Source organism: Elaeis guineensis, chromosome 10 (genome assembly GCF_000442705.2).
Source record: "Elaeis guineensis isolate ETL-2024a chromosome 10, EG11, whole genome shotgun sequence".
Classification (NCBI taxonomy): Eukaryota; Viridiplantae; Streptophyta; class Magnoliopsida; order Arecales; family Arecaceae; genus Elaeis; species Elaeis guineensis.
In genome coordinates this window covers 17,954,850-18,026,938 of record NC_026002.2, presented here as the reverse complement: position 1 = coordinate 18,026,938, position 72,089 = coordinate 17,954,850, and the positions used below count along the sequence as shown (strand labels likewise).

The window sequence follows — 72,089 nt, the reverse complement described above, 5'->3', positions numbered from 1 at the left end:
GCGATGAAAGGGAGGTGATGGAGCCCGGTAGCATGAATAACTAACAGTATCTTCGTTAACCACAAGTGATAATGTGAGGGGCTGTGGGGGTTGTGACTGGATAGGGGGTTCAATTCTCTCTTGTGATTGCCTAGCTCTCCTCATGTACAAATGGGAGTTGTGTGGTATTATGAAAGGTCGTTTGGTTCGGTTCGGTTCTGTTGGTGTTCTGATATTTAATATAATACAAAATTTATTATATGTGAGAGCTAGGGAGAGTCTGTTGAGATTGAGAACAGTTTTAAGGTACATAAGCAAACAGGGGGAAAGGCCATTTTTTGGGTGACCAATTTACCTGGTGAAAAATAAAGGAGAGAGTCATTTTTCATAAAACACGCCCGTGTTCTGTTCTATGTGAACTCTGAAAGTGCTTGCGCTTTAGCTAACATCAAGAAAAACATCTTGGAGCTTAACAGAAGAAGTGACCTATGTCTAGCTTCTCAGGTGGAAGTGTCACGTCTCGAACCCAACATCCGGATCGGATACGTGATGGCCGCACACTCCTTAGAGCAAGCCCTAAAGAATATGCAAGGCCAATTTAAATCGTTACAACCTTAACATCCATAATAATTAATTTCAATAATAATTCGTAAAATCTTGCATAATTACAATTTAAATTTCTTCAATTTTTTGATCAGATACTATGACACTCTATTTATCCTTCTGCTCATCCGTAAATCCAGATCATAGCCAATCATAAGCATCCTGTAACTCTGAGAAGAAAAAGAAAGATGAAGGGGTGTGAGCTTTACAGCCCATTAAGAATTCCCATATCACACTGATATAGTAATATAATCTGAAAATAAGAATAAGCAATAAAATATAAAATCTCATGTTCAATGTTCAGAATAATGCAAACATTCATAAATTTTCTGTCTTGTTAAAATAGATGGATCATCGTATATTAACAGGTGAAACACTTTTGTTCAACAATTGTTTCATGTCTTATCTTTCATTTCTCCTTTCATAATCACATGATTTTTAACAGTTTCCTTCTGGCTCTGGACTATCCAAGTCTATACCTCAGTCATCATCCGGATCGAATCCACTTAAAAAGTCTTTCAAGACTGTCCCAGGATGAGCTCCTGGCCGGCTGTCCCACGTATCAAAGCCCGTGAGAGGCTGTCCCAGGCATAAGCTCCTGGCGGGCTGTCCCAGGCATGAGCTCCTGGCCGGCTGATCCACCTGTAAGCCAATGGGGGCTGTCCCAGGCATAAGCTCCTGGCGGGCTGTCCCAGGCATAAGCTCATGACCGGCTGTTCCACATGACAAGGCTAGTACATACCATATATCTCTTTCTTTTCATTTAATCATTATGTGTTGATTTCATCAATCAATTTTGTCTTGCATTATGATCAATTCAGATATGTCATATCCATATAATCATGCCATCAATCTCTGATACATATATATTGACATAACATACTCATGCTCAAAATCAAATAACAGAATCTCAGGTATAATAAATTCATCGATCTCAAATCCGACGATGCAAAAACCAACGATGCAAGACCAACGGTAAAATAGCATATATATAATAGTGATCATGTACAGGGATTCTTACCTTTACCGGTGACTGATCCAAGCACAGAAATCAATGTTCTTCTTTGATTTATGAATTTCACAAACAAGATGCTCCACTCGACATCTTATGCAAACAATCATATCTCTTCATGATCCTGATCAAATATAAAAATTACATATATAGAGAAAATTATTCGATAATCAATCCTAATAAAATAAATCTAGGACCTCTCTTAGGATTAATCAAAATTAGGATTTATCTATGTATCAGGATCTTCTACTAATCCATAAGACTTCTAGAAAGAGAAAATCCATGAAGAGAGAAAATTCTAGAGAGAGAAAGTAGAGAGAGAAAGTGGAGAGAGAAATCTTCGTATTCTTTCGATGAGGCAATCATGGTCAAGATCATCAGAGGTCCTATCAGGATGACTTAACATAAATCAAGTGTTACAAATTTCAAATAGAATCGGACTGGGATCAGATCTACCGCACGAATTTCGGAGCAATCTCAAATCATCATATTTTTATTTTAAATTTATCCTAGGGTCTGTGATGTAATCAGAGAGAGAGTAGAAAGATTCTAGAGAGATAAAATCCATAAAAAGAGAGAAAAATCTAGAGAGAGAATCTAGAGAGAGAAAATGTAGAGAGAGAAGGTAGAGAGAGGAGAGAGAAAAAATTTTTCTCTCTTCTTCTTCTTATTTTATTTTATTTTATTTTTATTTTTATTTTTCTCTTTCTCTTTTTCCTTTTTTTTTCCTTTTCCTTTTTCTTTTCTTTTTCTTTTTCCTTTTTTTTCTTTTCTTTTCTTCTTCTTCCTATCTTCTTTTCTTCCCGCGGCCTCCCTTGGCTGAAACAGGGGAGGACCGTGAGGTCCCCCCCTCGGTGGCTCAGGCTCCGGTGGCTTGACCGGAGATTCGACAACGGCCGGCGATGGGGTTCGGCCGACGGTGGCCAGCAGCGAACGGCCGGCGGCAGGGTTCGGCCGGGGAGAATCAAGAAGAGATCGGAAAACAGGGAGATTCTTTCGCGACTAATTTTCGGCAAAGACGGTGGCCGACGGCGAGGCTTTGGGTCAGAGGAGAAAGGGAAGAAGGAGAGGAAGAAGGGGAGGGGCTTACCTTGCTCCGGTGGTTGAGAAGAGCTCCGGCGAACCCCTTTTTCCCATCTAAGAACCCACGGATCTTCTTGGAAAAATCTCTCAATTTTCTTAAAAATCTCTCCAAAACCAATTGCAGAGACATAAGGGAGGGAAGGAGGGTTTTATAGGGGAGATTTTCTACCTCTGATCGGACTCTATCGGTCTGATTTCATCGTAAACGGAGAGGAAGAAGACTCCGGTTAGGAGTCTTCCTCCTCCTCTATTTTTTTTTTAATTCTGGGTTATTACATTCTCCCCTCCTTAAAATAATTTCGTCCTCGAAATTAAGTTATATTGTTTAAAATATATTTCGAAGTATACATTCTTCATGTCATTCTCAAGCTTACGATAATGTCATATATATTATTTATTTCTCATGATCTTGTTATAACAAAAATTATTTGAAATCTCAAACTCATCCCTTCTTATTGATTTCTCAACTTTTTGAAGAATTGTAATATTTTAGACTTGTATTAATATACCACCATTATTTGTCTAATACATTTCACTCGAAATTCATAATTATCTCAGACTACCCTTGATAGAAAATAACTAAAGGTCAAACATCAGTCACTCTTCACAATCATCGATTTCTTTCTTCTCTTGACCTTCCAACAAATTTTATATGTAGACTCTCATCTTAAGAAAAATCTTAATCTTCTATATCAGTTCAAGTAACAATATTAAATTTTAAAAAAAATATGAGATCTATGTCAGGACATTCTAAGTTTGAACTGATAACAGAACTATCAAGCTGTTAATAAACTTGAGATATCTAGGATTTCTTGGCATTATCTACAATGAAGCAACCTACTAACAAAAATTATCCGACTATGATCATATTAAAAATCATTCTTTATTAACAACTAATGTATTCTATAATATCTTCAGAATTAAAGAATTAATATTTCTAATCAATTTAACCCATCATCCTTTTGCTGCGCACTCTGACCTTAATTTATCAAATTATATAAGTCTATCATAGATAAAATATCCTTGTATCAATCCAGGATAGATTCAACCTTCAAATTTCATATAAGACTTAGGGCAAAATTTTAAGTTTCTTTATCTTTACTACCTTCGGGTATAGCATATAAAAATTAAATCTTGATCCACTTTCTATGTTTGAAATCATTGCATAAGTTTCATCACTCTTCAAGAATCCAACATATCTAGAATCAATTGGAGTTAACTTTAGATTTACCTTACAATCATTTAGATAATTTCTAAATCAAACTTTCTTTTTAAAAGAATTAATTCTAACTTGACAAATTAAAAGAACTCAAGCCAACACCTTTATAAATAGAATTAACTTGATTATTTCTTATAGAGCTCCCATTATCATAATCCTTAATATTAATCAATAAATCTATACAAAATCTTGCCCCTTGTATAAGTCATTCAAAATTTAACACTAACAAGATGTCTTAGTTCAAAATAATCCAAACTTTGATTTGAATAATTAATACACTTCACCATCTTCAACAATCACAAGAAAAATTAAAATATAATCCAAAGATACGAATTATTAAAGATTTTATCATAACCTATATATCATACTCTGACAAAATCAATTTTCTTCTTTAATTTAACAACAATATCAAAAGACTTTTGATCCACTTAAAAAATAAACTATTGACTTAAAATTCAATGCAACTTGAAAGATCAAAGAATCATATTCAAAATATGATATTTTGAGTAACCAAAGATTTCACCAAAATATGTATCTCATATTTCCATAATAAAATTCAAGTATATTTTTCATCTAAGATTGAATTTCATATATGATCCTCTTATAGGTTCAATGCTCAAAAATATTTTTCTCTCATATGATGAAATTTCTTCTTAGACCATACCCTAATTAACATTCTTTGATAAGTCCAAAATTCATAATGTTCAGACAATTATCATTGAAATTAAAAAATCATGATCTTTTAATCATATAAGTTTTATATTCCAAAATCATCTAGTATACTTAACATAACTTATCAATACCTCCCACTTCAATCCAAGGTCAACTCTTTTCATACTTAGGTCAACCTTACTAATTGAAATCTAAGATATAACTCGTCAATTCTATTATAGATCTCATATGTCACTTATACATAAATTTCATCTTAATATCTATTGATTTGAAATCTAAATATTGAATCTTCTCTTTTATATCTATCATGTTCCTCATGATCATGACCTAAGTTCATATATCACTAGAATTATAATTCTGAATAATTATAACCTTAAACTCAAATACCGCTTAAATCATATTTTCTGATGATCATAACCTAAACTGTAATATCATTATATTACATCCTTAATGATCATAATCTTAAACTCTAATATTATCTATCATACTCTATCAATTATAATCTCAAGTTTTGATATCATTTATATGACAATCCTTAGTGACCTTAAACTTGGGTTCTAGTACTATTCTGTCATATCCTAATCACTTGTATCATTGTCTCCAAATAAACGTAACCTAACCTCTAAGCTCAGATGCTACTCTGTCACATCCTACTGATCTTACATAAAATTTTAATATCTCTTCATAATCTCTAGTGATCTTAAACCTAAGCATTGATATTATTCTATCACATCCAAATCATTTATATCGTAATCTCCAATGATCATAATCTAAACTCTGATATCACTCTGTAATATTCTAATCACTTATATCATAATCCCTAATGATCATATCCTAAGCTCTGATACCATTCTGTCACGCCCCGAACCCAACACCCGGGCCGGATACGTGATGGCCGCACACTCCTTAGAGCAAGCCCTAAAGAATATGCAAGGCCAATTTAAATCGTTACAACCTTAACATCCATAACAATTAATTTCAATAATAATTCGTAAAATCTTGCATAATTATAATTTAAATTTCTTCAATTTTCTGATCAGATACTATGACACTCTATTTATCCTTCTGCTCACCCGTAAATCCAGATCATAGCCAATCATAAGCATCCTGTAACTCTGAGAAGAAAAAGAAAGATGAAGAGGTGTGAGCTTTACAGCCCAGTAAGAATTCCCATATCACACTGATATAGTAATATAATCTGAAAATAAGAATAAGCAATAAAATATAAAATCTCATGTTCAATGTTCAGAATAATGCAAATATTCATAAATTTTCTATCTTGTTAAAATAGATGCATCATCATATATTAACAGGTGAAACACTTTTGTTCAACAATTGTTTCATGTCTTATCTTTCATTTCTCCTTTCATAATCACATGATTTTTAACAGTTTCCTTCTGGCTCTGGACTATCCAAGTCTATACCTCAGTCATCATCCGGATCGAATCCACTTAAAAAGTCTTTCAAGACTGTCCCAGGATGAGCTCCTGGCCGGCTGTCCCACGTACCAAAGCCCGTGAGAGGCTGTCCCAGGCATAAGCTCCTGGCGGGCTGTCCCAGGCATGAGCTCTTGACCGGCTGATCCACCTGTAAGCCAATGGGGGCTGTCCCAGGCATAAGCTCCTGGCGGGCTGTCCCAGGCATAAACTCCTGGCCGGCTATTCCACATGACAAGGCTAATCCATACCATATATCTCTTTCTTTTCATTTAATCATTATGTGTTGATTTCATCAATCAATTTTGTCTTGCATTATGATCAATTCAGATATGTCATATCCATATAATCATGCCATCAATCTCTGATACATATATATTGACATAACATACTCATGCTCAAAATCAAATAACAGAATCTCAGGTATAATAAATTCATCGATCTCAAATCCGACGATGCAAAAACCAACGATGCAAGACCAACGGTAAAATAGCATATATATAATAGTGATCATGTACAGGGATTCTTACCTTTACCGGTGACTGATCCAAGCACAGAAATCAATGTTCTTCTTTGATTTATGAATTTCACAAACAAGATGCTCCACTCGACATCTTATGCAGACAATCATATCTCTTCATGATCCTGATCAAATATAAAAATTACATATATGGAGAAAATTATCCGATAATCAATCCTAATAACATAAATCTAGGACCTCTCTTAGGATTAATCAAAATTAGGATTTATCTATGTATCAGGATCTTCTACTAATCCATAAGACTTCTAGAAAGAGAAAATCCATGAAGAGAGAGAAAATTCTAGAGAGAGAAAGTAGAGAGAGAAAGTGGAGAGAGAAATCTTCGTATTATTTCGATGAGGCAATCATGGTCAAGATCATCAGAGGTCCTATCAGGATGACTTAACATAAATCAAGTGTTACAAATTTCAAATAGAATCGGACTGGGATCAGATCTACCGCACGAATTTCGGAGCAATCTCAAATCATCATATTTTTATTTCAAATTTATCCTAGGGTCTGTGATGTAATCAGAGAGAGAGTAGAAAGATTCTAGAGAGATAAAATCCACAAAAAGAGAGAAAAATCTAGAGAGAGAATCTAGAGAGAGAAAATGTAGAGAGAGAAGGTAGAGAGAGGAGAGAGAGAAAATTTTTCTCTCTTCTTCTTCTTATTTTATTTTATTTTATTTTTATTTTTCTCTTTCTCTTTTTCTTTTTTTTTTTCCTTTTTCTTTTCTTTTCTTTTTCTTTTTCCTTTTTTTTCTTTTCTTTTCTTCTTCTTCCTATCTTCTTTTCTTCCCGCGGCCTCCCTTGACTGAAACAGGGGAGGACCGTGAGGTCCCCCCCTCGGTGGCTCGGGCTCCGGTGGCTTGGCCGGAGATTCGACAACGGCAGGCGATGGGGTTCGGCCGGCGGTGGCCAGCAGCGGACGGCCGGCGGCAGGGTTCGACCGGGGAGAACCAAGAAGAGATCGAAAAACAGGGAGATTCTTTCGCGACTGATTTTCGGCAAAGACGGTGGCCGGCGGCGAGGCTTTGGGCCAGAGGAGAAAGGGAAGAAGGAAAGGAAGAAGGGGAGGGGCTTACCTTTCTCCGGTGGTTGAGAAGAGCTCCGGCGAACCCCTTTTTCCCATCTAAGAACCCGCGGATCTTCTTGGAAAAATCTCTCAAATTTCTTAAAAATCTCTCCAAAATCAATTGCAGAGACATAAGGGAGGGAAGGAGGGTTTTATAGGGGAGATTTTCTACCTCTGATCGGACTCTATCAGTCCGATTTCATCGTAAACGGAGAGGAAGAAGACTCCGGTTAGGAGTCTTCCTCCTCCTCTGTTTTTTTTTTTTTTTTTTTAATTCTGGGTTATTACAAGAAGGGCTTGAGCTATTGCCATTCAGATGTTGATAAGATTGAACATTGATTAGTTGGATATCGGATTGACATGTAGAGCCCACCAAAACAGCAGATTAATTTTGTTGATTGTTTGAACGTGGGACCTTCTGCGTAGATGTGCTTGAGGTGGGGTGTATATATGTATGTGTGTGTGCATATATATTCAGGTAAACAAAAATATAAAGATCAACAGTAAATACATCTCACAGAGTCAGCCTGCAGTTTTCAACAAATTCAAGTAATGCTGTCGATATGGAGCCAATGAATGGTATGGGTTTGTTTCATGATTCATATAGAAAATATTCTGGGGATATGTCATGGAGATTGATCACTGTTGACAACAAATTCAAGTAATGCTGTCGATATGGAGCCAATGAATGGTATGGGTTTGTTTCATGATTCATCTAGAAAATATTCTGGGGATATGTCATGGAGATTGATCACTGTTGACTACTTTCAGGGCTCCAATGCTTCTTCCTTTCCCCTTCTTTTCTGGTAGCATAGGAATCCAATGAAGGCAAAATGGATCAGGAGCCCGATGCAACACAAAATCAAACATAAGAAGGGCTTCTCGGAAAAATATTCCTCGCATTTCAGTAGAAAGAGTCCATAAAAAGGGTATATAAATATTCCCCACATTTCAGTAGTATAGATTTGGATTGAAGAGTTCTTTGAACGAAATAAAGGATAACATGTGGATTAATAAGTAAGAGCATGGGGGTTTTGGTATGCAAGAATAATTGGCAGACTCTGATATCATGTTAATCTAGGATTTTAGATGGATGGACCTAAGAGTATATAAGCACCAAAACAGCTCTCAATCTGTCCAATGGGAAACTATTATTCCTTAACAAAGTGAGAGGGAAGTTGACTTAAAAACAAAGGTACTTGTGCTCTAGAACTTGTTTTATCCATATCCAAATCCAAAGTTGAACAAGTGATTCATAGCTGGCTTGATAATCAAGTGTTCCTTCTTTTTTCTTAGCATGCAGGTTAATTGCCAAACTTTGTATCCATTATAGGAGCCAAAGCAAAATATCTCGGTTTTTTTGTGTTCCATAATCACTTTCTAGTGAATTAACAACATAGTTTTGAACACATTAAATGCTAGGTATGGACCTCAGATGTAGACGAAATTATTGGTTAGAATAGTTGTACCACGTGTACCTTGCACCATCCAGCAACAAACCAACACACCATCTAAAAAAGTAAAATGATCTGACGTTATCCATGCTTGTTTGAAAATTTTAAATGAAAAAAAGTTTCTATTTACAGTTTTTAACGTAAAAAAGTTTATTTTTTTGAATGATGTGCTGGTTTCTTATTGGATGGTGTAAGGTACATGTTAGGATTTGATGCCTCGAGATTCAGCCCACATTGAGCCCACAGCGAGGTTCGCGGCGAAAAACGGAGTCCAACGAGACCAAGATCACCTGAAACGGAGCTCGAATGGAGGAGATACGAGCTTTTGAAGTCAGCACGAGAATCGAGACGACGGAGGACCGCCGGCGACCGGCGGCGGGCGGCAGCGACGTGCGGGACGTGTGACCCAGGCCTGCGTGGGACGCACGACCCAGGCCCGCGGCCCCTTTGCCCCGGTCCATGACGGGGCTTGTGGACCGCGTGGGCGTTTCCCATGCGTTTCTCATGGTCCACGGCACTATTCCGTGGACCGGAGCGCGATCCGACGGCATGGGTGGCTCCCGATCTTGATCGGACGGTCTGGGATGTGATTTGGGTTGATTAAGGAGTCCTAATCATGATCTAAGTCGTGATTAAGGTCTATAAAAGCCCTGTGCATGAAACAGAGAGGCAGTGGATCGATTTTTGCGCCGTACGAAGTCCGTACGAACCCAAGAAGAGAGAGGGAGGCGAGAGTGCTGAGAGAGAAGGAGCAAGAGGCTCCTGGACAGTGGTCGCCAGGCTCTTCAGAGGTTCAGGGGGTCTCTAAGAGAGAGAGAGAGCTTTTGTAAGGGGAACTTCAGGTGAGAGAGAATTGGGTGTACAAGGGTTGAGGGTGAGATCTCCTCTTGTAAAATTTTTTTTTCATAGTGAAATTTGCATGCCTCGTGGAGGCGAGCCCTTTTGTGGCTGATCCACGTATTTTGATTGTTTTTCTTTTGTTTTGTTTCTTCTTCCTTCCTACTGCATCGCGTGGTACTGAAAGGATCTTGGGAGGTGGTGTCCTGGCCAGACATCCACCCAATAAGTGGTATCAGAGCAAGGCGGTACAAGGACGCAGATTGTAGCGGTGGTGAGAAAGACTGAAGATGGAGAAAACAGGAACAATCAAGATGGAGATCAACAAGTTCGATGGTAAGAGCAATTTCTCTTTGTGGCAGGCAAGGGTGAAGGACGTGCTCATCCAACAGGGGTTGATCGATGCTCTCTTATGCGATGAGAAGCCGACCACCATGGAGGTGCAGGATTGAAAACGGCTACAGATGCAGGCGGTGAGTACCATCCGCATGTACCTGACGGATGAGATGGTGATCCATGTGCTGAGCGAGACTTCTCCGACGGTGCTGTGGTCGAAGCTCAAGGAGTTGTACATGGCGAAGTCTCTCACCAACACTTTTTTCCTCTGGAGACAGTTTTACCAACTGCGGATGACTGAGGGACAGAGCGTGCAGGAGTATCTCAGCCACTTCCAAAAGATCCTCACCGACCTTCTCAGCGTTGGCGAGAACGTTGAGGAGAAGACCAGGGCGCTGGTTTTGCTGGCGTCGCTTCCCCCTTCGTACGAGTCCTTGGTGACTGCTCTTCTAATGGGGAAGAGCACTATCAAGATGGACGAGGTCACCGCGGCGATACTCCAGAATAAGGTTCTCAGGAGGGAGAACCCAGCTTCGAGCTCAGGTGGCGGTAACTCAGCTTTGATGGCTTCTGGAGGAGCAGGAGGCGATAGACAGAGCGACAGGAGATCGCAACGAGGGCGATCCAAATCCAAGAGAGACTTGAGCAAAACCAGATGTTACCGGTGTGAAGAGTTGGGGCATCTAGCTAGAGATTGCCCTCAACTGAAAAATCGGATGGTGGCTGCTGTAGCGACGGCCGGCAACGATTCAGATGGAGATGTCCTGGAGATATCTGACGAGGTATCTACTTCTTCCCAGTAGTGGATATTAGATTCTGCATGCCCCTATCATGTGTGTTGCAGAGAGGAGCAGTTTGACTCCCTGGAGAACAGTGAGGGCACTGTATATCTGTCAGATGGATCGAGCTGTGCGATCAGAGGCATTGGGACGGTCAGCTGGAGGACACATGATGGTGCAGTGAGGAGATTGGGGGAGGTCCGATACATATCCGATTTCAGGCGGAATCTTATCTCACTTAGCAGACTGCATTCGAGAGGCTACAGGACGGTAGCTGGTGGAGGAATCCTGAGGGTGCTACGCGGTGATAGGATTATGCTGGAGGGAAAGAAGGGGAGCAGAGGACATTATTACCTGGCAGGGAGCCCAGTGCGAGGTGGAGCTTCGGGAGCCAGGTGGAGCCCAGAACGAGGTGGAGCTTCAGGAGGTGGATCGGGCATGAGACAGGAGACTCGGGAGGACGAGAGGCGACGTCGCAAGGTGAGATTCCTATTGCCGCAGGACGATGCCCCGAGCAGGTCTCAAGTCAGGAGGAGCACAGCATACGACGGAGATGGGATCGAGCAGCCTGGCTCGACTTCCATGTTTGCCCATCCATGATCAGCAGGCGATTGTCCTAGGGCATGGGGCGAGGAGATCCAGAAGCTCTCGGAGTTTGGAGGAGGCCGAATATCGAGTTGAGGTGGAGATTGTTAGGATTTGATGCCTCAAGATTCAGCCCACATTGAGCCCACAGCGAGGTTCGCGGCGAAAAATAGAGTCCAACAAGATCAAGATCACCTGAAACGGAACTCGGATGGAGGAGATACGAGCTTTTGAAGTCGGCACGAGAATCGAGGTGGCGGAGGACCGCTGGTGACCGACGGCGGGCGGCAGCGTGCGGGACGCGCGACCCAGGCCCGCGGCCCCTTTGCCCCGGTCCATCGTGGACCGGGCCGTCCACGGCGGGGCTTGTGGACCGCGTGGGCGTTTTCCATACGTTTCTCGCGGTCCACGGCACTATTTCGTAGACCGGAATGCGATCCGACGGCATCGGTGGTTTTCGGTCTTGATCGGACGGTCTGGGACATGATTTGGGTTGATTAAGAAGTCCTAATCATGATCTAAGTCATGATTAAGGTCTATAAAAGCCCTGTGCATGAAACAGAGAGGCAGTGGATCGGTTTTTGCACCGTACGAAGTCCGTACGAACCCAAGAAGAGAGAGGGAGGCGAGAGTGCTGAGAGAGAAGGAGCAGGAGGCTCCTGGACAGTGGTCGCCAGGCTCTTTAGGGGTTCAGGGGGTCTCCAAGAGAGAGAGCTTTTGTAAGGGAAACTTTAGGTGAGAGAGAATTGGGTGTATAAGGATTGAGGGTGAGGTCTCCTCTTGTAAAATTTCTTTTTCATAGTGAAGTTTGCATGTCCCGTGGAGGCGAGCCCTTTTGTGGCTGATCCACGTATTTTGATTGTTTTTTTTTTGTTTTGTTTCTTCTTTCTTCCTGCTGCATCGCGTGGTACTAAAAGGATCTTGGGAGGTGGTGTCCTGACCAGACATCCATCCAACAGTATACATAATAGAATTGTTCTAACCAATAATTTCTCTAGATACAGACTCGTAACCGACAAAAACATGCCAACAAACACAATTGCTCCCTTTGATGCTCTAGACAAGATCATGCACAAAAACATGTTTGGACAAGATCATGCTCAAAGCAATCTAGGTATTTGTATGTGAGAAAGTAAATGAACCTAACATGTGCCAAGTGAACCAAGGGCTGGTTCTTGCAACTTTAATCATTGCTGATGGCAAAACTATACCTTGCCGCTATCATAAAAGATGCTGGACTTGGATTCATCAATTTAGAAGCAGATCTGACAAGGCTCATATCTAATTATGGATGTAATCAACCTCAAATTCACATACCTATATTTGAAAGATTTAGTTGGTCCAAATCGGGTTAACGGGTTATTAGGTTCCGTCGCCACCCGCATCCGAGTAGCGCGCCAAAAGTACCACACCACCAACCCCACCAAAACTCACAGCATCCGCTAAAAATGGACCGCTCCGCGTTCTTTCCCTCCCAAACCGCCCCCTCCCCAAAACGAAAAATCCCAGACCCTTTTTTTTTGCTCGTTTTCCCTCCCAAACCCCAAAAGCACACCTCCCCCCCCCCCCCCCCCCCCCCCCCCTCTCCTCAGGGAAGCCGCCATGGAGACGGAGGAGAGAGATCGAGGCATGGATACGAGAGTTGGGTCGCCGGCGCCGTCGTCGAGGAAGCCGCGGCTCTTCATCAAGGAAATGGTGCTGCGGAACTTCAAATCCTACGCCGGCGAGCAACGGATCGGTCCCTTCCACAAGGTCTTTCCCATTCTCCTGTTATTAACTTATCTATGAATTCCTTTATTTTGTTTGCTGCAATGTTTGAATCCTGACAGTCCTCCAGATTATTGGAACAAATTTCCCTTTACCAGTGTTTGCTAAGCCATTTGTTTTTTTTTTTTTTTGTTGTTTTTCCGAATTAGTTTTATATTTTCGAGGTATTCTGTTCCAATTTAGAGGAGATTGGAGCGGGTATCATCTGCAAACCCTAGAATAATTTTTTGGGGAAAATCTTGATTTCTGATTGTCGCATCTAAGGTAACATTCTACCTGGCAGAGCTTTTCGGCTGTTGTTGGGCCGAACGGGAGCGGAAAAAGCAATGTCATTGACGCGATGCTCTTTGTGTTTGGGAAGCGGGCAAAGCAGGTAAATGTCAAATCCGCCATGAACCGACCCATCAAATGTGAAGAGATCCTGTTGAGCTTCGCCTGTACTTTTGTTTCTGGAATCTTGAGGGTTACTGGGTTTATCACCACTCACCAACCAAAGAGAAAAATGATTGACTATAAAAGCCGAATGGTGATCAATATTATTCTTTCTCCAATTGCTCATGAATTGTTAACGACTCTAATGCCTGCTGTTTTGATTGAAGATGCGCTTGAATAAAGTGTCCGAGCTGATACATAATTCCAGCAACCACCAAAACCTGGAAAGTGCGGGGGTTTCTGTCCACTTTCAAGAAATTATTGATATGGTATGCCTTTTGCTGTTTAGATATCAGTTGCCATACCAGAATCTCATTTTTGGGTTCTGTGATTATTCAGGATGATGGAACCTACAGGGCTGTTGAGGGCAGTGACTTTGTCATCACTAGAGTTGCATTCCGCGACAACTCTTCCAAATACTACATAAATGACCGTGGAAGTAGTTTCACTGAGGTCACCAAGAAGCTGAAAGCTAAAGGAGTGGATCTGGACAACAATCGCTTTTTGATCCTGCAGGTTCATGGCAACATATCTACTGAACTTTTCTTTTTGCCTCTTTTATCGAGAACTTGGGCCCATAATTTTCAAGAATTGTTCTCAAAGATACTTTATCAAGGGGCTTAGGCTTTAAAAGAAATGATAGGAAAATAATGGCTCATACTTAAAATCCCAGGTAATTGGGGTGAAGGATGCTGGTTATATTGCACAAAATCTAGCCCAAAGCAAAATTGATTTATGACCTCATTGCCTTGTTGGTGCAACTGGTTGCTACTAAATGAAAATAACTTTTTTCTTCTTCCCATGACTGGATGACATCTGCATGATTGCTACTCAGGGTGAAGTTGAGCAGATTTCACTAATGAAGCCAAAAGCTCAAGGGCCCCATGATGAAGGCTTCTTAGAGTATCTCGAGGATATCATCGGAACAAACCAATATGTAGAAAAGATTGAAGAAGCCTACAAACAGTAAGTTGATTTTGATTTTCTTCCTTGCAGAATTAGCACAGCTCATAACCTCACTCGTTTGCTTTTCAATACATTCTTGGTCTATATATGCATGCAAGCTAGAACTATAACATTAAGGTACAACTAGTATTGTGGATTCTTAAGTTGCTTCATTTGTGAAAGTCGCAGTCTATTTGAATGCTTCCATTACCTTGCATATAGCTTATTCTAAAACAAACAGTGATCGTAGGTATGCTAGTCATGTGCCAAAATATATGTTTTTCAGAAAAAGTTGAAGAGCAAAGTTGATGTGTGATAGCATCTCATTTGTGCAAGGTATTTTATATTCCATTTTATATCACTTAGTAATTTCCACTGTCTCAATAAATTCATTAAGTGTCTAATTGGCTAAATCCGGTGGGATAGTCCATGGTTGTTGTGTGGGGTGAAGGCAAAGGAGTGGAAGAGGAAATGAAAGTGTAAGGGATCATGGGCCCAATCTCCATGAGTTTAAAGAAAGACCTCTTGGCCCACTCTTGTGGAATAAAAAAAAAACAAAGATTTCAAAAAGTCTTTTTTAATCTTGTATTTTTGCCCTGGGGCACTCTCCCTTTCTCCCTTGCTTGTTGCCTCTCTCCCTTGCCCTCCGTTCTCCATTCCTAGTTTAGTTTGGTGAATCTCTTAGAAAGTTCCCTAGCAGGCCCTTAGAATATTATTTACATCTAACGAACAATGTCAAGGATTGAACATAACATATGATGCTGGACAATATAAAGAATGAAATTGATATATTAAAGAGAATGAATAACCATCATTATTGTTTGTGAGGAAGCTCGTGACAAGTCTAGCAACCAAGGGTAGATGCACCAGTGTGCCATCAATGTTGGATTAATTGGAAAGAGGGTAATCGAAAGGAAAATCATTGGAGTAGTGTGGGTCCAGATGTCTTGACCTTTAAAGATTTTCGCCACCATTACACCATTCGTTCGAATATAGTTGGATAGAGTGTAACCGGCACTATGATTGAAGAGATCTACCGTTACTGTTGCTCCTAAGTATAAAATAGAGTCCTATTGGTAAACTAAGAAAGAGATAAAGTAAAGATAAAGCAAAGATAATTAAAGATAAATTGGATTCATTGATGTGTCGAAGTTCTTTTCACTTGGAGTGCTGTTTACTTATTTATACTAGAAGACAAACACTATTGTAACTGCCCACTCTAATGATGGTGGCTCATGCATAGTCTCTACTTCGATAGTTCCAGCAACTAATATCAGCTATCCTCTCATTAAGTATGTTAATTAGAATAGCTAGACCTTGTACCACCTATCAAACTGATAATTGTGCCTGATTAACCTCAACTTGTTACTAGCCTCCGTTCGGCTTGCCTTATTATAGTTTACTTTGGTCGTCTCCTAATTTGTCTATAGCAAGGTCGTTTGTGCTTTGAGGTGTTTTTGAACTTGTTCGGTTAGCTCCCTCCTTATCGTTCATATTTATTTTGGTCTATCAAACATTCCTTTTATGAGCCATTTTGTGACTACCTCAACTTTAGGTCTTGGCCGAAGGCTTGGGATCTTTATCTAGTTCTACTTTAGTGTCGCCATGTATGCAGTGATCCCCGGGCATCAGGATTTCACGTAAACAATTACTAATAGGAATTATAGTATTGTCGGTATGTACCGGTTGAGTTGACATGGATCAATATGGTTGGTACATATTGGTATAGATGATTTTGTCATCCTGGCACCTGTATTGCTACCACTTTTGCATTAAAATGGTATGGTACTGATGGTACTATCCTGTTTCAGTGGTTTATGGATCCATGGGGGCAAGGCCTGCTATATGGTGTTTCAGCAATTGTATGGAGGATTATGTTATTGTTTTCACATCTAATTGATCAAATTACTAGTGAGATTTTAAAACAAGAAAGATGCTTGATAATTGGAGGAAGAAGTATTATAGTTCTTTCAACAAGAACATGAATGATGCGTAGAAATACCCTTTTTTTTCTCTTGAGGAATCAATATTACAAGCCTCAGAGAAACCATGAGACTGGCTGAGCTAACACTAAGATCTGCAACAAGCACATTTGAGATTGAGAACCAACCTGTTTCATTTCACGCAATGTTAGTTTTGTTGGAAAGATATGATAAATTGTACGCCATATGGCATATTCTCTAGTTGTTTGGTGGGCATTAAAGAGAGATGCTTATTACATTATCGAGCTTATAATGAGACATTTCAGGGTGCAAAAGTGTCTGTGAATGTGAACCACGTGTGATTAGTGTGATGAAGCACCTATTTTTATGCCAGTGTTTCATTTAGAATTTGTATAAGTGACACCCTTGCCTTTAACCTTTCTTGTAGGGACATCCTGCTTGAGAGTTGGCAGAGGTGTACAAAGCAATTCTCTTTTGTGTTGTCCTTTTGCATCGACTTTATGGAGGCATGACCTTTGTAGTTTGAGTGCCCCTTGGAACTTGCAAATTTTTCTCTGAGAATTCTTCTTGAACCACTCTCCCTTCTCCTTGTGCAAGAAGTGGAAGATGTTTTGGAAGATAATCCCAAATGAAATTAGGGAAGGAAAGAAATCCCATAGGCTTGAGGGATGTGCCAGGTCAAAGGTAAGGAATTTTGAGAACATTTGTCAGTACTTCTTGGGTGGGCGTGAAAACATGACAATCTCCAGTCAAGTTGTCCACATAGCTGAACCGTTAAATTGGGTAGTTTCCATTTTCTGTCCTTGATACAGGCTTCGGATCGTGGCATCTCTTTGTCTTAAACCTCTTACTTCTATCCAGATATTGTTTCCATTTTGTCCTGTAGAAGTGCTTGCTTATTGCACATTTTTTTATTTTATTTATGAAATCTTACCACAGTTATATGAAAATATAAAATCAATTCATGTCGTCTGCAGAGCTGATTGGTTTTATCATTACGAAGATTCTTCCCATTATTGCTATACACAATTTTGGTCTTTGCAGGCTTGAGATCCTCAATGAAAAACGTACCACAGCAGTGCAGATGGTGAAGCTATCTGAGAAAGAAAGGGACAGCTTGGAGGTACATGATTTAGTTAATAAGTGCTTTGTCTCCTTGCATTGTTAGTAATAAAGGAACTAATTTTCTTTACAAACTGTTATGTAGAATGTCAAGAATGAAGCAGAAGCCTATATGTTGAAGGAACTAACACTTCTGAAATGGCAAGAGAAGGCAACTAAATTGGCCCATGACGATGCTACTTCTCATGTTGCTCAGTTGCAAGAGAATGCATCTAGATTGCAAGAAAATCTCACAAATGAAAGGTTGTTATTTACTGCTAAGTACTTTGTAAATATGGGAAGTATGCTAGCTAAAAATGTTGCTTCATATCTCAGGGAGAAGATTCAACAGAGTTCTACAGCCTTGAAGGAACTAGAGGTTGTGTACAACAGATATATGAAAAGGCAAGAGGTATAATTTTTTGTGAAGACATTTGATGTTCTTCATTTGCCTCGCTAAACATATGAGCTCAAGGCTAATCATGACAAGCAAGTTTTCTTATCGTCAGGCTAACTTGAAGTCGGTCTGTATTTTTTTCTTTAAAAAAAATTGTACCTATTAAGTATAAAACATCATGTCTTATCGTGGGCAGGATGTCAAGCTGATAATTTCAGAAAGTGGTAATTTAGTTAGCATTTTTAAATTTAGGAATTATTCTATTTTGAATATTCTTATTGGCAAGATTTCATGTGATTATTACAATGGATACTTTCTAGTTTAAGATAAGGTTATGGAAAACAATGAGCTCTGTTTAAAGTACTAGTATTTCTTTTTATTCTTCCCCAGAAACCTGTATGAGAGTAAGCAAGAATAAACAAGGCCCTTGGAAATGTCAATTACCATGATATGTAAGTAGCACATGGTAGCAATATATCAAATAATGGATGATGCACCGTGCCAAGATTGACAATAGAGCAAGTTGGAGGATCTTAATTAGGATTGACAAATGTGCAACAGATTTCTCTGTGTAACACATGCTGTTACACTGGGATGCTATCTATTTATTATCAGATGCATAATAATATTATGCAATAGCCAGCTTGGTGAATCACAAACTTGTCCACTTTAAATCTCATTTTCCCATTGGATTTTCATGTACACTGGTGTAATTATTTTTCCTGGTGATCTGCCATGCTTCACCATGCACGTAGATTTTCAAAACTATGCTATTTTTTTATTTAGTCAAACTCTTGGTGTACAATAGGATAACCTTTGCATTTTTCCTTCCTTTAATGCAAATCCTCATGCAAATTTTCGCTGGCTTCATACTTTTCCAATGCGAAGTTTGATATGCTGTTATTATGCCTAAATCCCAGAAAGCATTTATTTTGCTACTTTTAGATCTTTCCACTTTCAATATTGTCTGTGCTATCCATTAGTATGCGTTTTTGTGTTCTTAATATTGCCACATGCATGCTTTTCTTCTGGATACCTGTGCTAATGAAATGTTCAGAAGCTTGATGCTGAGATGAGGACTTGCAAAGAACAATTCAAGGAGTTTGAGAGGCAAGATGTGAAATATCGAGAAGATTTAAAGCATCTAAAGCAAAAGATCAAGAAAATGGAGGACAAACTTCAAAAGGTATGTTAAGTATTTCTTATATAGTACAATGAAGAAATGGCATGCACCTGAGCCAATTGTAATCACAGGATGCATCTAAAATTAATGAGCTTCTAAAGGAGAATGAAGAATCATCAAATCTCATTCCAGAATTTGAGCAACAGATTCCAAAGCTGCAACAAATCCTGCTGGATGAAGAAAAAATCTTGGAAGAAATGAACGAGAGCTCTAAAGGTGATCCTTTTGGCTAAACAATCTATGGGTCTCCTTATTTCTCTTAGCCATCTTTTGTTCAATCTTTTGGTGTGATTACTATTCTATTGACTATTTCTTGGTTTATTTTTTTTTTCGAGATACAGATGAAACAGAGAGGTATCGCTCCGAGCTCATAGAGGTCCGTGCAGAGTTAGAACCTTGGGAGAACCAACTGATCGATCATAAAGGAAAACTTGATGTTGCATGTGCTGAAAGTAAGCTTTTGAAAGAAAAGGTGGGCTTAGCTTTATTTTGACTTATGGAACATATATATATATATTTTATGTAGAAAACAAGAGCTGAAGCATACTGTTATTATAGTTGTATTGATTTATCTCATCACTTTTTTTCAACAGTTTGTCACTCTCTATCTCCTTATAAATATTAAATGAAATATTGGGAAGCTTGTTTTATTAAATATTTATCTTTTGTTTTATATGGCAAGACTTTTTTTTTCTCAATCTCTCTTTTTCCCTCTACTTATCGCCATGGTTTAGTCAATATTATGTAGTGTGTGAAATTTCTATCTAGTTAGAACTTGTACCCTCGTGATACTGTCTTTGAGCTGCCTTAGTCACTTTCATCTGTCTTCAGCATGATGCTGCTCGAACAGCATTTGAGAGTGCTCAGCAGCAAATGGATGAAATAGGGGCCAAAATAAAAACAAAGAACACACATATTGCTGAGATCCGAACTAGGATAGAGAAAAACAGGCTTGAAGCACTGGAGGCTCGTAATTTGGAACAGGTATATGTTTGTATCATAACTCTTTCTAATCTTTCACCTGCCCTGTAGTTATTGCATAGTATAATTTGTCAACTGGAATACTCCACAGGAATGCATAAACAAGCAAGAATCACTTATTCCTCTTGAACAAGCAGCTAGGCAGAAAGTTATGGAGTTTATGTCTATTCTGGAATCAGAAAAGAGTCAGGGGTCTGTTCTAAAAGCAATATTGCATGCTAAAGAGTCAAAGGAAATTGAAGGAATTTTTGGTCGATTAGGGGATCTTGGTGCAATTGATGGTGAGATTTATTCGCATATGCTTGATTTACTTGAGATGGTTGTCAAATTTATATACAAAAAAAAAAAATCCTATCTTGATGGTTCAAATCTTGCTAAGTACTGCTATTTGGTTCCTAGTGCACATTTATTCAGATGCTATTTTTGTTACGGCTGAGTGGTAAATATCTTGTTTTTTGGGTGTTTATGATGTTGCATATTAACGCATACCATAATTAATAGCCTTAATTGCAAGTGCTCAGTGCATGTGCATGCTGAAATTGCATATCTATTTTTTTTTAAAAAGAAAATGTTTAAGAATTTCAAGTTTCAGACATTCTGCACACTATTTGTTTAATTAAGTGTTATGACATGCTGGTAGGTGAGTCACTGCTTCATAATTTTGTCGGCAAGATGATGTTTCTGGTTCCTGGAATTAGTTGTGCGCCTAAAGCAATAGCAAATTGTAAGTTGTAGATTCTCATGGTCAAAAGCAGTCACATGTCTCAGACTGAATTATGCTGTGCATAGATTTTTTTCTTTGCAAAGATTGTTCTTGGGCCAACACTTGATAATGTAACTGGTACTGATGCTTCAAAGTCACGGTTGGTTCTAAACCTAGAAGAGGAAGGTGTTTGCCTTGCTTTTTGCCATCAATTTGAAGCCTCAAGCTGATTTGTTGAATAGTGTTGAAGATGCACTGGTTGTTTGATTCGTCATTTTGTTACTGGTTATATTATTTTGGAGAGCAAGTTCCAAGATCTCTTAGTGAGGAAGACAATCAAGGCAATTTTAAGGAGGTCTGTATTTGATGATCTGAGCTTCTGCCATGATGAATCGGAGGGCTACAGGACTTCAGGATTTGTCTTAGATTTAATTTTAGCAGTCAATTTGTTGTGTTTTCTTTTTATTTTTGATTATTTTGAGTTTTATTGGGTTATTTGGAATCAATGGCTGAGATTAGAATATCTCATATTCTGTTAGATAGTTTGATGGGTCAAGTTATTGTAGCATAGAGCTCATGGCACTTTTAACCTTGAATAATAAATGGGTAGTTTTTTTATTTAATAATAAAATTAAATTTGGGTTTCTTTATGTTACAAAAATGGGGTCATAGGGATATGTGCCAAAGAGTTGGAAGATTGATTAATGAAGAAAGGAATGGAGTCTTTTTTTTTTTTTTAAAAAAAAAAATCTTGTGGTGCGATTGCATAGTGAAGGTGCTAGACCTTCAAATCCTAGGTCTGATTGCTGGGCCCTAGAGTGAATTCAGCTTGCAGCTTCCCAGAGAACAACATTATTAGGAAGTCAATGCTGCTTTTGTTGGAACTATTGAGTCAAATGAATTAACTTTATTTTCCTTGTTAGGAAGTTGATACCTCATAATATTTTTCTTGTTAGAACTATTGAATCAAATGAAATAATTTTATTTATTGGCGCTTTTGTCTCCATGATATAGCTTGCTTTGTTTCTTGGTGTGCTATTTTACTATGATTTTTTTTTCAGACTTAGGAAGATGCTTATTTTCCTTGTCTACGTAACATGGGCTCCTTTACTGTAGTAGGTCATCACATTGGATGATTTCCATCAACAATCAAGCTTCTGATACCTCATGAGGTCCTTTTTTTTTTGTCATGCACATCTAACCCTCCCAAATCCTATAATGGTAGTAGTCTCATGTGCTAGGCCTCCCTTTTTTTTTGCAAATAACAAGCACCAAAATTGTGGTTACCATGATTTTATTGTGATATTAAACTTTTAAACCTGCTTTTGACCTTCTTTGAAGACATTTTATGCCAGCATTCACAATCCTGTTGCCATATATTTGAACTTGGCCATATTAGCAAGTAAACAAGGGTCATTGGAGTGTTGGACCCTGCATTAAGTACTTTTGTGCATATATTGATGCAGCAGTGATGAACCATTTTGCATCAGTAAATTTTGGAGTGAGTTGGGATCATATTGTCTTTGGGGTTGAACTGCAGAGGTCTAGTGTCTTAATTTTGGCCTTTGTTTATTGTACAATGGTCATGATTGGGTGGATCCAACATGGTGTGCTGCTCTCTACTTTGCAAGACCCACTAAATCATGGCCATTTGCGATACACGGACAATTGTAATTGGGCAATTGGTTCTCTTAAGCTCAATCCCAAATTGGAGAGGATTCAAATCGACGTTTGCTGAATTGGTATCGGGGATGTACCAGCCGATGATCAGTTCGGCACGGTATGGGTTTGTATCGTGCCATTCAAGGCATATTGAGAGGGAGAAGGAGAAAGAGGAAGAGAGAGAGAAAGGGAAAACCCTAATCCTAGGGGGTCGGAGAGAAGAATGGGAGAAAGAGGGATGAGGAGAGGGAGGAGAGGAAGAGGAAGAGAGAGATTGATCTTACTTGTGCGGCTGTCGCATGGAAGAGGAAGGCCATTGCTGATGGAAGCGGAAGAGATGAAGACTAGGGTTCTTGGATGAGGACCCCCATCAAGTGGGAGGAGGAGACATCAACAAGGACGTCGATTGAATGGAAAAGAAAGGCCGTCACCAATGCCGGCTAGTAATGGACCCTGAGGGAGGAGAGAGAGAGAGAAGAGTAAAGGAGACACCAAGAGAAACTCGAAGGCTCTTGATCAATCCGTTGAACTGTATGGGGGGTGGATATAATCGAACCAAAATAAGCATGCAAATGGTTCCAACTTGGCATCAGTTCGGTTTGGTTTGGCAGGCAATGATTCAAAATCATATGAAGTAGCTCATATCATGTTCTAGGACAAAGTTCTGTCTAATTTATGCTTAGTGGTTAAGTATTAAATTTGTATTAATGAATACGGGTTTTCAGAGTTTCTAGGCAAGTATGTGTCTTAGGGTTCAAAGGCAATTGTTTTTTGCCTTTTAGGAAGTTTCTTGTCCTCTATCCCGATATTTTCTTCATCTTGTGCTGTAATGCTTAAAGTTCTGGCGTTATATGTTTTAGATGGCATCTTATCTAATTACGTTGTCACTTCGACAAATATTAGATTGGGGTTTGGCCTTGCTTGATGATAATGCATACCAGTATGTGCCATAAATTTTAATTCGTTGGCAGACTGAATAGAATGAAACAGCAAACTTATCCATTACCTGGGACTGTAACTGGGGATTAGATACATTTGTGCTTGGTATTCACTTATGAGACTTGCCCAAGCAAAAACCTGGAATCATTCTTTCATCTTGACATATGGGTTTTTTTTCTTCCTGCTGGACATCTATATCCATATCTTTGTGTTATCTATATCTATATACCTATCTTGATCAATCAATATCTCTGTTCTTTAACAACTCATCTCCATTACATTAAACTGTTCTTGGAGGGTATGCTCTGGTTTGTGGATACTTATATTGGTAAATTTGCCTTGCTGCAGGAAAATATGATGTTGCCATATCAACAGCATGTCCTGGGCTTGATTTCATTGTGGTTGAGACGACAGCTGGGGCACAAGCATGTGTTGAGTTACTTCGGAGGAAAAATCTGGGCATTGCAACTTTCATGATCCTGGTATTTCCATTTGGTTTGCGTTGTACTTCCTAAAATTTTTCTATATGTTCTTTCTGTAACTTCCCTCCTCATTTTGCATAGTTTAGATAGCTACATAAATAGCTTGCCTATGATAGAAATAGTTTAACTGCCCTCGTGCTGATGATCACAATGTGTCTGCACATACTGTGTAGATCAATATACATGCTGGAACTTAAAAAGTACTTTTCTTGTATTGTATCACGAATTTTCTTTTTCATTTGCTCTTTTCTGTTCTTTCTTTGCTTTTGCAAAGCAGCTATTTAGAATCTCTCGACATCAAACCTAGATTCTAATATTATTGACCTCTTTATCAAATCTAAATCTTATTGGTACCTTTGTTTGCCATGGATCCAGCTTTTCACCTTTACCCTTGCTGTCAAGCAACTAAAGGAATCTTAGTTTATCTACCTTTAATGCTGATTCTAAATGTTAAATCCAGCCTTGTTTGGAGGTTTGCTTAAAGCCAATGCTGTCTGCAGATGATTCCTACATTGGCCACAAAAGTGGCAGGAACTTCTGTTTATGATTTTAGGTTACAATTATTAAATATTTGAATATCCAAGACTCTAACTTGTAAATGATTTAGTCTTCTTTTGTGTTTAATAATGAATGGAATTCTCTAGAACCAATTAGTCAAGTAAATATTGTGCATGTCAGTATGGTGGGGAAGTTTATCAGGATGAGGTGATCATCTGTAATACACATACCAGCAAGTCTTTTTGAGGACATTCTGTTTAGCAGGAAAGGCGCGAAGGAGATGACTCTATGTAACATCATCAAGGTCACCATAATTGATGTTTCCATTTACATATGCAATTCAGATTTTATTTTTGATGTTCAGATTATGATCTTATAATACTATCTTGACTCTTGAGTCACATTATATGGTATATTAGAGAAGAGGTCTTTGGCCAAATAAATTTATTGGTGCAAGCCTGTATGGTATATGAAGTGGGGTGCATAGATTGGAGCAATTACACAGCCATTCACTGGGAAGGGATGGAGTTGGAAATAAATGAGAAAACATGGCCATTTTATTACTTGGATGCTTCATTATTCTCTATGGACAACATGACAAATTGATGGTTATTGAGCTTTTAGGGAGCTTTAACATTTAATGTCCATTTGCAAAGTGATAAAAATGGTATTCAAGCTCCTCTGATGTTTTAAAACATGTAATATGTCTGAATGTAGTGAGAACTAACCTCTTTGAGGTCGAATTGCTGGAATAGGTGGCACCTATGGATGATGCTTCAGATTAAGCTACAGTTGAAGCAAACTCAATTTATAACATTTGGCTATGGAGGCAGAGAATTTTCTTATCAGGAGGTGCGAATTAAATGCTAAAGGGTTGTTCTATTAATATGAAGCCAGTGAGAGGACTTTATGTCAGTAGCTGAAATAAGTATTAAGTTATTCCAAAGAAGACCCTATAACATGGATTATGGAATAGGTAAGGGGCAAACACTGCAACTTCACTGGATAAAATGTCTGTTAGTATGATGTTTATGGCTTGCTAGAGGATGATGCAGACAATTTCACAATATGAAGGTGCAAGAGCATGAAGAATAGTATGAACTACAACATGGTCACAGTTCTCACTTGTACTGTTTTGAAGGATTCTAGAGGCTCAACAGCCTTTTGGGTTTGGTGGAACTGTCCCAAGGAATGCGTCAAAACTAACAACACCGTCAGCAAGAGGATCTGCTTTTCTGCTTGATAATTTTGTCCCTTTAGAGAAAATGTTACAAAACTTTATGCTATGTAGCAATTTGCTACATTCTGGATGATAAAGTAAATAAATTTGAAGGAAGCTTTTTGCCGCATAACCTCATTAAAAAGCAAAGTCATGAAAAGTACTCGCTTGACCACAAACTATGGCATCTTATCAAAGTTTATGCTAAGCTGTCATGCATGAAGTGTAAATTGTTACTTTATGTTCTGATGCAGGAAAAACAAGTGGATCATCTACGCAAGTTGAAGGAGAGAGTCAAAACCCCTGAGGGAGTTCCTCGCCTTTTTGATCTGGTTACTGTAAAGGATGAGAGACTGAAGCTAGCCTTTTTTGCTGCATTGGGAAACACTGTGGTAGCAAAAGACCTTGATCAAGTAAACTTCTCCACTCTTTTCATGACTAACACAATTCTAGTTTACTTCAAAATTAGTATACATGATGAGACAATTTTCTTGCGTTGTATTTTTGAGTTGATATGCTGTCACCACCTGGCTAACTAAGTGCTGTGCTTTTAGTTTGGCTGCCAAGAGTGATTCATATACATATATTTTTCAGCAGTCTGCTTTTTATTCTAAAGCCATCACCATGATAGCTCTAGTGTTTGTCCACTGAAGGCCCTGCTTGAGTAATTATTGCCTCGCTGTTGAGCTGACATTTGTTAAAGGAGAGTAGATTTTTCCATGGCTTTATTTTTGGAATGATTATGCACTCATTGATTGCTACTTGTTTGTGCAAGTTTCATGGTTGGTCCTCTGAGACTTCATTTTGCTTTACATTTTCATTCTTGGAGACTCGGCCTATGATGTAAAAATCTTCAATCTTGATTGTATAGAATGACAAAAAAGTAGCTCATCTTTGAACAAAGTCCTTTTCCTTGAGTTGTCAGGCTACTAGAATTGCATATGGTGGAGATAGAGAATTTCGACGTGTGGTGACACTGGAAGGTGCACTTTTTGAGAAGTCTGGTACAATGAGTGGTGGTGGAGGCAAGCCTCGAGGTGGTAAGATGGGTACATCAATCAGGGAAAGTGTTTCAGGAGAAGCTGTTGCAAATGCTGAGAAGGAGCTTGCGCAACTTGTTGACCAACTCAATGTCTTGCGTAAAAGTACTATTGAAGCTACAAGGGGTTATCAGGCCTTGGAAAAAGCTGAAGCTCATTTAGAAATGGAATTAGCAAAGAGTCAGAAGGAGGTAAGTATTTGATGTGCTTGTGTTCACAGCATATAATCTTGATACAGTTTCATGTGCCTCATAACATGTGATCTATGTCATCATCTGTTAATTTTCTCTTTCATGCAGATAGACAGTTTGAATGCTCAGCACAGCTACATTGAAAAGCAGCTTGATTCACTGAAGGCTGCATCAGAGCCGAAAAAAGATGAGGTGAACAGATTGAAGGAGCTGGATAGAATTATATCTGCGGAGCAAACAGAGCTAGAGAAGCTTGTCCGATGCTCTAGTAATCTTAAAGAGAGAGTAAGTGGGCAAAAGATGATTTGGTTTTGGAGAAATCGTACTAGTTTCAATTTGTTGATAGGTGGAGAATGACTACTGTCTTAATAGAGCGCACTTGTCCTAAAATTTTATTTCTTTGCTTGGGCTATCATTGTAGTTATCTATTTTCCGGATAATGTCTAACATATAATAGTTTGTACACAAATATTACTTCTAGTGAGATGATCTTCTTACTTTTGTTAACTTGTTTGCTTCTTTATGTAATTCTAGGCCTCTGAACTTCAAAAGAAAATTGAAAATGCTGGCGGTGAAATGCTGAAAAATCAAAAGCTGAAAGTCACAAAAATCCAGTCTGTGAGTATATGTTTTATTAGATTATTTTGGTCTCAGAAAACATCTTGTTGATATCTGCATTCCTTCTTTCAGGATATTGATAAAACCAGTACCGAAATCAACCGCCACAAAGTTAAGATTGCTACTGGTGAGAAAATGGTGAAAAAATTGACTAAAGGAATTGAGGAGTCAAAGAAAGAGAAGGAAAAACTTGTTGAGGAGAAGGAGAGGATGATGTCTGCTTTTAAAGAGATAGAGCAGAAGGCATTCTCAGTTCAAGAAAACTATAAAAAAACTCAAGAGGTATCAAAGTAGCTTTTGTTAACTTGGTGCTGGTAGCTAAAGTAGTCATGAAATGCATGGCTTCATCTCAAATGCACGGTGCTAATCTTATGTTTTTTGCAGCTCATTGACCAGCATAAGGATGTACTGGATGAAACAAAGGCAGAGTACAACAAACTGAAGAAAACTATGGATGAGCTACGGGCTGCTGAGGTGTTGTTGGATGAATCCATCCATTCCTTTTCTGCCTGCTGTTGTTATAATAAATATCTGACCTTTCCGCCACCATTTACCCACAGTAACATTTACCAATAACAGGTTGATGTTGATTATAAATTGCAAGACATGAAGAAGCTTATGAAGGACTGGGAAATGAAGTTGAAGGGCTTCAATAAAAGGCTTGATGATATTCAAAGGGACCTTGTGAAACATACAGACCAGTAAGTTGGGATAGTATTGTATTCATGAAACTCTCAAGCTGATATTTGTTATTTAGGGTCTTTGTATGAGTATTTGTGGTGGCAGAATTCAAAAAGATGCAGTTGACTCTGAAAAGCTTCAAGCAACACTAGCTGATGAGTCACTAAATGATGCCTGTGATTTGAAAAGAGCAATTGAGACAGTGGCATTACTCGAAGCTCAGCTGAAGGACATGAATCCAAACCTAGATTCCATTGCAGAGTATGAATATTTTTAGTCGGACTCCTTTATTAATATTGTTGCCCTAAATGCTTAAAAAGTATTCTGGATAAACCAGATACCGGAAGAAGGCTCTCTTGTATAATGAACGTGTCGAAGAGCTGAACACTGCAACACAGGAGCGTGATGATCTGAAAAAGCAATATGATGGATTGAGAAAGAAAAGGCAAGTGCTTTCCCCCCTTCTATTGCCAGTGTAAATCCATTTATGCAGTGACCAGTTAACATACTCCTGGAAATCTTAACTTCATTGTTTCCTTATTGAATGACATTTCAGGTTAGATGAATTCATGGCAGGTTTCTATATAATATCCCTAAAGCTGAAGGAAATGTATCAGGTAGGGCGAATAAGTCCTTAAAATTATATTTTTGGAGTGCATGTGGCTAAAAATTATGTCCTTCTATTGTCGTTTTCATGGTCAATTGTGTGAAGGAACTATTTGTAATGCTGGATTTTAGAGAGATGATCTTAAGATGCATATCCATTTCCTTTTTCTCATTATTTGTGAGTAATATTTATAAACCATATATATGGAAAATTTTAATTTGGATCGCAGATGATCACTGTTGGAGGTGATGCAGAGCTTGAACTTGTTGATTCCTTGGATCCTTTCTCAGAAGGGGTGGTTTTCAGCGTCAGGCCCCCCAAGAAGAGCTGGAAGAATATTGCTAATTTATCTGGTGGTGAGAAGGTATGTTCTTGCACCAGATGCATTTTACTCTGGTACTCTTATTGTTTACCGTGGCTTGCACTTGGGTATATTCAACCTTTTTACCTGCCATTTCACAGGTCTGATAACTTGCCTCTTTTTTACCAGCACAAGTTTTGAAAAGTAGAATATAACCTTTTTCTGTGTCATGTGTATGCATTTTCTTGAAGCACAATGTCAAAGTCTGCAACAGACATTCACCCTATTTAAATATACCATAGACAAGTTCTAAGCTTGAGGAGGCAACTAAATGTGTTATTTGCATTTGTTGAAGTGTTGGTAGATGAGATTACTAGATTAGGGAAGAAAACAATTTGATAAAGGCATTTCCGATGAAAGTTTTGAGTATAACTGTTGGAACAAAACTGAATGTATAGGTGGTTGCAACTAAATGGTTATCATGGGAGAGTTCAGAAATTTATAGCAAGAGTTTCACCATAAAACTTGCATTGACTACCTTGAATTCTATAAAAGATAAAACAGGATGTCTCCAATTGGATCAAAACACAGTGTGCAAGTAAAAGTTCTCCTCACTCGAGACTCAAAAAAGAACCTTACATGAAGCTATAAGACCTGTTCTGTCATATGGAGTTGATTGTTGGGGACCAAGCAGGGCCTGAAAAGATGCTTATAAAGAGGAGGGATGATGTAGATGATAACATTAAAAGAATACCAGAAGCATCATCAATTGATGATAAAATAGTGAAAATTCACTTGGGATGGCATGAGATTTGGTTTGAAATAAATTGGTTAGCTTGAAGCATCTTGTGTTTACCTATTAAATTCAGACATGATGTCAAAACTGTAATTTGTCAGTTTCACTCTTTTAGATTGGAAGTGTTGGATGTATATTGATGAGTAATTTCTTCTCTTTTCTATTTAATGACATATTGCAAGAACATACTTATCACATGAATTGGTGTGCCAACAGAGACAACATTAGAAGATTGAAGTAATATAGAACATTTTCTTACATTAATGTTCATCATGAATATTCCACTTCTATTCTTATAATTTTGAATTCTTTCTTCTAAACTGTTTCAGCTGAAAACCATGAGAAACAAAATGAAATGTGGTAACATACCTTGATGCTGTTGTATGAGACCTTGTTGAAAAGGGATTGATCATTCTAAGGTTATGAAAAGCGAGAGATCATTCTAAGGTTATGATAGGAGGAAAAATTGAAGGGAGAAAAAAAGCATGAAACTATTTCAATACACTTTCTTTTTCAGAAGACAGTTTTTGTAAGAAAGCTTGGGTCAAGCAGGATGCCAGTCAGCGAGGTAGACATTGTTTACATTTTTGTTTATAATGTTAAGTGCCTGATGAGGGTGCCTCTCTTGATTTGTTGGTAGAAGGCTGAGTGAGGACTACCCCAAGAATGTGATTGCAATCCAAAGGAAGTGGCATACTAGTCTAGAATTTAAGATCACTTAAATGTTTTATCTAGCTTTCAACTTGACTGTAGCGAGTGTATAAAGTAGCACATGGGGAAATTCCTTTTATATTGGTAGCCCTTCGGTAAACTTGGGCAAATTGATCTCTCTATCAACCCCCCCCCCCCCCCCCCCCCCCCCCCCCTCCTCTTCTCATATTGAAAATGATTTAAAGGTTCAGCATAAACTTGGAATTGACAGAAAAGGATGCTGAAGAAACCAATTTCAAAAACAAAGTAGGGCTTTGCAGTTTTAAAACAACTATTGAGTCTGGAAGTTGACTATTTGAAAGAAGGCATAACCTTCAAAAATGCAAAACAAATCTTAAACTCGAGATATGGAAAGGTTATTTAGTAGGGAAATCATAGATTTTTAAAAAAGATGATATAGGTTAGAAATTCAAAGGAATGCATCGGGTTGAAAGTGGCTGGATGACTGGAAAGCACTAATCAAACATTGAATTCAAAGGCATGGAGAAAGTTATTTACAGTTTAATGCCGAAATAAAATCGCAAAATCCCAGTCTTGGTCTTCTCTCCACTCACTTGAAAGCCTATCCCAGGGTTAGGTCTAAACTTTATGTTATTCTTTTTGTTTCCATTGACTTAAGATATTAAACATAAATTAGAAACACTTTCCGTTCCGAGTTGAACAAAGATACACAAAAATTTCAAATTACTTGAGAATAACAAGTTTATTTATCAGCTTCAATTAGAATTCCTGATTTTTGAGGTTGGGAAAAAAAATTGATTTTTAATGCTATGGTACTCAAAATTTAAAATTCTATTTTGACCAAAAATTGATAGCCCACAAAGTGTGTGAGAAAAGTCATTTTTCATTGTCCAATGCATGTAAACCCGGTATTTTATGAACCATATGCTCTGTTTGCTGGGTTTACACATTCCGGAGTTTCCTTGATGAAATAAGATTTTCCTTTATAGACTGCTACCTTTCCTTAATGTTGACTTAGAAAAGAAATATCCAATGGATACTTGCAGGCATATCTACACATCGCTTAAATAGCATTTGAGGCTTCAAAATGAATTTTCATATTTAGATGTTACACATGAACACGCATATTGCTCTATGTACATAGTGGGTACTTACAGCTGGAGTAGCACGGTGCTTTATTACTAGTTGATGAAACTACTTTATTTGTCACATGTCAACAGTAAAATCCATGAAGCCAGAATTTATTAATTATCAATATGGTCAGGTGAGTCTGATGTATCTAATAGGCTTTTTCTATTTTTCGTCTCAAGAAAAATATGACTAAGGAATTTACGGTTAATCCATAGGATCATATTTGATAATGCGTATAACTTGGTTAAGTTGCATCATAGAATATAGCATATTATAGTGCCTGTATTGTTTGTTAGTGATTGTAGTGGCTGTATTGTTCGTTGGTGATTCTCTCAGATATTGAACAAGGCACCATGCCATCTTTCATGCTATTTTGGTCTAGGGGCATGGGTTACATGCTAACCAGGTAACATGGCTTGAAGATGCTACCCTCATGCAAATGTTGCCAACTGGACATGGCATTGCTTTGATTGTTGACACGTGTCTATCAAAATTTAAAAAACCAATTAACAGTTACTGGCCTATATTATAGGGGACGTGTCACTCACCAGTCATTTCAGTTCAAAATGAGAGCATGCACAGTTGGTAGCGTCATGATGGTGCTACCTGAGTAGTACCTAAACTTCACCCTTTGGTCTTGTAATTGTTTGCACTGCCTGTATTGTTTATCAATAATTTTCAGACTCAAACTCATACTTGCAGACGCTTAGCTCGCTAGCTCTTGTATTCGCACTGCACCATTACAAACCCACTCCGCTGTATGTTATGGATGAGATAGATGCTGCGCTGGGTATGTTCTCTTAATTCATTCTTCTACTTGCTTCTCATCATCATTCGTCTGAGCTGGCTTTTAGCATTGCCTTGCAGACTTCAAAAATGTTTCAATCGTGGGCCATTACGTCAAGGAACGAACGAGAGACGCACAATTTATTATAATTAGGTACGCCTATGCCTCTTTTTTACCTAGTGATATATGTTCATGTATTGATACCAGCGTTAATGTTTTCGTGAATAGTTGATTTATGTTCTTGAAGCATATTTTATCTTTCCCTCGTTAGCATGTAACATTGTATGCTGATGCTTTTGTTTTCCACGCAGTCTGAGAAATAACATGTTTGAACTAGCTGACCGACTCGTTGGCATTTACAAGACTGACAATTGCACTAAGAGTATAACTATCAACCCTGGGAGTTTTGTGGGTTGTGGAAAGGCTGCTTAAATCCACCTCAGACGGGATACAAGGCATGTATTACAATTGTACAGTGATCTATTGAATCTCTTGTTAAATCATGTTCATGGGGCTTTACGATGCAGCCCGTATATTTATTAAGCGTACTCTATTGTGGGCACAAAGACGTATCTGCTCAAAATATTTAAATCACAAGATCGATATGGAAATCAGTTAAAAAAAGGGTGGACGAGTTAAAAAAAAAAAGAGCATTCTTTTAATCCCCATTGTCTTTGATTGGGGTACACGTAAAGGAGAGTTTTCTACTATTCTTTGCTCTAGAATTTAGTGGTGGTGGTTGGGAGAAAAGGACCTTGCCCGAAAATCATTTGGATGGTTCCTTAGGCCGACTGGTCCATCGTGAACAGTCTGCAATCCTCTGATGCAACCATATCCTACGTGGAACCACTGTATCTCGTTCAAAGAACCTGCGTGTTAGAGATGGCATTGATGATAATGCATGCAAAATGCTTTGAGGATGCTACTAGCGTACACAAGATGCTTCTCCCTTCTCTCCCTTTTTTTTTTTTTTTTTTTTAATTGAGGGAGACATGAGAAGCTTCTTGGGCATTCAATACTGTCTTGTCAACTCTGTTAAGCCATCCTGCTAATCTCCTTGTGCCAGGTGGCAAGAAAAGAAAAATACTAGAGCTTGGCGAGCTGAATTAAGATAAATGTCGCTTTCAGCAGGTTCTGGGGAGTTTGGGATACCTGAAAGAGGACCCTTCCTGATAAAATAAAAGGCCATCATTTGGTCTCATTATGAATCTTGTCGCACTTGTCGCAATTCATTGGGCTTAAATTTTTTTCATTTTTCCCCTCCCTTTCAAACGGTTGGATAACAGTGCAAACTGTTGGATAGGCCACTCAGTGAGCCTGCTCGAAATATCGAAAAGGCATCGGTGCCACGTCTCTTCTTTTCATCTTCTGCTGGACCTGCCACCAATGCAGCAATACAATTTGGGATCTTTAGAAGCTATTCTGAAGTCTCCCGTTACTGCCAGTGGATCATGCTCCAGCGGAGCCATTCTTCATTCTATCTGCAATGCATTCTTCCAGCTAGCAGCAGATTGACCGACCTTTGTATGCGCATGGTCATGTGGAGCTGACCGTGGAAGGAAATTACCAACGAAGATTGGGCCCTTGCGGTTATCATGTTTACTGATCAGGCTTCAAGTGGCTAACTTCAGCGACTTGCCTTCTGCCAACAGCAAGGCTGTGGCAACAACTTGAGCTGGATGGAAGCAGTTTGCCTTCCAGACTACTTACATGAGTCACGAAGTAATGAGTTTAGCTTCATGCAAAATGTAACAATTCTTCGTTCATACCATTTTGTGGAAAACTTTTCTATGATAAAAGTATTTTAATACCAAATATATAAATCAATAAAATTAAATTTCTGTTTTCAATCAAAGAAAAACCATTTTAAAACACTCGTAGACTTGTAAGCCTACATGAAACCCGGCGCAAATACCGGGTATCCATGCCCTAGACAGCAATAGTGTGCAGAGTTCCACAGCCGACAGCTCGGTGATGGTTAGACCAACTTACGCTGGTTATAGAAATTCCTCACTGGCGATCCTCCACTCTGGTAAATTCCAGCCCCTCAATGTTTGTCGAGGTAAATCCAGATGAGAGTATCAATGTATGCAGTGGAAGAAGATGCATTTTGTGGCTGGAAAGCATGATTATGGAGAGCACCTTAATTCAGTTCAAACAACTGAAAATATCCTAAGTATGTTTGTATATTTTAGTTGTCATACCAAAACTGCAAGAACTTACAACCGCAATGTGCGCCCACATTCAAGTAGTCATGCCAAAATGAACCACATTGTGACAAAGAACTAAAAATCAACATCATTAAGAATCAGTGAGGTACCATTGGGCTAAAAATACAATGATCATTCAAGATTGTATTTATCCTGAATGTGGAACTGCTTAACATGCTCTCTCTCTAATCAAACGGGAGATGTAATGCAAAAGAATTATCAAAGTGAAAAAGCCTTAAAATTTAGAGACGTGAATGTATATGATGACCTGATAATATGTTTCATCTCAATCCACATACTCGTAATTGAAAATTCATTTTGTTTAAACGTAACCTAACTGAGAATGAAAGATGCATTTTTTTTTTTAAACCTTGTAAACCTGCAACAAAAAAAAAAAAACGAAAAAAATGTTATTTTGAATGATATTTCATACAGCAGAGCATATATTTTTCCTCCCTCGAATTCAAGTGCAAAGACTAGGCAAAGCCCAGTCAGATCCATGCAGATGATAAATAAAAAGCATTTCAATAAAATGAAATGGCTTGGGCCACTCCGCTCGGAATTAAACTGTAAAGCAAATTGCATAACAACCTTAAACCTACATTTGATCAAAAAAGAGCAAACGATCTTCTCTGCATGCACATAAAATCCATTTAAGCACAAGCGGGCGAAGAATGAAATAATATCAATAAGGATAAGAAATTAAGTTAGGAGCCTCTTAGATCACACAAGTTACTAATAGGGACAGAAGACACATGAGGGAATAGTGAGATCACAATGGATTCCAAAGAAAATCACTGCTAAAGCAACAGTGTACCCCTCTTTCAAAACAGCACGAGCCTGCAAAAAGGTTTTGCCTAAAGAAATGACGTCAAACCCCAGGATGATTACGTAAGGCACGATGTTGTTTCTTAAGAATTTTCTGCAAGGCCCGTTTGTTGTCTGACTTTTAGCATCACTCAAAAGATTCTCTTCGATTAAAGTTGAGAAATAGATAATTAGTCAAAGCTAACCAACGAACAACATGAAATTTCTAATATGTATAGGAATATGCCCTAGTATAAACTTCAAAAATATAATCTCGCCCCAAAAACAATAATGCCAGTATCAGTAAAAAGGGCCCCCTGTGCTCATTTTGATACAGCTAAGATAGATTTCTGCGGCACACGACTTAGTTATTAATTAATGAAGAATATTGCCCGCATGACAAGCAAAAGCAAGTGCATGAAACACATGCCCCGACCTGCCGGATTCGAACCAGCGACCAAGGATTTCTGATGTCGGGTACAACCCCTCAGTAATCCAACACTCTTCCAGTTGAGCTAAGGCCGGCCGATGCTTGTCAAAGAATGCTGGACCTACGCACAGGAAACCTAGAGAAAACGAATTCGTTATAAAAACCCAATTGGGCCTGATGGTTTGCCCTACATTATAAAATCGGTGCATATTTATAGCATGCTCAACATTCATGCTACCATGTGCATGGCCAATGAGCCCTTCAATGCCATTTTATCCAAGCAAACATGCAGACAAAGCATTACAACAGGTAGGTTCCAGCTTCGTGGTTTGGGGATCCAAGTTTATACGCATTGATGGGATGGGAGTGAGAGGCACCATCTGGATATCAATTAAAGATGAATAGCATGTACGCAAGCAAATGGTTGACCGAGCAAAATGGTCAGTAAGATCAACATTCCGTACTACCAAAATAAGATACCTGACAATTCTTGTAGATGCAATACATGCATGTGATTGTGGGTGCACCACGCCCAAGATATCCTGCATGTTACTGTTTACAGAGTTGAAGAGTTGAATAGGACTAGAAGGGTTTCAACCAAGAACTCTTCGGTATTACATTAACATTTTGTGCAGATATATTGTTTATCATGTCTTATGTTGGTAATTTTTGCTATCCAGAAGGAAGCTATAACTTCAGGGGCATGCAGGTCCTACCATAAAGATACACACGTTTAGACCCACCTCTTAAAACTCTATGAGGTGGCTGCAGACTTCAGCAGGAATGTTGGGCTGTTTGGAAGATTCACAGACAGGTCAGGTAGCAGCCCGGAGAACAACAATAACAGACCCCGTTGGTAAAATATACAAATAGGTTGCCCGTTCTGCCGGGCAACGGATGGTGGGCGATGGAACAATATTTCTCTTCCTGCCAGCACCTCGCCTTTCCCACTCAGTCCATTCCCCAAATAACAATCCCGCATCAGTTTATTAGCTTTCTTCTGATTCAATTCACAAGATGTTTGATTTTACTAGGCAATACGATCAGTACTAAAGTGGATGACTGCTGCTTTCATGTTCCTTTCTACCTTGGTTAAAAGTGATATATTTCATTAGGGTGTAATGCGGCAAGTTAAGAAGACATACCACACGTTTGAAGCTCCAGCTAAAAATTTCCCACGTTACCATACCTGCATGCAGAGGAATCTCCATAAATATGACTAGGAAGCATAGAAATTAAAGAACAAAGTTACATACAATCAACAGGCAATATACTGAAAAATAGCGGCTATTCAGCCTTTAAAATTTTTGGATAATATAGTAAGCTAACAACTGAAATTACTACTTTAAACAACAAGATGATGGAATTTAGGGTAGAGATGTGGCAGCTGATGTTGTAGCGTGAAAGGGCCTTGGTATATATACATAATGCTTGCAATCATATGACCTAAAAAGAAAGCCTTAGAGAAGCTTATCCATCACTTGCTCGAGATCCATCAAAATCTTGCGTGTTTAATTATCATTCCTACGTATTAGGCAGACAAACCCATGCATCAATACCGATACAATAGAGGATGGAATACAGCAACGGATCTACCGCAGAAATGCAACAACCTTAGCCACAGATCCCAAATAAGCACTTCTTTACGTACTCCAAGAAATGAAAATGGCATTTAAGGACTGGCCAACCAAAGGCTCAACCAGAATTAACCACCACCTCTAAAACCAAAACAAAATAAATCAACAAAAGATCTAGCTAAAAAGATCATATCCCACAACCGTGATGCCTGCTCGTAGTGCACCATTTGTACAGTACCTTATTTATATAATTCCAAACTTAAGAGGGACAATTTTGGACTATTATTCCAAATCATCTCCCCATCAACATTGCTACAAAAAGTTGTCATGTTAGTAGCGCCAATGCAAGCGGACAGATATTACATGACCTCAATAGTAAAAAAATTATAAAAAGTAGATAAATCCAACAGTCAACGACACATAAAACACAGGTTTATTACTAGAGCCTAGTGAGCTTCATAATAATGAAAAGATAGCCTCAACCTATATAGAAACCCTCAAACACATCAACAACAATTTCATCATTCTGCGGATACTTCTCCCAGCAACCACCAAAGAAAAAAAAAGGAAAAAAGAAGAAGAAGAATTGGCGGCCTGATAAATACTATAATGAATGATACACGGGTCATACTCATGTAACTCAACAAACTCCTCCATTGCATAACAGTTGACTACATATTTATTCTAAATTACCAAATATAATCATTCACAAGATTCCCTTCATTTCGATGGCTTAAAATTTCAAAGTCATAAAGCACCAAAAACTTGGTGGCTTCCCTTTATATTGAATGAATGAATTCGGCACAAGCCTGTACAGAGTTATGAAATTTCAAAACCCAGCGTATTGCTAAAAGACAAGACGATTATTAACCTTGGCAGCAGAGAACTCAACTGCAAAAATAGATAATAACAGTAGAACATGGTTGTATAAATGTCCATCAACAGTTCCAACATGGTGATCACCTGAAACAACAAAAACTTAGGCCAATCAGGTCTTTTAACCTACACTCAAAAATAGTCAAACGAAATTCTATGTCAAATTCCAAATGGGCCGCAATGATACATGGCTAATACGCAAACTAATGCTAGCAATGAAAGAAGAAAGCAGGGTAACTCAATTGCTCATCAATGTTCATGGCCATGGAGGAAAAAGAAGCCAGTGAATGCACATAACAGGCATGCAACGATATTCAGAGTGAAGAGAAGAGGGAGAGGGAGAGAGAGTTCTTTAAATATTTTATGACACTGTCATTGGTTTTTTATCTCAATATTCATTCATGGAAAACTACTCTAATGCAAGCTCAAAAAAAGAATCACGTCCCATTTGCTTAACACTTTTCATACTAGTCTTTAACCAACCTTTCCAAGCTCAAGTCCACCACCGTCATCTGGATTGTTAAAAAGTCCCTGAATCTTTTTATGTCTAAATGTGCATTTGCACGTGCACAAATATAGGATGACACAACAGTCCAAAATTTTCTTTAGTTTTCCTTTCGTCTCAATATGTATCTTTTATAACTTTTATTATTTGTCAACTTTGTAATATTGCCATATTATTTCACTTTTAAAAATGACGAATATAGATTGGAGAAAAGAATATCCACAATGAGGTAGCTTAACAGCATCAAACAAGATAAGACTGCAGAGCAGAATCACAGGGGGTTTAATATTATCCAATTATTCTTATGGTTATACATCTAGAGAACTGCTTACTGCCACCGTTACAAAAAAATTGTGCCAGGAAAAATAGAGTGCTGAAATAATCAAAGTCATAGCAATGATAGCAATAATGAGAACCTGGAAACAGCTTTAGATGTACAACTGCAAATATATCGTAAAAGAGAAAGGCAAGATGATCAGATACATACAAGAAAAAAGCATAAAGCACAGATGAAGATATTCGCTGCAGCTCTCCATGTTACATGTCATATTAACAATTACAACATGGATGAAATTCCAGAGACCTTCGAGTGCACAGCTTTTTGAACTCTAAAAGAACAGCAAGTCCACGATGCATTGTAAAACATTAAAGAATGTCCAGAATCCTTTTTAGCTTCGACTGCAACCAGCAACCTAGGTCAAGTGGAACAAACTTTAATGCTTATAAAAAATGATGAATATTTAAAATCAATCACAGAAGTCTGATAATATGCTTTTTTGTAAAGGATAATTTACACAAACTACTTTTGATTTAAAACAAGCTATGAATCTTCCCTTATTGCTGCAATTTGACATGAAACGGCAAGTTTCAAGCCACCGTGTTGGGACGTAAAATTGCAATTCAATGTTAAACCTCCACTAAGATTGTTGTGAGGTGGCAGGGACGTTGGGAGGTGGGGTGTTTGATCTTCAACACACACAAACATGCTCCTCTTCAGAGGAGCATGTATCTACTTCTCTCAGATCTAAAATCCGCAAATTGGCACCCAAATCAAATATCCATACCACAAAAATGCAAAACAATCAAATCACTGCTTGGTGGTTTCTAACCTATCGATCAAGTAGACACAAAAAGGAAATTTAAAAGGATATGAGACCATGGTTTGCTATGATCTAAGCATTAAGATCTACCAATTTTCAATCTATACATATTTTAACATGTGTAGATCAAGATCAACAAGGTCGATTCTTAATTTAAAAGCTTTATTATGAATTTTGGCACACTAGCATAATGGAAACTATCCTTTTCTTCTACTTGCTGCATACTCATCAAAACACATAAATTTTGGTTTCTACACATTTTTAGTAATATAGATCATGATCAACAATGTGGATCCTCAATTTGAGTACCCGATTATTGATTTAGGACTTGAGAGAAGTAGATGCCCTCTACTCTGGAGAGGAGCAGAGTCTATTCCATACGTGTGTGTCCCTGCCATTGTATTCTAGCCATATCATTTCCAAACGTTTTCAAGATTTGTCATTTGGAATTAATCGTATTTTGTTGTATCTGCATCTTGTATCCATGTTCATGCTCCATGCTTCATCGCTTCCCTCTGAGACTCCCATAAAGGTATAACTTTTATTAGCAGCATCAATAATCTCTTCTATGCCTCTCCGAACATCTTTCTTTTTGTTCAGACTCCCCTAACATCACTTGGAAGCATAACTCTTATCTCAAACAATTTACAACTAATTGAGGGAGAACATAATGATAATGGTTAATTCCCTTTGAAAAAGTCCACCATTTGAGGAATATTGGAATACCACAATTTATACAGGGTCTCATCAAACAAGGCAGATGCTAACTAAGATTGAATGCATGTAAAGTAGGATGAAAGCATTTTAGATGATTGATGGGCTTTTCCTGGGATTTTAGGATATGAATGATGAATTGCTAATTTTGACTAATTCAAATAACAATCCTAACACCTATACAAAAGCAACGATGTTCTTTCCATGTGAACTTCCTCAGATTTTAGGATACGAATGATGAATTGCTAATTTTGACTAATAAAAATAATAATCCTAACAGCTATACAAAAGCGACAATGTTCTTTCCATGCGAACTTTCACTTTATGCCCAACAGACACACAGTTCCAGCTAATTCATGCCAAAAATATACATAGTTTCAGCTGATATATGCCCAAAATACACATTTAAGTCCAGGCTTATTTATGACCAAATACTTTTTGCCAGGCTTCAGTTTCTTATGCCCAACATATACCCCAAGAGTCCCAAAGTCCTAAGAAACCTACAAATTCCCAAATCTTAGATGATCTAATCTGAACACTTACAACATCTCAAAGCTCAATTTGTTTCCAAGATATACCTATAAAGTTTCAAAATAGTGCGGGCTGAGAAGTGCTTCCGAAATCTATGCATGTGTGTTTCTGCATCTTCTTTTCAATTTTTTTGTGCATCATATCTCCACATGCAATAAAACTTGGCAATCAAGCCAGCAACTCCCATGAAGCAAAGATTTAGACATAGATTACATAAGAGAAAGCCAATTATTTTACATTATAAGAGTTTTCAACGATAGAAAATAGGTGAGCAACATAGTCAAAGTGATCTGCTGTAACATTGTGATATATCATGACCTCATCTACTATCTCACCCATTAAGACATCCATTCAAGCTTATCATTTCCACAGCATTATAATTGTTGTTCATGATATTATAACATTATTTTAGTACATCTCATATTACATGAGGCACTTGTACTTAGAAAATAAAACTATAAAAAATAACCAACCAATTGGCATTATATCCACCTATGTTCTACTATTTCTTATTATTGGTTCATTTATTTAAATTTTTATTAGCAACAATATTCTAGAGCATAAAATATTAAAATTATTTTTGGGGTTTGATGTGCACATGCATGTGCAAGTTAACTACTATTTACAACCCTTGATACAGGATCCGTGACCATCTCAGAGGCACCCGTATCCAAAGAGCCAAATACAATAATCCCAACACACAATTCTGTTAGGTTGCAATATTAAAATCCATGGTCATATAACCAGTCACCCAAACTGCTCTGAACACAATCCTATAGCCCAAGAGTTCTCTCAGCTCAGGAATTAATAGCCTCCATGCACCTCAATAGTTGATTCTAACCAACCAATTCCATTCCACACAAAAAAAAAAAAAAAAGAAAGGAAAAGAAAAAGAAAAAGAAAAAGAAACTATTTAGGAATGAAACAGTCTCTCAAAAAAGTGATGATCTGAGAGGTACGTTACAGTCTTTTCAAGGCAAGGTGTAAGGTGAAAGCCTTCCTAGCTTTCCTAAAAGGCTTAGATATGCAAAAATAAGATTAAGATTATTGGTATTATGTGTGCACTTGAGTGTCAAATTTGGCACAGGTAACAAATTTCACAAGCCAAATGTGCGCATACTTCCAGTATAAATGAACAACGACAGATCTTAACATATGTCATCCACAAAAATGAAAGGAGATCCATTTCTTCCCACATATTTGGTTGTGGAAAAAATTGAAGCCAACTTATATGCCATTCGGACTTGAAGTTCCATGTGTACATTTCACCTGAACCTCTTAGAACTATATACCTCTTGTTATAATGCCTTCTTAATCAACCTCAAAAGTATTTTTGGAAAGTGACATACTTCACCCTGAGATGCATGTCAAGATGAGAATCAAATGAGTCTTCTTAGAAGATGATGCAAACAACATACAGCTCAAACACTTGGCCAAAAAGTTTTACTCAACAGAGAGAGTGAAATAACCTTCTTACTTTTAATTACAGGCTTTGGTTTAAAATTAACTTAGCAACACATGCTCCTAACTAGAAAAGAACTGAATCCTTGACTTCCACCTTGAGACCTTGTCAAATAAACCTAATGACTTATCCTACATAATAACCCAACTTAAGCCCAGAAATCACCATCGAAAAAAACAAAATTAAAACGTGTTTTAGAGTAACACACAACCATTGGAATTGTTCCACAAAACCCGTGAACTACTAGTAATGTTGATAAAATAAAATCACTGTAGCATTCATAAATGTGAATAAACATTCAAAGGATACACCGAACGTTGTCATCACTGCAAGCTAGTGCTCTTCAATTACTAAGCCACATGTCAGATTGGTCAGCATGCATCTAAAGCAATCGGTCATGAAACAAGAAGCTTGTTTTCATACAGAAACACAACCAACCTGGGTATGTCTAGCTTGTAAAATTACGACATTGAATATCAGGAAAGCAATATATCATAGTTCATTTCTACCAATGACAACTTCAAAAGATCCAGGTTGATAATATATCACAAATCAGTAATTGACTGATTGGTGACTGTCATAACACATTACTAGAAAAATACATGCTTCATTACATTCTTCCTGTACCATCACTATCATAACTAAGGCACAATTGCTTCTCCATCATCTTTTTTCTTTTAAATGAAGTTTTGCTTCATCAAAGATAAGAACACTCAAAAGATGTTAGAATAAGAAGCAGAATGTCAACTCAAAACATGTACTATACAAATCTACAACAAAAATTAATGTCCCATACTATCATCAAATAATTGTCAGACTTTAAAACTTGAATCATGAATGTAACCCATGAACTAAACTCAACAATCCTTAAAACATCCACTTAAAATTTACTTCTTAATTGTAGCCTAAGCCCGTTAGTTGCCCAGAGCTTATCAATAGGAGAAAGAGGGTGGCATAATTGCATCGCCAAACCATGAGGAAAAAAATCCAGGAAAAAATACTGGGTATACAACTTCATACCTCAACATTTACAAGCTGATCGCTGGCCTGTCCAAGAGCAACAGATAAAATGACCTACAAAAATTTTAGGTTACCAAAAAAGAAAATGTATTAGAGAACAAACAAGGTGCACCACCATATATGTAACAGAATTTGTAATTCAACAGAAAGCCGAGAATCAAAACTCTAAGAAAATAGAAAAAGTAAAGAAACATAACAAACACACCATGAGCAATAAGAAAATACTGTTACTAATTCAACGATCCACGGCACCTACAGAAAATAAGAAAAGTTTAGACCATTGTCAGAAGAAGGTAATACAAATTTGCATGCAAAATATAAGTTGCAGCTTACTACTGAGTCATCAAAGATATTACAGATATGTCTATCAATTACAGATATTACAATAGAAGAGAAATTATTCACCTGTTTGTTACAATTTCATAGGGAGTGCGTATTAAAGTTGAGCGAATATTTAGTTTGTGTAAGGATAGATCATGACTTCATCAGAGATTAAAAAGGACCGCACCCAAAAAAAAATTCTAACTCTAGGTACTATCAGTTTCCTCTTTCATGTCATGTTCTGAGGAGAATCGGCCTTTCATATTTTCTAGGTATTCACATCACTTGAATCAATTAGTAGTAAAGCAATTCCAGGTTTGCAAAGGAAAAGAGAGCAATCCTTTCATCCCATGACTCAAAAAAGATGATATGCCAATTTAATTGGCAATATTAAACAAATCAAGTAACATCTCTTAAAGAGGCAAGGTCAAGAACAGGTAGACAAGTCTAATTAAGGAAACAGCTTCACTATCAGTGTTGTACAACTGCACATCACAAGAAACCTACGTACTAATCTTTCACTGGAAGCATGGATTTATTTTACAATATAAACCTGGCCTCTGACTGAAACAATTAAAGAATTACTTGCAAAATTAAAGTTCCAACCATAGTTGAATTTGCAGTCTGTTTTGCATTGCTTGGTCCAATCCATATTATTCTAAAAAGAAAGTACCAACAACTTTACTTCAGAATACAATAAAATAAGATCTTTTAAATATCTGATTTATTTATTTATATTATATATGTTGTTTTATTATGATAAATGCATGATTGCCTCCAGTCGATCAAATACGACATTTCTAATTTATAAAGTACCAATAGAACAATTTACACTAATATGTCATCTCATGACGCCCTCAGCTGTCTCGTGCTTTATCAAGCTCCCATCCAAATGCATTTACTTGCAAGGATTTGGTTGGAACTTGACTTCTCAAGGAACAAAGAAGTGCAAAATGATACATTTCTTAAATTTTTGTATACTTGAATGTATTATTATAATTCATGCCAATAGAATTATAAGTGATATAAAATATATCTAAAAAGACACATTATTATATGAAAATAACGTCAATTTAAATTTTATAAAGTGTATATATCAAAAAAAAAGAAAAAAAGCATGAAGTGTTGAGCAATTTTGCAACAAACCCTGTTTAACTCATGTACACAATTTTTTAATCTTTTCGTCATGACATGCATTGCAAATAGCTGTGCTAACTCGACAAATATCGTAGATCTACTAAAGAATGCAGAAAGAATGGACAAGCAATTAAGCTAGTTAAGCTGTTGATTCTAGCCACCTATTGCCACAATACACAAGGGCTTCAAAAAAAAAAAAAAAAAAAATCGGTTCAACGCACAAAGCTCCCACCATTGCATAGGTCAGATTTATGCAGCCTTACCCCCTCATGCGGAAAGATTATTTCCGTGTTTCAAACTTATCATCTCCAGGTCACAATGAAGCAACCTTACTGTCAGGCTAGAAAGACACACCCTCATGTTTGTTTTATTCAATCAAAATGGAAAAAAGGTTTACAGAGTAATAGATGTTTAAATTCAATATATTACTATATTCATTGTCCTTAATAATGTATTCAAATATGTTCTTTTCCTAGAAAAGCTTTGGTTTCATTCATATTGATATTCAACCAGGTAGCATGAGCTGAAATATCAGAGACCCTCAGAAATAATATGGAAGAAAATCAGACAACACACCAAACCATAAACCCCATAGTGCATCTATATAGAATATTGTCTTGCACCCCACCCAGTAAAGACATACCATTCCTACATCACCAATCATTACCTATCAAAGCACTGTCTTCATCAAAAATGGGAATACAGGATATAGAGGCAGTATATATAATAATAAAGGAGAAACGGAACCTCAGAGCCTCAATGAGGTTTCACCACAGCATATAAATGGAGTTAGGACATGGACACAATAAATTCAACAGAATGCATCCCAATTGAATAAATTAGAAGTGCACATGAGTTTAATAATCAACCCTTCCCCGAGCATACCTTCGAGAACCACAGTTGCACGGAATCTTTTGTTCTTCCAACGGAAACTTGTAGTTGTAAGTGAGCTCTTCACCAGCAGATATATGTCTCTTTGCATAAATGAAGATTTTCTTTTGACCATCGACAGTGATCACCTTTGTATAGCAATTTGGCTAGGAAGAAGAACAAAAAAAGAGCAAAAAATAAAGGGGGGGAGGGGGGGGGGGATGGAGGGAAGAGGGAGGAAGCAAAAATTAACAAGAATAGACACAGGTTATCAACCAAAGAACATCTGACGTGTATCCTCTTATGTCGTTACCTCACATGAATGATTTATAAATCTTGCTATTCCACCACGTTTAGTAGCATCAACCTGCCAACAATAAGATGAAGTAAATTATATGCAATACTAGCAGATGAAAGACAATAGAGTGCAAAAGATAAAGCAAGATAATGTGGAACTCTTCCATTCAAATTGCTGTACTGTCAACAATTACAGCACAGCATTTTCCTTAGGGAAGTGAAAATGAAGTATACCGGCATATGCACATGTAGACACAAGTGATTATTCCAAGTAAAACTGAAGTTTCAGTCTCCAGCAGGGATCATCAACAACAGAAAACCATACCCTAATATTTTACCTAAACGGAAGGATACCAGTAACAAAATTCTTATGTCAAGGATCATTTCGAAGCCCTTATATCTTACGCTTTTCAAAGATGAACAGAATTTCTGTGGTTACAAAGTAAAATAGTGTATGATAAATTGTTGACCGAACTGAGATCAACATTAGTAGCAAAGTGAAAAAATAAAGATATTTAAACTAGTAGGAAGTTTCACCATCATCAGAAACATGCTCTAACAATAACATGGTTCACTTGACTTCAAGCAGTTATAATGCTTTTCGAGGAAAAGTAAATAAAAATGTAAAATACCAATATTAGCAATAAGGCAAGTGGCAACCCGACAATGTGCCACAAATTCATAGTTTGTCAACCTGTATTTTAATGAAATTACAAAAAAATATCTCTTTTAAAAATAGATGTGGTAATGCAAAGTTGCAAACCATGAAAACTATGCCTGAATTATTCTACACATTTCCCATGCTAGTGAAGAATTGGGGGGGAAATATATCCATACAAAATACCCCTGTGAAGACTCAGAAAGGTATTGCAGTTCTTCACTTACCACATAATCATCATCCAATCTAAAGAGGTAACTGCTACCAATTCCCATCTTTTCATATTGACGTTCGCGTATATCTGATACCTGCAGGTGTCATAATGCTAAGCTGGTGTTCAAAACTAAGAAAGTCATCGTACAGAAATCCAGAGGAAAAAGGCTGACCCGACGACGGATAACTTCGCCTACATACTCAATTACAAAGTCTTCAGCCTCAATTGGCTCAAGGGCCACAAGACCCCAATCATGTATCTTGCTCCTTTGAAAGCGCAATCGTTTTTTCCTTGCCTAAGGAAGAAAAAGAATGATAAGCAAAAAAAATGTGAAGAAAGAGAAAATTACCTGAACCAAAACTCATATTACAGTTACCGTCAACTGAGTGACTTTTAACAAGTCAGCACCCTCTGCAGCAGCCAGAAGATTTCGTAGCTTAACCCTATTTGTTCTTGCAGAAGGGCCTTTAACATTGGAACTTTGGGATGCATTAGGCATAGAAGCAAAATAATTGGTTTGAACACGAATTCCTCTCACACGAGCCCTGTCAGATGGAAGTGCATTCCGTGACCATTTATGCCACTCCCATCCATCGATGGAAGTCCGAGCACAGCCATCTGACCTGGGGCATGGAAGTGAAGGTTTCACCCTCCGGCCTGCCAAGTGCCTACGCCTTCCTTTTTTCACTGAACTCATTGTTGTTAGTTTTGAAACTTTAGATGGGATATCTGATGCTTGATCCATCTCAACTCTCCTTTTCAGACGAGAAAGCCTTCTTGCTGTCAAAATGCAACCAATTAAACAAAGAAAAACAAGAAAAATAGAATTTAGATAAGTGAAATGACTTAGAACAGTAAGAACAAAATAAAACAGGATCTAAACTTACACTTTGGAATGTCCTTGGAGCGGAATACTTCTGAGCCTTTCTGGATACTTAAATCACAATCATTACCACCCACAGCCATCTCAGATTTATTTGAATCCTGTTCCAAACTTGAAACTTTCTCCAAGTTGGACTTAAAAACACCAGCAAAAACCACTTTAACTGCATTTGCATTCTGTAACTCTTTACTACAAGTATTTGCATCCCTTGGAGAAGTTGTCACTTCAGGATCATCAAAACTAGGCAAAGTCTTTTTTCGAATCCTACGAGTGATCTTTCCTAATTTACGAGTTCTTTTCCTTGATAAAGTGCAAACATCTGGTGAGGGCATGCTTTCAGTCTTCCATTCACCTAACTCATGAGAAATCACATCCACAGTCCTGGAATCTACCAACTCAGTCATCGATCTAGGCATCCGCTGATCTCCTTTGGTATCCCTAGGTAGGTCTACCAATCCAGCATTCTCTGAGGCAATGCACATGGATGAAGACCCAGCCTTGTTCCTGCCTAATTTTTTCTTCCGAAAGTAAGTGTACTTTCCAATAAGTGAAGAAGTACCAGCCACCTCTGAATCGTTTGAATGCCTTGATCTTTCTCTAAGATTCTCTAAAGCTGCAGAGGAATCACAATCATTTTCTTGTTCGACATGATATGCTCCGTCCTGAAATGGATGAACTCAAGCGCGATTAGGTGCAGGCCAAAAAAAAAGGAAAGAAAAAAAGAATCATATATCAGAATCAGGATCAGCCAAACAGGGAGATCAACAACATGGAAGTCATGCAAATAATATGATAAAGAGCAGAAATGAAAGACAAGAGAAACATAATGCGTACACACAGTGAGAAGAGTGCAAGAGAAGTGTACCCCAAGTAAGCTATTCAGGTTTGTTTTCTCGCTGTTGACACCTGTAGCATTTAATTTGGTGTTCCTCATAGCACCCCATGAATCAAAACATTTGTAAAGAATGCCAGTAATATGAAAGGATTTCCATTCTTTAAGAAGTTCATCATGTAACTTCTGTCGGCAAAGTGCCAAAGTAATATATTTCTGAATCACAGGAATATGCCCCTCTAATTTTGAAGGTCGAAACTTGGTTTCTTGAGGTATATCCAGAGATGTAGGCCACTCCTCCAGTCCAGGAGGTGGTGGTTCATCAATATTTAGATCATCAGGGCCAGTTGTCATAGGCAAGTCCAGTTTTTCAAAGGCACTTGCATAACTTGTAGAGGGCACACTTGGTGGTTCTGTTTAGATGAATGAAGAAAGGCAACTGCTTAGAAATGATAGCTTTCTATGCTGTACTCGAAAAACTAAAGAAAATACTATAATCCAAAATTACCAGGAGAGCCCAACATTATATCATTATCCAAGGCAACTGATTTGGGCAAATCAGTCTGACAATCGGATTCTCTCACATCAGCTTTTTGCTGCAATCAAAATAATTTTCCAATTATTTGCTTGAAGCTTAATAATGACAAAGAGCTGCCTGCAACCGAAGTTTCACACCAACTCTCACCCAAGATGGTGTCAATTTCCAGTATCAGCACACCCTTCTTGCATGTCACTCCATTGAAGCGCCATGGAGGCAAGACCTATAGGCAGAATAGGTGTGTGACACTGGAGGCCATGTCATCTTGGATGGAGCTAGGTAAACCCCTAGGTGCAGCTTAATTCCTCTATCACAAGAACAAAGACATATTAATGAAAATAAGCAAAATTATAATATATTACACAATGGGGCTTCATAAGTAAAGTTACCTGATTCAAATTATCTTCTAATGCCAAATAAAACAAATTTGTCATTTCCTCTTTTATAACATCTTCAAAATATTCAAATAAAGATGCCTTTGCTGATACATATAGAGCATTCTCTACACTTCGCTGAATGTTTGTTCGAGCACCAGACATTTCATTGTCATGATACATACTGTTTCTCTTTGTCTCAACTTCTTTGGCAATGGAACTAATGTCTGAACTTGATGGTGAATGTGCAGAAATATCTGCACTTCCCATTGCCGGTCCAAACCCAGGAGGAGCACAAATGTCTGCACTTCCCATTGCAGGTCCAAGCCCAGGGGGAGCGCATGTATCCTCCATTGCAGGTCCAAAACCTGGGGGGAAATCCATGTCATAGCCAGAAATCTGTGCTTCAGAGACAACCTGGAAAACCATGCAGAAGAAAAAAATAATATGTATAAGAGGCAAAGAGAGAAACCACTACTAAGAGCAAAATAGCTTATCCACAAAGATGTGTTCTAAAAAAGGCATATAGTGTCAGCTATTATAATAACCTTTGCTTGCATCTCACTGATGCTTGGCATATCTTGCTCATCAGAAGAAACAGTAACCGGTGAAGTTAAAATTGCAGACCAGCGCTTTCTTTTAAGCCATGTACTGCAGTAATCGGCAACAGGATCATAAAAGACAGCATTCCACAAAACTTTCATACAATCATAATAAAAGATTTTGCGGACTGCTAACAGTAACTCTGGAAAGTTAACAGAGCTACAAAAGAGACAAGCACTTGTGGATGACTCTGCATGAGATGCCTGAAATGAATTTATCTCCTTTGAAATGTTAAAGAAAACAGCAACCTTGTTTCCAACTGTATTAGACTTCCTCTGAATCACAGTGTGTGTCTGTAGGAAACAGAAACCAAAAGAGTTAAATCTTTTCATGATATAAAGATCATAGTATAACAGTATTCTCCCTTCTCAATGGTAGCATTACCCTTTTGTCAGATGAATAACACATCTTAGCATTATGTTCAGGCCTACTACTTCTCTGAGCTTTTCTCAAAGAAATAAACTCCGGTATGACACCACTAATTATTTCATCTAGCAACATACGACGGGCAGCTTTCATTATGCCAGCATGCAACTGATTAGAGACGTCTTCTGATATGTTAGATATGAAGCTGCTAAAAGAACTGGTATCATCATTGTTAGTGCCTTCTCCTTTTAAATCAGCATCCGACACAGTCTGCATGCTTACTCTGCTCCATTCATCAATTAAAGATGCAAGGGTGAATGGCCCAAACTTGTTATCAACATGGTGTATCTAACAAAAAAAAAAAAAGGAAAAGGGAAAAGAATTAAGCAAGATAATGGCACATCACAACCATAAAAAGTCAATTGCTCGAGAGGCAATACTCAAGCAAGAAATTGCTTAAATCAGAATCATCATAAAGGTTGTAATATATGTATTGACAGCTCAGATGATATAAACATGAGAAACCAGCAAAAATATTGTCAATGCAACCAGTAATATTTCACAATGACATGTTTTAAAATTTTCCTGCTTCCAGTGACCTTCTGAGTGAACTTTTTACCTCCAAATCAGTCTGATTCAAGCCAAGCATTACAACATAGAATCAGGAAACCAGTTTCTGTAAATAAAATCATCAGAAGCAAAGAATGCAAATCCAACCACAAGCATCAGGACAACTTTGCATATAAACATGCCTTAGACATCTGCGAACATAACAGCACGCATTGGAAAAGCATATCACATGTGCATGTTTTGGGTATTGAAATTGTTTGCAATCATTACGATTTTTTACTACATGCTCTTTGGAATAATGTAGATCATCTGAAAAATTATATGCCATATGTTATTTCAATATTCAAAGGTCTAGGGTTATAGTTCGTAAGTTATTGTTCATGACGCTTACATAACAAAGAGAAATCTGCACAACCACTAGGTTTGTGAGAATGATTTTAACATTTCACTTAAAACTGAAATGTTGGCATTACTATGTTCGTGAGAATGATTTTAACATTTCACTTAAAATGGAAATTTTGGCATAAGAAACTCAGATATCTTAAATTGGGTTAAAAAAATATCAGGTATTCAACATGTTTCTAATCCAAACAAAACCACAACCATTTTCTTTACAAAGTTGGACACTGTCAGATGAAAATAAAGAGAGAATTCCAAGGGAGTTTCAGTTTAGAGAAGAAATTAGTAATGCAGCCACACTTTTATCTAAGGTTTGCCATTTCAGTACTAGATCCATCCTATTACTCTATCGGTACACCCAGTAGGGGGACCAGTTTGGTATACTGACACTCGTACACCCCATGTACCACATACCGGATTGGTACAGCCGGTATGCATCAGTATCGGCCAATACGGCTGGCATGCATCAGTACCAATCGATGCAGCAAGCCTTGCTTTTATCAGTAAAAAGTAGATCCAAGATGAATTTGCCCAAAAGAAGTTTTGCCAATGTATGATGAATCACCATCATGAAAAGGTGCTCAAATATTGTCGCATGCTTCACATATTGCTAGGATAAAAATGCTTTAGGACCAGGCTCAAACAGAGCATACGTGCATGCAAAAATGAAGACTACAAGCACCAGTATTAAGCCTGGCCAAGGAGGTCCTACCCCATGTCTATCAAGCCTGAACCCAGCCTGAAAATGTGGCAACCAAGCTAAACACTTAGAGCCAGCACCTACAAATAAGAGAAAACAAAGAGAGGTACTTTGGAGGGAAGAACACCACGTGACATATAAGTTCTGTTTGACAGAGTGGATAAGTTTGGATAAAAGAGAGAACTACTCTGTTCAATCAAGCAACATCTTTTCCTCGCCTTAACTAACTAGGTGCCAGGTCCTCACTTTCCCTAGGGTTGCCAGAGGACAACAGGACAGATTTATTTTGGTGAGAGATACCCATGACCATGGCCATCATTGTAAGTAATTGATTCATATCACAAATTATTTTAAACTTTTCAAGAAACTAGCATTATTGGAGCATGGCTAATGTCAGCTCAAACTGAATGTATAGATATTGGGATGGCCTAACCTCATATTGTATTAAATGTTTATTCGCTTGCCTAACCTTAACATAAGTTGTTAAAAATAAGTAATCCTGAAAAAAAATTATTTTAAGCCTAAACAGCATCGCATGGTGTCGATATTCAAAGCCAGAGAACAGCTAAACAAGGCATTTATACAAAAATTAAGACATTCGCCAACCAGGTCACCATTATCGATCAATTCTGCCTGATTTTCTTACCACCAATGAATCATGAAGATAACTGCTGTGATGCCAATAGTAAAGTTCTGCAAGTGAATGTGGCCCATGCTTTCGGCCTTCCTCATCCTCAAACATCCAGCATGACTCTTCACTTGAAAGTGACTGAATCAAAAAGAACCCATCAATGAGACAACAATTATGCAGTGGACAGTACACAAAATAAAAATTAAAAAGTATGAGGGAAAAAAGAATCATTACTATTTGTTGGAAATATAAATAAAGTAAATAAATGAAACAAAGTTACTAACTGATGTTGGAAATATAAATAAAGATTGCTGCTTCTGGTTTCAGAAAGAAAAGAAGTACATACCGTTGGAAGCACTGGTGATGCATGATTCATCATTCCATCATTTATATTTTGCACTTCAGAACCATGAGCTTTATATGTAGAACCTGGATGGGATTCTGCCTGCTTTTTTGCATGTAATGAGGAACAAATAGAAACTGCATGTCCAGAAGACCATGACCGGCGGCTTGCAAGGTCGCCAGTTTCACTTGATACTGCTGTTGAAAAATTTAAAGCACCGCATGCATTGCCACGAAACTGCTTTAAATATTTCAAGGGTACCGGATTGATAAGACTTCCATTTACAACAGGATAAACTGGAAGGTCTTCTGGCAAAAACCCTGTAGATAAGCCCTCATATAGCTGCTCTTGAATATATGGCCCACACATTTGCCCATGTTCATTGATGTACATCCATCCGCTCACAGAGAAGTTTTGAGCATATCCACCATGACTATTGTCCTGGCCTTCTAAAACACCTGAGCAATATTGCTGGGCATTCTGATAGTTACTGTTTGCAGACCTAGAACTTCCCTCCATTGCAACAAATGAGTCAATTTCTCCAAGTGGATCACGGATACAGAAGGAGCCATTTTGCTTATCTGAACACCTAAGTGTAGGAGTACATACAAAAAGAAGGGTAAGATGATAATTTTAAGAAACAATGGCCAGAGCAGCAAGCAGTGGCCATACCGATAAGATGAGCACCCTCCACTGTGTCCGTGCAACAAATGACCATCAGAAACGCCTAAACAGGTTTGCCCTTCCATGCAAGACAATTCAGTTCCTGATGATTTCAGCCCTTTCCTCGATGCAAAGAGATGATTGCATTCATACACGCATAATTCTGCAGAATCAAACTTGGCATCACTGCTGCAACAAGTTACAGAAAGCATGTCTGGCAAAAGTTCCTCGAATATCACCTAAACAGCAAAAGAGTCATCTAGGAGATCAGCTCAAGATGTTAAGCAAAAAACTGACACATTGGGACAAAAATAATTTGTCTGAGAGTTTTTAACACATGATACAACTATTATTTTGGTTCAAACTTGAATGTTAAGAAAGATTAGAATAGCTCACGATCCTTTTATTTCCTTATTAATTTGTCATGAAGTGTACGAAATAAAAATTTACCAAATTGAAAATGGTCCATTGCCATAAAGAAGGATTACGTAGCAACATGTATGTAGGCATCCAAGGCAACAAATTCCCACAGAAAATACCGAAGTACAGATACAACAGCAGTGGAGCATATGAATATGCAGATAAAAACACAGTCAAAAACATAAAATAATTATAGTGTCCTAGCCTCGCGATCCTATCTTTGCTTTCCAACTTATATAAATGTCTGACATGCATGTCCACCAACGCATTGTTGGTCACAAAATTTGCACAGATAAAAGCATACAGATATGTGTTTAACCTCCCAAATACAAGAAACATAAGTCCCGGAGCATAAGACATTGACACTACATGGATTACAAACATATAGAAAAATCAGAACTATAAAATTTATACAAGTAATTCAAAAGGATAAGCAAGTAGTGTTTAGTCTCAAGCATAACATCCAAATCTTGAATCACAAATTTTTAACATTTCATGCTCCAGATGTTTATGAATCCTTAACCCTATCAATACATGGTTCATATGGTGGGGTTTACCAAATAAAATTTTGACATATCAATTTTTTTTGTTTAAGTCCACATACAGCAGCAATGAAAGACCTATGCTCGCTCTAATTGGCTGTCAAAATGTTCAAGGTCTCATATGTGACAGCCCTGAGCCCCCAAGAAATAAGCTATCTACCTTGCACGAGCCTCTTCATGAAATGTATGTAACCCCCTGCATATAAATCCATAATAAACCTCAACATACTTATCAAGTGCCTTGCCTCAATATGTGAGGTGCGGGTAACATCAGAAAACTCTTTACAAAATGCAACATACATGGATAACAAGGCTTGGTTGCAAGACAAAGGGAAGGAAGATTATAATCTAAAAATAAACAACAACGGAAACAACAACATTTCATGATGGTAACTTAAGAATTTGACTGCACATAATAGGTTCCCAAGCATGGAAGCAGAACAGAAATAGTAGAGACTGCACCAAAGGAAATCCACACATTGTCAGATCTAAAAGGAGAAAAGTAGCATATATCAAAAATACATTACAGAGAAAGAAGAAAAATAAAAGCAACATCTAACTTGTATACTAGTAAAAATTGTAAAAAAATCATAGAAACAGTGGCTAAAAGTTGGCCAGAATTTAAAAGTAAGAAACAGAAAGAATCCAAGAAGAAGCAACTATCAAAAACATATCATTTCAAGAAATAATAGAATAGTAGAGGGCAGAGTAATTTCAGAAGCTCATAGAACCGGAACAAGAAGCAAAGAGGAAATTAAGGTAAAATATGCTATCCTCAGTTGAATTATCAGATTTTTTAGCTTCAGCTGACAGAAGCTAAGGCATATAAATAAATACACAGGTTGTAGGGTGTACCAATGGCCAAGGACAGAGTTTAGGATAACAGCCACGGTTCAATAGAGTGAAACCCGCAAGAACTTGGACAGAAGCGATGAAGAACAGAGCATAAGCATCCCTGATGGCTAGTGAGGTAGCTTACGAGGTGCATTAGGAAAAATAAGAGAATATTTGGAACATAAAGGATTCGAATACACTCCTTTTTATGTAAAACTGGCCTTCCCTAGAAACCAGAGGGAAGACATTGATTAATCCAGCTCCATATCCTTACACGGTATCTTTAAAGGGCAAATTTAAACGAGGAATAATCAAACCATAGTTCCGGATAACGGTGGCGAGTAAATAAATAAATAAACAATTTTTACCAATCTTTAAAAACAACATTCCAATCGTGCAAATTCTATGCCAATAAGAGGGAACTAATATTAATATCAACATCCGATGACGAAATAGAGATGAAAACCCTCACCCTAATAGATCCAAAACAATATTTGACAGGATAAACAAGAAAACATATCACAGTAATCCATAGCGATCTAGGGTTTTTGCGGAAACAAATATCCCTAAACAGGTTACCTTTTATGGTGGACTTTTCCGCTAGATTAATAGGCCAAACAAATATATAACTTTTTCTTGCAAGACGGAATCCAACAAGAAATTGCATTCAAAACACCGAGAATCGAGAGGAAACTCACCGAAGCCGAGGAGGAGGAGAAGCCGATCCGAGAGTCGCCGTGCGGCGGAGAGAGGCAGATCTGCGGCATCTGGAGATCGAATCATCTACCGATTCTGAGACGGGGAGCCGATCTCGACGCGCAGTGAAGCAAGAAAAGGGCCTCAAAAGTTCATCGGCGTTAGGGTTTGGAGGAGAAAAAGGGATCAAAGGGATGGGAGATACAACCTGGAAAGATGTAATGAGGGAGGCCGGATATAAGCCCATTAATAGCTTCGACCGGGCGCGGGGACACAGACCACACGGGGCTTCGTGGTTCGGAGCAGGGTTTTGTTCACATCCGTCCGATGGAAATCAGTCAGAAAATGAGTGGCTGAGATAGATGAAATGGATCAGTTGATAATAAATTTACCAACCAGATTCACGGCCAACTCTTAATCTAACTAGATTCCTGTTTCGTCAGCCATTAATTTCAAAAACTTTGGGTTCAAGTCCAGATTTAATAAATTGGAGTTTGTTTTTCAATTGAAATAGGAGAGCGACGTTTTTCTTTATGGGATATAAAGGATGTTGATTTTTTTTTTGGTTTACTTCAAGCTTAATATTAATGGAGTTTCGTACCGAATGCTAGCAGATAGGATGAATTCTCAATCAAAACTCGTGGTTCAGATGTGTTGGGATAAACCGATCGATCATCGTAAATTTATCGAATATCGATCAAGCAGACTGACATTATTTTTAACCGTCCTCCGACTCTGACTCTACGATGGACGACTCCGACTTTACAACAACCGACTAAATTCTGACTCAAGCCAATCAACCTCGATTTTGTCTCCTTGACTCCGACTATGTATCGATCGAACAGACAGTTCCGATTATTCATTGATCGGTCGAATTAATTGCACCGATCTACTGTCGGCTGGCCAATTAAAATCGGTCGACCGATTAGTATTCAACTACCGCCGATCGACAGCAGACGACTTAGACCATCGACATGCGACAGCATCACAGAGCTAATAGCCGACGGTCACTCATAGATTCTACCGACATAAAATCGGCTATACCGATGTATGGTCGGCAACCTGCTCAACATACCATAACCGTCGCGAATGGTTATCGACCGCATATCACGACGCAATCAGTGAAAATTAATGATTCACTACGTGATTATGGTCTGATGATTTAGCGCTATAAAATACGGGACTACGTTCGACGGTTACAAGAACCTCATCTATAAAAGGGGATAAGAAAAACAGGGCTGCTAAGCCAACTCTGAACCAAAACTCTGTTACTGTTTATATTCAACTCCTGTTCACCAACTTTCTTCTCTGACTTAAGCATCGGAGGGTCCCCGTCAGACACAAATCCAATTTACGTGGATGCTGTTTTGCAGGTGTTCATTCCCGACGACAAGCGACAAAGAGTTGGCCACAACAGATGGACGCGCTAAGAAGGGGGAAAACAGCAATCGTATTCATTATGACAAAAATCAGGGTCCAGCATTCTACTGTAATCGGGTCGGCGAGATACTCTTTCTGTCAGAAAGAGGGTCCTCCCCCTCATCCAGTAGCAGAGCCTAGTTTTTCATGTCCTGTGATCACCACGGACGTCCAGATCGCTGCACTCGTGCAGCAGATGACTGTCCTCATAGAGACAGTCAAAAGCCTCCAACAGCAATAAACCCAGTAGTAACAGCCACCGACGGAGCAACCGGGGGCACATTCAGTGCCATCCAGGCACAACCACCATCATCCACGATGATCACCATCTCATTCTCCAGAGCGACCGTCTCGGCTTCCCCATCGAGATGAACAACGATATTCTCGGCACTCTCGGTGTGCCACTCATCATTCCCGGCATTCCCCCTCTCCTTCCCATCTCAATAGTATTAGGAAGGGGAAACGATAGAGAATGCCCTCCGTGTCTCTTTCAAACTCGTCAGGTGGTTCTACCCTCAGAGTTTCTCAACAACGATTCGATGATTATTAACGTAAATTTCAAGAGATCAATCGCCAACTTGCTCAGCTTCAAGTAGAAGGTCGGAAGTCCTCCAACAACTACGACTTCCACACTGTCCAGCCACTTTCTCGACACGTCTTGGACCAACTGATCCCATCTCGATTCAAAATGCCTCAGGTGGAGCCATACAATGGATCCACCGATCCGATCGACCATCTTAAGAGCTATAAAGCTCTCATGATGATTCAGAGGGCGACTGACGCCCTCTTATGCATCGATTTTTTGACAACTCTTCGAAAAACTGCTCGAACTTGGTACTTCGAGCTTCAGTCGGGAAGTATATATTCTTTCGGACAGCTAGAACATTCTTTCGTGGCTCACTTCAGCACCAGTCGAAGGCCGCCACGAACTTCTGACAGTCTCTTCTCGATCAAACAAGAAGAGATTGAGATAATTCGAGATTTTATGGCCCATTTTGATGCAGCCATGCTGGAGGTCAGAGATCTCAATGAAAATATGGCCATATCGATCATGAAAAGAGGTCTGAGAAGATCTCGATTCACATATTCTTTGAACAAGACTCTCCCTCAGACTTATGCCGAACTTCTGGAGCGTGCATACAAATATATGCACGCAGATGAAGGAGCTTCTAGCCGACGTCAGACAGAAGACAAAAGTCAAAAGAAGAAGAAACTGAAGAAAGAAAAAGCTCCAACTGAATCAAGTCGACCACCTACCGATGAACGAGCTTCGCCTCGATGACAGAGTCTGAGACTGAATTATGATAGGTATGACTCCTACACTCCTCTCTTTGCTCTCCGTGCGTAGATCTTCATGGAGATCGAAGGAACAGAATACCTATGACACCCCCCACCGATGAGAGCACTATTGAGGAGCCACAATCGAAAGAAGTACTGTCGGTTCTATCATGATCATGGTCATGATACCAAACAATGCATCCAGCTCAGAAATGAGATAGAAGCTCTGATTCAACGAGGCTACCTCGAGAAATATCGGAGAGATCCACCGACTCAACCTCTAGCCTACTGAAAAAGCTGTAAATAATCAGCCGACTGTGGGAGTCATCAATATGAACTCCGGATGACTGAACTGAGGGATAACTCTCGAAGAAGAGTTGGCGAAACGACAACAACTCAATGTAATAACTTTCTCAAAAGAGAATATTCGGAGAATTCAAACTCCTCACGACGATGCTGTTGTTGTTTCAACAATTAGCTAATAAAAGCATGACGGATATTTTATTCCACTCAATTTTCTTCCGAATGCAACTACTCAGAGAATCAACTGCTTTAGTATCGAATATATTTCGGTCCTCTTGTAAAAACCAACATTTCGATGGTGATTTTAAAGCGACATCAAGTACGCAGGCTTTCACCGTAAAAAGCCAGAAGACCGACTTTATCTCGATACCGACCTTACTTCGATTTTCACTGTAAAAAGTCAGAAGACCGACTTTATCTCGATATCGACTGTGCTTCAGTTTTCACTATAAAAGTCAGAAGATCGACTATCTCGACATCGACTACATTTTAGTTCCTTTGCAGAACTGACTTATCAACTTCAACTGAAGGCCAGTGCTGGTGATACAGACTTTCTCCACAAAAGCTGCACTGCCCTCATAGTCGGCTCTCCATTGAAATAGCTGGCTAAGTTACCGGCTTAGTATTAACTAAAAAAGACAAAATGCCAAGACGATCAAAGTCGGATTGGAATTATATCAATATGACCACAGCTAGTTGAGGAATATTCGATTTGCCATTGATTATTAAACAATACGATGTATAAACCTGATTAAACTTCGGATAATGAATATTTGACTTACCATCGTTATCCTAACTAAATACGTTGGAAACTACACGACTAGCAGATTCTACAAAGTCTGCAAAATGGTCGGATCTACGATCTACATTCAGAGATTATTCTACAAACAGACATTGCAGACTCGACGATACAAAGGAGCATTTCAGAATAGAAGTACTTCTTTCATTATCAAAAAAGAGAGATTACAAAATTGGATCGAAGTCTGATTACATTTTTCTTTACAGAAAGAGAAACTAAAGAAAACACCGACTAATCTTCATCGTCGCCCTTCACTCCACTGAAGAATCGACAGGCCCATCTTGAATCGACTTCTTCGATAAACTCCACCTTCCAGCTCGGAGGATGATACGATTCGAGTTGAGCTGTGAAGATGTTTGATCGATCACATTGTTCAGCCAACCACATCAATAGCTTGATCCACTTGTACGGGAACGGAGAGGGTCTCACCCGATCGACAACAACACCCTCCTCGTATAAGAGCTAGAGGAAGGCTTCAGATTTTTATCCACCACCGAAGATGACCTTGATCGTGCAGCTGAGATGGAGATGCGGGATATACGGTAATGGATTGTTGACCCCACCATCGGTACCAGAAGTGAAAAGCTGACATTGGCCCGAAGCGCAATGCCACTTCTGAAACCAACCAACAATCGGACCCGAGAACAAGAAAACTCCCGGACCCGAAGAGAGTCATTGGTCAGAACCTTCGACCAACCACCCCTTGTAGGAATCTGACCCATTGGAAGAACTATCAAAAATCTAAAGGAACCCAAAGAGAAAACGACAAGGAATATTTTCGCACGAAAGTAGCTCTCCGGAAGAGCTCTCCCATTAGAAGAGACAAAATGAGGGATGGATACCTGGCTGACAGCAATCCTTTATATAGAGGAACGCCCAATGGCCCGGATGAAAGCAGTCAGATCGAGACCACGTCGGATGATGACACGTGGTAGCATCTGGACCCATCATCGATCTGACGGTTCGACATACTTGCATCAGATTAAACCATGTCACCTCCATCCACATGTACAGCTCCGACCCAATAGCATTCCGACACGTGGCAAAAATCTTCATGCTAGAATCAAATCGCACGATGTCGGTTCGTCTTTTCGGTATAACGCCTGGCGTCGGCTCACCTTCCGCAAATGATGCCTGACACCAAATCTTCCTACTGATACGATAACTCAAAGATGACAAAATGGTTGATCGGCCGTACTCCAAAAAATGTAATGGCAGAGTCAGGATTCGACATGACAGACAATAACTCCTTTCATCCAAGGCAACTGACCACGTGGCGATGCACGCGGCAACTCACCATTGGACTCAAAAGTGGGGGGCAACTATTGGGATAAACCGATCGATCTCCATAAATCGATCAAACATCGATCAAGCAGGCCGACACTACTCTCAACCGACCCCCGACTTCGACTCTACGATGGATGACTCTGACTTTACAACAACCGACTAAACTCCGACTCAAGCTAATCGTCCCCGACTTTGGTCTCCTTGACTCCGACTATGCATCGGTCGAACAGACGATTTCGATTCTTCATTGATCGATCGAACTAATTGTGCCGACCTACTGTCGGCTGGCCAATTAAGATCGATCGACTGACTAGTATTCGACTACCATCGATTGACAGCGGATGATTTAGACCGTCGGCATGCGACAGCATGACAAAGCTAATAGCCGACGATCACTCATAGATTCTACCGACATAAAATTGATTATACCGACATATGATCGGCAACTTGCTCAACATACCATAACCATCGCGAACGATTACCGGCTGCATATCACGATGCAATCAATGGGAATTAATGATTCATTATGTGATTATGGCCCGATGATTTAGCACCATAAAATACGGGACCACGTCCGATGGTTACGAGAATCTCATCTATAAAAGGAGATAAGAAAAACAGGGCTGGTAAGCCAACTTTGGGCCAAAATTCTGCTACTATTTACATTCAACTCCTGTTCACCAACTTTCCTTTCTAATTTAGGCATCGGAGGGTCTCTGTCGGACACAAATCCATTTTGCGTGGATGCTATTTTGCAAGTATTCATTCCCGACGACAAGTGACAGGGAGTTGGCCACAACAAGATGTTTCAACCCAAGCTTGATCTAAGTTTAAGCATTTATTGCATCTACCGGAGCCACGATATAGGATGGATCAACATTAGATCCAGATCAATCCAGCTTAAGATGCACCTTACACCTAAGCTTGATCTTATGATTAAGAAAAAAGATATTGACTCGATCTAAATTGATAAGATGATCCATTAACTCAACTCGATAATCTAGCCTAACAACTCAACTAGAATAAGATAAAAGCAACACTTTGCTCCTTCTCCTAGTGATATCCTACAAATGAGATCAAGATGTCCACTAGCTCCTCCATCCTTTCCACCAAATCTCTCTTCTCGAGCTCCACTGCCGTTGACAATTATCATCAGTCCCACCTCTTCTCTCTCCTCTATGCCGTCGTGCGATGTCTCTACCCCCATCCCATCTACACTGTCCAATCTATAGAACTCACCAAGAATACATCGTCACTCTGAAAGCCTAAGACAACAATAGAAGCATGGCCGAAGAAGTGAACAATGGATTTCTAATGGTCAAAGAATGCACTTTAGCTAATCCTCCATGACTGACATCCTAATTTTATCACGTCGATTAAAGCATCGAACAATAGAAGACAAATAGAGGTTAGCATTAGGGTTTTCAATTGGGAGGGGAAAGAGGAGGTAATCAGGTAACTATATCGGATAATAGGTTGGGATCAGATTGAGTTTACCATCTAAGCAGATCGGGGCCAAGTCAAGTCTTAACAAAAGAATGGTGCAATGAGAGGGAGAGCAAGAGAAGAATCATTTGCACCTCGAAAGTGAGAGAGGGAGAGTGAGAGGGAGAGAGGGGTGGGGCGAGAGAGAGAGAGGAAAAGAAAGAGGAGAAGAGCATATGAGAAGTAGGGCAAAGTGATGTCAAAATCTCTCCTTTGCCATATAACACTATTAGTTCATGTCAGCACATATTCATTCCACATCATCACTCTACTTTTGGCATACACTCTTATTTGGGTTCTCTCTATGTTTAGCAAGTCAACATATATTCATATTTGGCTTGCACTCTTATTTTGGTTTCTTTTTGTTTAGCAACTCTACTTTTGATTCTTTGACCTTATTTAGTATGCAATCAAGATGTTCTTTTTTTTTATAATTGCTGTAATAACTGGCCTTATAATCTATATATACGCCTATTGGAGATCAATGAAAAGTAAGTGTGAAAATCAGATATTATCCTCAATAAAGAAATTACTTTCTTCATGGTATCACAGCATTAAAGCTCCAACGAGCATCCCTTCTTCCTCCTCCTTCGGTGCTCTCTCATGGCCACCAGTTCATCTATCTTCACCTCCTCCAATCCCTCTTCTCCTCCTCCACCAATCACAACAACCCCTCTCACCTTTTCATCAGTACAGCATTTTCTATCCATCAAGTTGAATACATCCAACTTTTTGATCTGGAGAAAGCAAATTACTCCCTTCTTAAAAGATCAAGACTTGTTTGGGTTCCTCGATGGTTCTTACCTACAGCCCATTGATCCTATTGCCGCTACTATCTGGCAACAATAAGATGTCCAACTCGTAAGTCTTCTCATTGCTTTATTATCTGAAGATTTGGTTACTCTTCTTCTTGACAAAGAGATCAGTTTTGAGTGCTGGAGCACTCTTCATGAAGCTTTTGGTTCAGCATCTCCTATCCGACTCATGTCTCTGCATCTGGAGTTGCAGAGTTGCAGAATCTTTGTCAAAAATTAGATAAGACCATTACCTCTCTGCTCCGACATGCAAAAGCTGTGGCTGATAAACTTGCTGCATCTGATAATGCCCTCAAGCCTACTGAATTTAATCTACATGTGCTGCTGTTCTATGTGATGATCTATAAGATGCGGTCGTTGGTATTCTCAATCGACATACTCCTTTGACATATACTGAATTTCATGGGCTATTACATAGTCATGAAAGCATGCGGACATTCAAAAAATTAACTATTGCTGATGCCACTCCTACCAATCTTATCGCCAATATCGTTCAATGGTCCCCCCATTCTTCTAGTGACCCTAGGCCTTCTATTGGCCATGGCTTTAATCGAGGTCGTGGGGGCGTGGCAGGTTTGATCGAGGTTGTGGTCGTTTTGGTTCATCTGGTGGTCGTGGTTCTCAATGGTGCTCCTTTTGCAATCGTAACAACCACTCTAGTGCCACCTGCTTCTATCGTTCTCAGCAGTCCTATCCATATTCACCACAATCCAACATAAATTTCTCATATTCACCATACCCAAATCTAAATCCATCTCACCATCACCCTAATCCACCACTTCTCTCTACCCCTCACCCATCCACCACCCTCATCTGGTATCCTGATATAGGAGCATCTCACCATGTTACTCCTGATATTCATTCTATGTCCTCCTATGCTGAGTACACTGATCCTGATCAGGTGTATGTAGACAATGGTAAGGAATTACATATATCACATATTGATCATGGTTCTTTTTTCCTCCTCACTCTTCTCTTTCTTTTCAATTATCTAACATCTTACACGTTTCCTCTATTTCTAAAAATTTACTTTTCGTGCAACAGTTTGCAAAAGATAATAATGTCTCTTTTGAATTTCACCCATATCATTTTCTTATGAAGGATCGAACCACCAAGATCACAGTATTATCCGGTCTGAGTGAAGGAAGATTATACACTCTCCGTTCTAGCCCTTCTTCTTTGTCCGTATCTGTTCACATGACCGAGAGTACCACTCTTGATGGCTGGCACAACCGTTTGGGCCATCCTCATTATCGCTTACTTCGCTTCATGATGAAGACCAATAATCTCCCTTACAAGTCTACATATCTTCTTCCTCTTTGTTCCTCATGTCAGTTAGGCAAGTCCAGTAAGTTGAACTTATCTCCATCCCATCGTCGTAGTCAATTTTCATTAGACCTCATTTATAGTGATGTTTGGGGTCCTTCTCCTACTTCATCTTTATGAGGACACCGCTACTATGTAATTTTTGTTGATGACCACAGTAAATATATTTGGTTCTATCCATTAATGCACAAATCTGATATGTTCTCTATTTTCTTACAATTTCAAGCTTTGATTGAACGATATTTCTCTCGTACTATTAAATCAATCCAAACTGACTGGAGAGGGGAGTTTTGCTTTCTTCCTCAATTTTTTAGTAAAATTGATATTATCCATCGTATCGCAGCTCCTCACACCCACAAGCAGCAAGGGGCTATTGAACGTTGTCACTGTCATATTATGAAAACCGATCTGTCTCTTATTGCTCATGCATCTGTACCCATGTTGTACTTGCACTATGCCTTTGAAATGGCTATATTTCTCATTAATAGGATGCCATCTAAAGTTTCTAGTGGTGTATCCCCTTTCGAACTCGTTTACAATAAACTACCATCCTATGCCTTTCTATGAATTTTTGGGTGTCTATGCTTTTCCTTTCTTCATCCTTACAATCATCATAAAATGGAGTACCGCTCTCAATCGTGTGTGTTTCTCGGCTATAGTCCTTCTCATAATGCCTATCGATGTCTTGATTTGACAACAATCGTACATATATCGCTAGACATGTTTGCTTTGACGAATCTATCTTTTCTTTTCAATCTCACTCTCCATTGGATTGTCTACCACCACCATCTCCCTCTTTCCTACCATGAGGTGTTACATCACTTCGATCTCTACAAGAGGCCAACCCTCCACCATCCATTCCTCCATCGATTCCTCATTTCCCTTTGCCCCATTTGTCCACCTCACCATCGGTTGCATCTCTCATGTCTCGGTCTGCCTCAACAACCTCCTCTAAACAATCCACCCAACCCACCCGTACACATTCCATAGTGCTTCGATCCCGTCCCAACCAACTATCCACCCTTACTAGCACTATCCTCACCATAGAACCTACTTGTTATACTCAGGCATCTAAATACTCTGTGTGGCATGCTGCAATGACCGAGGAGTTTAATGCTTTAGTTCGTAATGGTACGTGGTCTCTTGTTCCACGTTCATCTCAACAAAAAAATTTAGTTGGGTGTAAATGGGTGTACAGGATCAAGAGAAAGGCTGATGGCTCTCTCGAGCGCTGTAAAGCGTGCCTAGTTGCTAAAGGGTTCCACCAGCAGCTTGGTCTTGACTATAATGAGACATTCAGTCTGGTTATCAAACCTACCACCATTCGGGCTGTTCTAAGCATTGCAATCTCTCAAGATTGGTCCATCAGGCAATAGATGTTCATAATGCTTTTTTGCATGGCAACCTGACAGAGGAAGTCTACATATCCCAACCTCCAGGATTTGAGAATCGTGACCATCCAGATTATGTCTGTCATCTCCACAAATCTCTATACAGGTTGAAACAAGCACCCCATGCCTGGTTTCACCATCTCTCCCAGTTTCTTCTCATACTAGGATTTGTTGCCAGCAAGACTGATCCTTCATTATTTATTTTGAGGACGAACTCTCATGTCCTCTATATGCTCATCTATGTTGATGATATTTTGGTAACTAGCAATGACTCCAGTCAGGTCTCTCTACTTCTTCGTCAGCTTGCTACAGAATTCTCCATTAAGGATCTTGGTGATCTTCATTTTTTCTTAAGAATTGAGGCTGTTCAAAACTCTACCGGATTATTATTATCTCAAACCCGCTATATTAGAGATCTTCTTTCAAAGGCGGACATGGTTGATTGTAAACCTGTTCAGACCCAATGGCCATGACACAGGATTTTGATTCAGGGGGTGCCCCTCATCCAGACCCTACACAGTATCACTCTATTATTGGAGCTCTTCAGTATGTTACATTGACATGCCCTGATATTTTCTTTACAGTGAATAAAGTATGTCAGTTTATGCAGTCTCATAGTTCTGATCACTGGGTTATGGTCAAGCGCATCTTACGATACCTTCAAGCTACAGCTGATCATGGGTTACAAATTCATAGATCAACCTGTCGCTCTCTTCAAGCCTTCTCCGATGTAGATTGGGTAGGTAGTGGGACTGATAGGCATTCCACTGGGAGCTATGAAATTTTTCTTGGCCCCAATCTTATTTCATGGGCATCTCGTAAATAGAAGACAGTTGCTCGATCATCCATAGAATCTGAATATAAGACCTTAGTGGATGCATTAGCTGAACTAATCTAGCTTGAGTCATTGTTTCAAGAACTTGACCATCCCTTACATTGCCCCCCCATTCTATGGTGTGATAATATTGGGGCCACTTATCTCTCGGCCAATTCTATTTTTCATGCTCGCATGAAGCATGTCGAAATTGATTTTCATTTCGTTCGTGAGCATGTTGCACAACATCAACTATCTGTTCAGTTCATCTCCACCCAAGATCAGCTTGTCGATATTCTCACCAAACCCTTGGGTACCTCACGTTTTTAGTTCCTAAGGGACAAGCTGAAGATTCGTGATCCTGACTCTTCATCTTAAGGGGGTGTATCAGCACATATTCATTCCACCTCATCACTCTACTTTTGGCATACATTCTTATTTGGGTTCTCTCTATGTTTACCAAGTCAACATATATTCATATTTGGCCTGCACTCCTATTTTGGTTTCTCTTTGTTTAGCAACTCTACTTTTGGTTCTTTGGCTTTACTTAGTATGCAATCAAGATAGTTTCTTTTTCTTGTAATTGCTGTAATAGCTGGCCTTGTAATCTACATATATTCTTATTGGAGATCAATAAAAAGTAAGTGTGAAAATCAAAAATTATCCTCAATAAAAAAATTACTTTCTTCAGTTCACAATTGGATAAGACGTAGGCTTGGGCTGTTAATACATGGATGCAATCAAAACACGTGCCCGGTTCCATTACTATGTAGGAATCTATAGTAGCTCACAAATGCATCTTTCACTTTCCTCGAGCCTCACCAAAATTGTGAGCCAGCTTGCTAATCCAACAACAAACCTATAGATGCCCTTTATCTCGAGTGAAGCTTGATTAATGAGGTCTTCCATAGACTTTTTTATAAAAGATTGCTACGTACTTGATGATTCTTAGTGCTAAGGGAGAATTGGTCATTATTAGAATCGCGGTAAACAAAAAAAGATGTAAAGCACGTTTATTTCCTTTTTTTTTTAGAAAAAGGATCACAGATATGGATTGTTTAGGCCAACACAATGGTGCATCAGAAATAAAAATCTATAGGATGGAGATGGGGTTAAATCTTAATTAAATAAACTTGAGAGCAACTCAACATTCAGCTGGTAAAAGGATGGCATCCGATAGTATTTTGTCAAGTATGTAATGTGCTAGCCTATAGCTGGAATCCTAATAAATGTGAAGATTGAATCATCATTTATTGCTGGGCTATTGGATCATAAGAAAAGTAGTTCCTTCTCTTCGTTCTCTTCTTTGGCATTTTATAAGATAACTCGTTGACACTACGAGTAGTTCCCTTTAAGTTTCAGGTATTTTTTAGTAGAATGAGAAGTATGGTAGAATTTTTTATTTTCAATGTAGAGAAAAAACATAAGTAGCGCGAATAGTTATTTTAACCTATACCATTCTCATGATTAAATTGTAAGGCTGTGACTGGTATTGCATTTCTTGTTCTTTCAGGTCCCCAAGAAAACTTGAACTCACGGAGTTTGTGGTTAGACTTTGTACTCCATTGCTTATTTTTGATAAGAATTGTCACGCCCCCGATCCGAGATTGTGAATCGAGGGTCATGACAACCGCCGCATACTCATAGAAAACTCTTCCCATAAGCATGTAAGGCATCTTATCATACTATCCTAAAACAACAGCGGAATAATTAGTCAATAATTTAAATCCAAAATATAACGATCTAAATTTTTTTCTTTAATATCTTAATAAATTCAACAATGATTCATAGGTCTTACACCAAATTCAATAAGACTTTCAACCTAAATAAAAGTATAATGATTCTGCTTCTGATCACTCTTCCATTCATATCTTGTATCATCTTAATTCCTCAACATCTGTAAAAACAGTAAAATAAGAGGTAATGAGCTAGACAGCCCAGTAAGCAACGATCACTTCTCAACAAATTTCATCAGGCATATAAGTAAATAATCATTTATAGAAAATAAGCATATAGAGTTCATCAATTCGAAATCAATTTCAATTATGCAATATAATTCATGCCAAATTCATTTCTTTTTCGAAATTTCAAGTTTCTTTCGGGATTTCAATTTCTTTTGTTCTTCAATTTCTTTTTCGTCAACCATGAGCTATGACCACATTATCCCTGTGGCAGGGTCATAATACCGCGTATCTGCTTGCAGTGGGCTGCGAATCATCTGGCAGCCAAGTCCTTTGGAACCGCTGGTCTAACTGGCGGTTTTGTCGCTGGTCTATCTGGCGACATGTCGCTGGTCTTACTGGCGACACAAATCCTCAGGACAGTCAATTGCCAACGTATATGCCCCCGTTGGCGGGGTCCTCAACATAGTCAGGTTGTCAATTCTTATTGTTTCTTATATCATAATTCTTCATAAATCATGTTTCATATTCTAATTTCGATAATAAAATATATAATCATGTAGTATCGAAATCAATCAATATAATGCATCATGAAATCAATATATTCAATCATGCTTCATCATAACATTTCAAATAAGATATTTTCATAACAAAAATACCATTCATCCAATTCATGCATCGTTTCACAAATCATATCAGAAGAATACACTATAATTTGCCGATGAATCTAGAAAAGGTGAAACATTACTTACCTCGAACGCATTCCAATAAATCCATAAAATTCTATAAATTTTCTTCCAAAAATTCTGTTCGTAGATCATATCGCGATATCCCATGATCAAACATCCACAATCCTATACAGAATCAATTTGAATAATTAGAAAGAATACGAATTCTATATTTCAACGGTTTAGATTGGGTCCGATCATCTAATTTCATCTAATCAAAATCTAATTAGGACCTAAACGATCCAAAGTTTGACTATCAGATCAAATCGGATTCGAAGTGATAGGACCAAGGTTTCTTCATCGATTTCATAAAATCAAGTGGAGAGAGAAAATCAGAAGAGAGAGAATTCATGAGGTACAATTCGAATTGATCAGGTGACACAATCCAATATTACGATAGGTCCAATATCTCGATTGGTGAAATCAATGTGATCAAATCAAGTCATGGCTAGATCGGAAATCATGGATGATCAAATCTAAAGATTCATGGTCTGATTAGAGTGGGTGCCAGTACGTTGTCTGACAATCATGGATCAAGGTTCTTCATTAGAATCAGATCAGACTTATTAAAAGAAATTTCTTCATTCACTAACTTTTTTTTAGAGAGAGAATCAATCAAGAGAGAGAATATTTTAGAGAGAGAAAATTTTAGAGAGAGAAAATTCTAGAGAGAGAAAATTCATCTTGAATTCTTCAGACAATATGATTCAACAAATTCTGATTGATCATATCAAATCATGTTAAAATTATCATGTGGATAATTAAATAAGATCATGAGAAATAAAATCTAAAAATACTTGATCTGATCAAAGTGGATGTCGGTGTATCGTCCGATGATCACAGATCAAAAATCCATTACGAGAATCATTTAAATTCATCATCATTCTTCTCAAAATTCTAAAAATCTTAGGAGAGAGAAATAATCTAGAGAGAGGATTCTAGAGAGAGAAAGTAGAGAGAGAAAGTCCAATTCTAGAGAAAGAAAATACTAGTTCAGGCTGAAGAGAGAGAGGGAAGAGAGAGAGGGAAGAGAGAGAAACTCTCTTTCTCATATTTTATTATTTATATCATTATTTATTAATTAATTTAATGATTTTTTTTTCTTTTCTTTTCTCTCTCTCTTTTTTTTCTTTTTTTTTTCTTCACGGAAGAGAGAGGAGAAAATCTTATTTATTATTATTATATTATTATCATTTTATTTTTCATCTTTCTTCTTTTTTTTTTTCCTTTTCCTTTTTCTTTTCTTTTTCTTTTTCTTTTCTTTTCCTTCTTTTTCTTTTCTTTTTCTTTTCTTTTCCTTTTTCTTTTCCTTCTTCTTCTTCTTCTTTTCTTCCCGGGCTTTCATTGGGCCGAAACAGGGGACCTAGAGGTCCCCGTGCCTTGATCGGCCGATCACGGCCATCTTATGGCCGGAGGTGGCCGGCGGCAACGGCCGACTCTCCCGAGTTCGGAGAGACCAGGGCCGGCGGTCGGCGTGACCGTCGGCGCCGGAAAATCAGAGGAAAGAGGCGGCTTACAGGGGGGTTTCTTTCTCCAACTAAATCCGACGACACCCGTCGCCGGCCATCGTGCACACAGGCACGGGAAACAAGGGAGAGAAGAGAGGGAGAGGAGGGAGACCTTACCACAACCTCCGGTGACCACCACCGGCGAGAAATCGCGGCGAACACGGGTCGAGGAGTCACGGCTTCAAACGGGAAAATCGGAGAAAAATCTCCGGCAATCGATGGCGACGGAAGGGTCTACCCATAG

The 72,089-nt window shown here is 38.5% G+C and overlaps 3 protein-coding genes across 9 annotated transcripts in view; 2 read left to right on the top strand and 1 right to left on the bottom strand.

Annotated features, from left to right (window-relative positions):
• Positions 1–245, top strand: part of LOC105052897 (probable receptor-like protein kinase At4g39110) — a 2,957-nt gene extending 2,712 nt beyond the window's left edge. The window contains exon 1 of the mRNA XM_010933877.3: positions 1–245. This exon is cut by the window's left edge and continues 2,712 nt beyond it. Coding sequence (XP_010932179.1) covers positions 1–18 — 18 coding nt within the window. The 3' untranslated portion in view covers positions 19–245.
• Positions 246–13,166: 12,921 nt separating this feature from the next.
• On the top strand, positions 13,167–33,321 carry LOC105052898 (structural maintenance of chromosomes protein 4). The gene is made up of 28 exons (XM_010933878.4): positions 13,167–13,344; positions 13,643–13,732; positions 13,959–14,060; positions 14,131–14,307; positions 14,627–14,757; positions 17,724–17,802; positions 17,887–18,044; positions 18,117–18,192; positions 19,235–19,363; positions 19,432–19,576; positions 19,702–19,832; positions 20,192–20,344; positions 20,433–20,622; positions 23,994–24,127; positions 26,099–26,257; positions 26,770–27,075; positions 27,184–27,360; positions 27,610–27,693; positions 27,766–27,975; positions 28,078–28,167; positions 28,273–28,394; positions 28,480–28,635; positions 28,712–28,819; positions 28,931–28,991; positions 29,211–29,345; positions 32,584–32,671; positions 32,749–32,821; positions 32,980–33,321. Exons 1-28 carry the CDS (start codon positions 13,195–13,197, stop codon positions 33,098–33,100), a joined length of 3,735 nt encoding a protein of 1,244 aa, XP_010932180.1. The 5' UTR covers positions 13,167–13,194; the 3' UTR covers positions 33,101–33,321.
• Positions 33,322–36,579: 3,258 nt separating this feature from the next.
• LOC105052900 (histone-lysine N-methyltransferase ATXR7) lies at positions 36,580–57,016 on the bottom strand. 7 transcript variants are annotated; one of them, XM_019853371.3, is made up of 21 exons: positions 56,794–57,016; positions 54,309–54,538; positions 53,640–54,225; positions 53,309–53,431; positions 51,012–51,341; positions 50,573–50,920; positions 50,040–50,441; positions 49,621–49,708; positions 49,146–49,525; positions 48,285–48,942; positions 47,774–48,177; positions 47,570–47,692; positions 47,411–47,491; positions 46,542–46,595; positions 46,244–46,395; positions 44,106–44,152; positions 43,901–43,954; positions 39,561–39,765; positions 38,585–38,655; positions 37,261–37,304; positions 36,580–37,115 (listed from the first exon to the last, which is right to left on the bottom strand). In XM_019853371.3, exons 1-16 carry the CDS (start codon positions 56,860–56,862, stop codon positions 44,131–44,133), a joined length of 4,050 nt encoding a protein of 1,349 aa, XP_019708930.1. In that variant the 5' UTR covers positions 56,863–57,016; the 3' UTR covers positions 36,580–37,115; positions 37,261–37,304; positions 38,585–38,655; positions 39,561–39,765; positions 43,901–43,954; positions 44,106–44,130. The 7 variants fall into 7 exon arrangements, with proteins under 7 accessions (XP_019708930.1, XP_073101033.1, XP_073101035.1 ...); XM_073244932.1 differs by having other exon boundaries at positions 36,580–37,112; XM_073244934.1 differs by having other exon boundaries at positions 39,657–39,765.
• Positions 57,017–72,089: the final 15,073 nt, after the last annotated feature.

Excerpts from the sequence above, each read along its gene's own strand:
- LOC105052898 (XM_010933878.4), top strand. The coding sequence starts at position 13,195 with ATGGAGACGGAGGAGAGAGATCGAGGCATGGATACGAGAGTTGGGTCG. Across the intron at positions 19,577-19,701 it reads AATGAACGAGAGCTCTAAAG|ATGAAACAGAGAGGTATCGC; the intron begins GTGATCCTTTTG and ends TTCGAGATACAG. Across the intron at positions 28,992-29,210 it reads AGCTGAAGGAAATGTATCAG|ATGATCACTGTTGGAGGTGA; the intron begins GTAGGGCGAATA and ends TTTGGATCGCAG.
- LOC105052900 (XM_019853370.3), bottom strand. The coding sequence starts at position 56,862 with ATGCCGCAGATCTGCCTCTCTCCGCCGCACGGCGACTCTCGGATCGGC. Across the intron at positions 54,539-56,793 it reads TCTCCTCCTCCTCGGCTTCG|GTGATATTCGAGGAACTTTT; the intron begins GTGAGTTTCCTC and ends TTTGCTGTTTAG. Across the intron at positions 50,921-51,011 it reads GTTATTCATCTGACAAAAGG|ACACACACTGTGATTCAGAG; the intron begins GTAATGCTACCA and ends TGTTTCCTACAG.